At 42.1% G+C, this 72089-nt stretch overlaps 2 protein-coding genes across 3 annotated transcripts; both read right to left on the bottom strand.

The window, feature by feature from the left end:
• Positions 1 to 31351: 31351 nt before the first annotated feature.
• On the bottom strand, positions 31352 to 35547 carry CARTPT (CART prepropeptide). The gene is made up of 3 exons (XM_083404587.1): positions 35010 to 35547; positions 34592 to 34675; positions 31352 to 33126 (listed from the first exon to the last, which is right to left on the bottom strand). The coding sequence occupies exons 1-3, from the start codon at positions 35151 to 35153 to the stop codon at positions 33019 to 33021; spliced, it is 336 nt and encodes a 111-aa protein (XP_083260713.1). The 5' UTR covers positions 35154 to 35547; the 3' UTR covers positions 31352 to 33018.
• Positions 35548 to 42027: 6480 nt separating this feature from the next.
• Positions 42028 to 71694, bottom strand: MCCC2 (methylcrotonyl-CoA carboxylase subunit 2). 2 transcript variants are annotated; one of them, XR_014503064.1, is made up of 17 exons: positions 71384 to 71694; positions 66535 to 66601; positions 65849 to 65933; positions 63543 to 63644; positions 63011 to 63138; positions 61838 to 61950; positions 58342 to 58455; positions 56154 to 56218; positions 55762 to 55861; positions 53795 to 53890; positions 53377 to 53449; positions 52809 to 52885; positions 51347 to 51413; positions 50697 to 50853; positions 50031 to 50145; positions 46922 to 49816; positions 42028 to 46876 (listed from the first exon to the last, which is right to left on the bottom strand). XR_014503064.1 is itself a non-coding variant. In XM_083404057.1 (17 exons), exons 1-17 carry the CDS (start codon positions 71522 to 71524, stop codon positions 42145 to 42147), a joined length of 1704 nt encoding a protein of 567 aa, XP_083260183.1. In that variant the 5' UTR covers positions 71525 to 71694; the 3' UTR covers positions 42028 to 42144. The 2 variants fall into 2 exon arrangements, 1 of the variants encoding a protein (XP_083260183.1); XM_083404057.1 differs by having other exon boundaries at positions 42028 to 42262; positions 49731 to 49816.
• Between the last annotated feature and the right edge of the window lie 395 nt (positions 71695 to 72089).

Below are 72089 nucleotides of genomic sequence, written 5' to 3'. Positions count from 1 at the left end.
GCCAGTGTACACCTGATGCCCCGCCCACTGCCCAGGTGCACTGCAGAATGCTAAACTTGTAAACTTAAGTCACACAAGTTAAACCAGCCTGGTTGAATCCTATGGGATTACTCTGGACAGCAGAAAGCCTACCAGGTTGTTTTTTTTTTAAGTCTTTAGTTCAAGCTATGGTTTTCCCAGTAGTGATGTATGGAAGTGAAAGCTGGACCATAAAGAAGGCTGATCGCCAAAGAATTGATGCTTTTGAATTATGGTGCTGGAGGAGACTCTTGAGAGTCCCATGGACTGCAAGAAGATCAAACGTATCCATTCTTAAGGAAATCAGCCATGAGTGCTCACTGGAAGGACAGATCCTGAAGCTGAGGCTCCAATACTTTGGCCACCTCATGAGAAGAGAAGACTCCCTGGAGAAGACCCTGATGTTAGGAAAGATGGAGGGCACAAGGAGAAGGGGACGACAGAGGACAAGATGGTTGGACAGTGTTCTCGAAGCTACCAGCATGAGTTTGACCAAACTGTGGGAGGCAGTGGAAGACAGGAGTGCCTGGCGTGCTCTGGTCCATGGGGTCATGAAGAGTCGGACACGACTAAACAGCAACAAGTAAATCCCACTGTGTACTGCAGGGCTTAGTCATCCCTTGCCTAAATATATGGAGAGCACCTGGTGGCAAACAGCTGAGGAACTCATTCACAATCCATTAACTCAGCCTTCTATATTTAAATGCTTCCAACCTCCACATTGATTAAAACATACCCAGGGTCCCAATTTAAGCATGCATCCCTTATCTCTGTTGGGGATTTAGGATTAAGAGAGAGCTGCGTGGCCTCTGGGGAGGCACAGAAACTGGAACATTTCATGCTCCTGACTCGGTTGTTTTGTAATAAGTTCTCCTCCTGCCCACTTGTCTTACATGACACCTAGCAATTTGCAGTAACCTCTCATAAGACTTCAATCAATCCCCTCAGTAGGCTGGTAATAAAAAAAATGAATACATAATTATGAAAGTTCAAGGTGGAAAAGGTAATCTCATTTCAGACTCTTTTGGAACTGGCCTGGCGATGGCACAGAAGCTGCCTGAGGTTAATCTTATTCCTAATGAGGGCTTATCACATCTGCAGTAGTTCTGGATTAGCCTCAGAAATTGGGAGGCTCAAACAACCTCTGTTATATTAAAAACTCAAGAAAGCCATTTTCAGGGTTAATTTCTTAATCTGCAGACTAAGAAGGAAATACTAGCTGCTTCAGGAAATATCTGTGGAACCATTATTGTGCATTGCAAACATCGCTGTCCATAGTGCTATTGATTAGAGGGTGAGCACTGCAGCCTTTGTACAACGCTAAACGGCTGCCCAAAACCCACCCAGAAGGCAGCATTGCAATTCTTTGCAGGAATCCTTATGCCAATATCACACTTTACAAGCAAAAGGTGCCATAACTACGGAGATGTCTATATTGTCAGAAAGCCTGGGGTGAAGTCAATCCATGTGTTGCTGTTTTTCACTGAGGATTGGAGTAGCATTCCCCCTAGGTTCTATTGGCATCATTGCATCACGGTGGAAGACCCACATTCTTGGAAGGGGGTCACCAAAAAGACCTATTGGGGGGCCACAGGCTAGCCACTCCTGCCCTAGGATACTACGCCACCAATTTCAATATCAGCTGCTAACCCAGATCTCCTCCTGGTTTAACACACAATGCAGATTTTTCTGAAGCTGTCCTGGTTCCTCTTCCCAAATGCTGTTCTTTGCTAAGCCTTAAAAACGATCTCTTATATGTACTACCCATCCTCCCCACCAGCAGCTTTCATGGCAATACAGTGGTACCTCGGGTTACATACGCTTCTGGTTACAGACTCCACTAACCCAGAAATAGTACCTCGGGTTAATAACTTTGCTTCAGGATGAGAACAGAAACATGCTCCAGCAACGCAGCAGCAGCAGGAGGCCCCATTAGCTAAAATGGTGCTTCAGGTTAAGAACAGTTTCAGGTTAAGAACGGACCTCCGGAACGAATTAAGTACTTAACCCGAGGTACCACTGCATACCATCACTGGCTTAAAAAGCATCCTAAAGGAACGGTTAAATTCACTGGCTGTGTCTTCTTGAATATATTGTTTCTTGAACCCTACTGCATTTGGATGTAACTTTAAAGTATCCTGGCAGTACTTCTATGTGAATGAATAATGTTCCTATTTGAGGGAAGTATAAATATTTGGCTCCATTGCTTGTGTGGCCTAGATCCACAGACACACATCCACAGTCTCAATCAGGCCTCCAGTGCCCAGCAGAATGAGCAGGAAGGTTCTCAAACAATGCAAGGCAGGGCTGACCTCATGCACAGTTTGAAATAAGATTTTATTTTTGATGTGCTGAATCCAAAGCTATGGATTTTGGGGGGCTCCATGAAAACCTAATGTGGAGGAAAGAGCTGTTGCAGTATTAGTGCTGCGTCCCCTTCCTTCCATTCTAAAGGCACCACAGTCCCCACTGACCTTCATTCCAAAGAAACTGAACCCTGGGCAAGTACCGGAATCCCTGGAATCTCTTGCTGCTCAGAGATTGAGCTGCTTGCAACACCACCACTCAGCAATGCCCTCCTCTTGGCAGAAGCAGATTGCCAAGCAGGATGGAACTGCTATGCTAGCTTCCCAGCAGGAAGGAAGGTGGCAAAGAAGTCTGCCCAGTCCAGGTTCACCAACAGGAGAGCACTACCTTACCCCTTCCGCTCTTCCTCCCAGTAAGCAGCAGTGACCCTTCTGCTGGGAAGCTAGCAAAGCTACTCCACCCAGCAAGCCACTTCTGACTCTGGGCTGTAAGCAGCACCACACTTTTCAGGTCAAAAATGTAGCCATGCACTCAAACGCTTGAATAAAGTGGCATCCCTCTTTTTGCTGATGGTGTTTACGTCATTAATATGTTATCTGCTTTTATTTTGCATTAAGTTGCATTGGCATGAATATTGTTCTATTGCATTTTTATGTTGTTTCTTTCTCTGAGATTTTGTGAATGGTTCGGTCCGACTTGTGGAATGCTTTCTTCTGGGAAACATACTTGACACCATTATTATCAGCTTTTAGCTGTCATACTAAGCCGTTCCAGTTTGCTCAGGCTTTTGGCTCTCAGTCTTGAATCCTACCCTGGTATGATGCTGGCCTCCCTTATGCTGACATCATTGCACTGTGGAGTTCCTGGCTCCTGCCACCAGCACCAGTAATGCGACGCACATCACACATTCCGTCAGGCTAAATATGACCCGGAAGAGAGGGAATGAGCTCTGAAGTGGCGGCAGCTGTCTCTCTCTTGTAGCCTGTCATCCTATTCATAGGACCCCATTCAACGGCTTCCGTCAATTGCACCTCAGCTTCAGGGTCACCTTTCCATTCTGCACACTTCCTCCTCCTTTAAGCCCGGCCCTGTCCCCCTCCGTCACAAGCTTTTGCACATAGCAAGGCTTTAACTGAACAGTGTTGCTTTCCTCGTCTGAGACACCCAGACGAGGCGAAGAAGAATCGCAGCCGAGAGAGTCATCAGCTGCTTCTGGAACAAGTGTAAATGTGTCAATGAAATTCAAAGACAACTCAATTAAGGTTAGCCATGCCCAGCTGCTGCTGCTGCTGCCGCCCCATTCTGCTGTGTGGTCGCTGGAGCACTGCAGTAAAATATCTCCACCCAAACAGCAGCTGCTGTTTAAAAAAGAAGCGATTCACTTAGGAAAGAGAGAGAGAGAGAGAGAGAGAGAGAGAGAGAGAGAGAGATCAAACCAAGGCGACTGTGACTCAGCAGTTTGCCAGGACATTGATCCTGGAAACAAATTGTGGAAAACAAAGGCTTTAAAAACCATCGCAATTTAAAAACCACCAACCCTTAAAGTGCTACTGTTATATAAATTGCAGCATCAGCAGTATCACATTGTCCTCCTTTCTCTTTCTCTGCATATAAATGTCAATACATAAATGCCTCACCATCTGCAAGCCAAGATCTTGACCTCCGGTTACTGTTTTGATAGGTAGAGATCTTTTTTTAGCTAGAAGGCTTTACGCCTGATCCAGGCTAAGCTTGCCCCCTTTCTAGCTGCTTCACATCAAAACTGGGATCTGCATATATTAAATTTTTATAGTTAATAGATTTAGCATAGCATAGCAAATGAAGAATTGCTCCTCCTTTTGTAACCAGGGAGAAAGAATGAGGTCATAAGTGAAACATGGGCTGTATAGAGGAAAAGGACACTAATGATGTAGTTTGTAATTCAGCGATAGCTAACCCATGGCATGAGGGCCTTATATGGTCCACTATGATAGTGTTTGTGGCCCATGGATATCCCCCCCCCCAAAAAAAAAATTGTCATTGATAAATTTGGCAGCTGCCCACCCCCAAATTACAACCCCCCGTATTTTTAACTTATGTGGTGTTCACTGAGCTTCCCCAACTCCCATACTGTAATTTTCAGTGTGGAGCCAGTGTGGTGTAGTGGTTAAGAGTGGTAGTCTCGTAATCTGGTGAACCGGGTTTGCGTCTCCGCTCCTCCACATGCAGCTGCTGGGTGACCTTGGGCTAGTCACACTTCTCTGAAGTCTCTCAGCCCCATTCACCTCACATAGTGTTTGTTGTGGGGGAGGAAGGGAAAGGAGAATGTTAGCCGCTTTGAGACTCCTTCGGGTAGTGATAAAGCGGGATATCAAATCCAAACTCTTCTTCTCTTCTTCTTCTTTCAGGTGATTTCAACTTCACTATCCATGGATTTCAGCACCCTCCCCAAGGCTCCTTCAGTGTTCTCTGGGTGTTCCCCACTTGCCCACAAAAATATCTGGTAGTGCTACTCTTTTTAGTGCCACTCAGTCGCTAGTTGTGATGTTTTCAGCGGTCAAAGAGATCCTCTCTAAAAAGCAGCCAGAGGGATCTGTTATCTCCAGTTCCACAGCACTAAGACTGGAGATGCAGAATTTTTTCCCGCCCACCCTAATGCTGGGGTAAGGATGGGATGGGTGGGCAAGCTGCTTTTTCCTCTGCATGTACCCTATTGTGCAGAGAAAAAGGCCGTATTGCACAGGGAAAAATGGTGTGTTTGTTTCATTTACACCCCTCCTAGGAACTCAAGATTCTAATACATGGTTATGATTATCCCCCATTTTGATGGCTCTGCTGGTATATCTTTACCAACAGAATGGTTCCACTGGTGGAGTACAGGCTATATATTACACCGGTGGCATTTTTCCCAAGTTCTGCTGGCATAACAGGGCCTTTCTCAGATTCCAGAGCCCCTCCTGATGAATCTTGAGTGTAAGTTGCACCCTAAAAGCAGTTACAATTACAACTGGACAAAGACAGCTTCTCCTTTTTCTAAACAATGCATGCATGCAATAAACACACTTTGTTTCATGATGTTGTACCTCTCTAGCATAAGATCCACAAACTAAATTCAGCTTCCCTTCCAAAATTCACAGAGATTGCCATGAGCATCTATTTTGCACTGTTCTTTAGTAAGCAGCACAAAGGAGTGACTCAGCCGGAACCACTCCGAATCCCAATGCAGAGCTCAGGATGACTTGACAAAACTGCCTTACCAGACAAGGCCTAATGAGGGGAAAACTGCAGTCTTATTGAACAGAAGTTGTGCTGCTCTTAAAACAAGTCTGTATTAAGCCCACTTGATGCTCGTTTATGGGCTAATACAGCAGAACTGGGAGGTACTAAAACAGAAGTCTGCATTCCAGACTATTGAAACTAGATTCTTCATTGCTTTATCCACTTAACCAAGAGCCTCATTAAACTGTGCATAGGATTGCACTGTTAGTATGTGAAAGTGAACTGACCACACATTCTTTCCTGTTTATCTTCACTTCAGTCTTCCTTCCATTTCTCTGTTATCTCCCCTGTGTCAGATTTTAGAGCAGGGGTAGGCAACCTAATGCCCGGGGGCCAGATGCGGCCCAATCGCCTTCTCAATCCGGCCCGCGGACAGTCCAGGAATCAGCATGTTTTTAGATGAGTAGAATGTGTCCTTTTATTTAAAATGCATCTCTGGGTTATTTGTGGGGCATAGGAATTCATTCATTATTTTTTTCCAAAATATAGCCTGGCCCACCATATGGTTTGAGGGACAGTGGACCGGCCCATGGCTGAAAAAGGTTGCTGACCCCTGTTTTAGGGTATAAACTCCCTAAGGAACGGACGTGTCTCCTTGTTGTTCTCACACTAGGCATATTTATTGTTAAGTTGTGGTCGAACATATCAGACGACACAGCGATTCTTCAAACAGCTCTTGTTTATTCAGAAGCAGAACAGAACTGAACTGAAGAGCTCAGTCAGCCTGCTTATATAGAGCTCCAGAACAACGTAACTGTAGCAACTTTCTAAAACTATCCAATCACTGAACGTCACTTTCGATCCTTCATTTGCATACAAACTATCCAATCACTGAACGTCACTTTCGATCCTTCATTTGCATAACTATCTACAGTATCCCCCTGCTGGCCCAGGGTGAGAACTTCAGTACATAACATTTATAGTGCTAAATATTCTTCCTGCCCCCCCCACATTGTAATGAGGAGATGTACAGAACAAAATGGTTTTGCACTGTGCAGCTTCTTTTGTGTGTGTTTTATAATTCTTACATGTATTAATAATAATAAAAGAATCACACACACAAAATAAGCCACACAGTACAGCGCAATCTTAAAATTATAGCAGTTTTTAAAAAGCAGTCAAAGAAAAGGCAAATTACGGCAACTGGGAAACTAAGAGTGCAATCTCAGCCCGTTTTACCTAGGAGTAAGAATCACTGAATTCAGTTGGACTTACTTTTGAGTAGACATGGTTAGAATTGTGCTGTAGGACCAAATATATAAAAGCATGCCTGTAAATATTAAGCAGACATATTCATTGTATTGTTTTGATGCCTGCTAAGCAAAACTTTTTTGTTTCGGAAAGCCTATCCAGACATGTAGTTTTACTATGTATACTTGTTTTTTAAACTGTTGATTTTATCTATAGTGTGATAATTTAATTAGGTCTACTTGATTTTAAAGTCTGATAATTTTATTGGTATTTTCTTATGAATATTTCATACCATTTGATGTAAACTGCTTAGAGGGGTTTTTTTATTAAGTCATAAATAAATCTTGTCAAAATTGTAATTTGGGGATAATATAGGTAGGAATGATCAAATATAGCCCTCTGTTAGACTCTCATTATGATTTCTGCTCATGGATGAGGTGATTATAGTTTTGTTGCTCATCCTTGTTATGATCAATGATTTTAATTTATTTTTCTTTGCTATACAGTACTGTACAGATATGTTTGTTTTTGTGACAATAATAATGAAAGTGAAAATGCAAATGCAAAATAATAACTTGAAATGATGTCTGGAAGAGAAAGGTTCGAGCAAACCTAAAAAGGAAGGATATGTTTTAATCACTGTGCCATCCCTGGAAAGTCTTTGTGTGGAGCCAGGGGGGTCTCATCTTATATAAAAACAGAACTGAGAGTGGAGCATCTGAGGCTGACCTTAACTGAAGGGGAAAACTCATATCCAAAAAAGCAAACCAGCTCAATCCCTGCCAAAAATTTCTAAAAATGTGTGCTATGTTGTTGGCAAAACAATCTGAAAAATCTGCACTACTTTTGACCACATCTATGGCAAACAGACTGTGAGGGGGGGGGTGGAAGATTCCCGATACAAAAGAATACCCCTCTATAGCATCTCAGAGAACTGAGCGTTTTTCCATTATCCAGAAAGAATTCTTCCTTCTGTTTCTGAGATTTAAACTTCTGGCAATTGAGTGTGTGTATGTCTTTCTGTGTGTACAGGGAGGTGCTTTTGGATGTGTGGATTTTGCTTTCAGCTACATTATTTGAATAACCTCTTCAGGCTATTAGAACATACTTCTGTATTAATCAGGATGAGGGAGCCACATGGCTAACCAATTAATCATTTATATTTGAAGATCCAGAGTCAGATTATAATTAGGTCAGATAGCTTTGGTGGTGTCTCATGCTTATTCAAATCCATAAAACTCCTCTCTCAATCTCTCTCTCTCTCATCACTAACATTGAAGCACATGGTTTCAATTATCACCTCTAATGCCGATGACTCATAATTCACATGGCTATCCTCATCCATTCTTGCTTTGAGACTCAGATCTAGGTATATTTTATCTAATCCATCCAGACTCTATGAGGCTATGAACAGCTATTATTTGCACTTGGTGGTGCTGTGTGGAATTTGATTTCTTGTGCAGTTAGAAGAAACTGATTCTATGATTCTGCAGTGTATCCAACTGAAAACAGATGAAATATGTAGGCAGTCCTGGAAATAAAAGGTGTATCCATACCTGCCCAATGATGTTGTGGATGGGCGTGCACCAATATTGCCACCACCACTTTCTTCTTCATTCACCTGGGACCTGAGCAGAGCAGAAACAGCATGGGCAACCAGACCAAGAGGAGTGTTTTCAAATGGGCATCAAGTAACCACACCTGCCCTTGTGGGCGGTAAGATCTAGAATCAATCTAGATTGAAAGCAGCATGTTGAGGATCAGCATGAGTGATTCTGGATTGAGAAAAACTTTTTGTGCTGCAGCCTAAAAGTAGTTCTAAAGAGAAAAACAACTTATGGAATATGCAGAAATGGCAAAACTTACCGAAGAATAAGAAATCAAGATAACAAGTTTTTTGTAAAAGAATAGAAATGGTTTATTGAATATTTACAGATAAATTGTAAACATATAAAAACACTGGCAGGATTATTGTAATAACCTGAAGCTATATAAGAGTATATACACAAAGAAGATAAATAAATGAGCAAGTTAAGTTAATTTGGATATACAGACGATATTAAAAATAAATTTAAGGAACCACAGAAAGAAGGGGAAGGAAGTTAAGTTTTAAAATGTCAAAATGTATGTAAAATCAGTGAAATGTATATATCTGAAAAGTATAAATAATTATTTATTTAAGAGTAGTTTGAAAATATGGTGTTTGGTTGTTTGTTTGTTTTAAATTCCACATATCCTATGTAATTACCCTACAGCCTTGGCCTTCTCTTTGTGATTTCTCTTACAGAGACAAATATTATTACTAGCCATTTATGTGATTTTCCCACCACCACCACTAGGCTTGTCGTAAATCTTTGTCACAAATCAAAATGAAATTACAGTCCCGTTAGGAATTTAGCAGAAAACAAACCCTCTGCACAGGTTTAGGCCTGTCTCTGGCTCTCCGCCTGCCAGCCCGCCAGCCTGCATTCCACAGCTCTTTTTGTGACTTTGCAAGGATGCTTGGAAACTGCTAATTAGAGTTTGTACGCACACCATCAATTTCTGCCTGCCACGTCAATGAAAGGAGATAAAGGATGAGGAAATGTGGTGCTGGCAACCTTTCTTTTTTACCCACAAAGCTATCAGGTAGTTTATGGGTGACCCAAATTTACTTACAGCTCATTAAAGTTTATGGTAGTGAATGGATACAGAATGTGGTTGCTCTCTGTTAAACCATTACAGTCATGTGTCGGAAAATATATTGTCTCCCTTTCTTGAGCAGCAGGCAGTACCAAGAACTTCTGAACTCATTGGCAAAGAGGGGTTGCCACCACTAGGAAGAGGAGGAGGAAAGAGGCAGAGGGAAGATTAAGCCAATGGGGTACTCACACAGTGTGGTTTGCCCCAGAGCCCCCCACCCATAGGGTGTGTGCACACCATACCTTTAAATAAAATAATAAATTGCTTGGCAGGATCTGAGCAAAAGGTCACCTAGGTCACACATAGGCTCTCATACACTCACAAACTGCGCACAAAGGCAAGCATCATCTCTCATCAAATGCCTCCAGCAGCTGATAATATCAGATCAGTCTTTGATTCTCTCTCTCTGCTTATACCGAGACAGGTTTTGAATGCTGGTACTTTAATAATGGGGACGCGGGTGGTGCTGTGGGTTAAACCACAGAGCCTAGGACTTGCCAATCAGAAGGTTGGCGGTTCGAATCCCCGCGACGGGGTGAGCTTCTGTTGCTCGGTCCCAGCTCCTGCCAACCTAGCAGTTCGAAAGCACGTCAAAGTTCAAGTAGATAAATAGGTACCGCTCTGGCGGGAAGGTAAATGGCGTTTCTGTGCGCTGCTCTGGTTCACCAGAAGCGGCTTAGTCATGCTGGCCACATGACCCGGAAGCTGTACACCAGCTCCCTTGGCCAGCAAAGCGAGATGAGCCCCGCAACCCCAGAGTCGGCCGCGACTGGACCTAATGGTGAGGGTCCTTACTTTAATAACAGAATTTCCAAAGCATGTCCTTATTGTACCAAAAGATAAACAGTTTCTATAAACCTGGACTCTGAGGGTGGGCCTCTTTGTCTGAGGCCAGTGCTGCTTGCCTGAGAGCTCCATTTTCAACAGTGATGTGCATCAATGCATAGGCGAACCCTGCATCACACACATGCCATAAACTTCAGCCTACACTTTACCTCTTATGCGAGTCATGTGGGAGAAAGCATCTGGTAGGCAGGTGTCAGGAAATCAACCACAGAGAAGGCCAGATAGCAGTCGCTACCAGTTGTTTAAGGCACCAGCTACCACTCCTTATACAGCACTTGGGATCATGACTCAGGATTATGACTCGGGGTTATTTCCTGAGCAGTCATCTGTATAGGCACGTCTGAAGGCTGTGTCTTAAATTATACCAAAGTGAAGAGCTGAGGACCTGGTTGTTTTGCTGCAAAGAAGTCCTTTCTGTTCACCAGTTGCATAGCTGTCAACTTACAGATTTGAAAATAAGGAACCAGCAGCCTTGAAAATAAGGGATCAGCAGCCAAAATAAGGGACCTGCAGCCTCACCTGTTCCAAGCACTCCAGTCTTCCTATCCTCCTGCAGTCTGGTCAAACTCATGCTGGTAGCTTCGAGAACACTGTCCAACCAACTTTGTAACCAGAGGTTCAACTGAATAGAATCTGAATCACATGCACCACAAGGCCTATGCAGCCTCAACTTAAGATGGCTACCTGGCCTGGCTTTGCACTGCAAAGTTTGCAGCAGCATGTGCAACAAAATGGCGTCCAGCATTCAAAAAACCCCTCAGCTTGCATTAACTAGCCACACACACACAGCCTTCCCCCCCTTGCCAGGAGATCGCCAGTCACCCACCATTTTAGTCAGCCAGCTCCTTTCTTTCCCCCCATAAGTCAATCGAAGGAGCCTCCAAAACAAATTCAAAAGCCCCCCCCCCCACAAGATCTCCTTTTCTTTTCCCCCACCATGTGCCCCTGCTCCAGACAGACCTTTTCGCCGGCAAGGGTGAGTGGGCCGTCGATGACATATCCATCCGATTCCGATTCGAGCACTCAGCACAGGTATGTTCAACTTCTGTGCCCCTCTGAGCCAAAGGCAAAAAGCCCAGCCAGCAGCCAAATGAAGCCTCAAGGAAAACCACCGTCACCTCTCCGCTGGGAAGCGCTGAGCAAAGGTGAGTCCCCAGGGAACGCAGCCGATTTGATCAGCACAAGGCATGCAAGCTCCACACACCCCCCCAAGTCGTTCTTAGACTTCTTATTGGGTGAGCAACACAGCCAATAAAACACAGTTGGAGCCTCCCTCCTCCCTGGCTGGCAGGGAGGGAGGGAGAGGAGCTGCTTCCTTTGAAATTTAAGGGACATCATTTAAGGGACATTTAAGGGACAACCATCAATAAGGGACAGCAGCAGGACATGGCACTGGAATAAGGGACTGCCCCTTCAAATAAGGGACACTTGACAGCTATGCAGTTGATTTGGTTTCATACTGATAATAATTAGAAACTGCAAGTGGAACATGCAATAAAATGTTTTGCAACATGGAATACTCCTCCTGCTCGGTGTGCCAGCCACATCCTTTTCCAGGATATGCCATTACATTCCCTCTCCCTGGCTTTTTCTCCATTAGGTTTTTCCTAAATATTGCTTGTACTTCTGCAAATCTTTGGGTCCTCTAGCCCTACAGAGACCTCTCCCTCAAGCATAGATAGTTCTGCTTTGATTACGTAAACATCCACACTTGGAGAGTTCGCTATCATGATGTAGGATTAGAGCTGGTGTCGCATCTTGGCTAAGAGATTGGAGTATGGATCAAGAAGCCTTCGTTCTGAATCTCACCTCTGCCCTGACCTCGCTGTTAGCCTTAGGCAACCAATTCCCTCTCAGCCCCTCCGTCTGCAAGACAAGAATTATAATCCCCACTGTGTTATTGTAAAGGTTTAATGAAAAAAGGCATGTGAAGTCCTTGGAACCTTCAAAAGCAGCATATGAATGCTCAGCACAATTAAGTATTCCAAAAATGGGACATGGATAGGATGTGATGCTGGAGCACTGAGAGCAAGAAACACAAAGTAGGTTTCTGTCGTCTTATAACGTTTAAAGCTGAGCTTGTAATGAATGAACCGAAAAATACCAGCAAATGCACCTCCTCATTGTAACGTCCACATATGTTTAAGCTGAGATGCTTAAAAAACATTAAATGCGCAAATAAAAAGGACTATAGAAGGGCTGCTTCTAAAACACCCATCTTTGAGTGCCTCCCATTTCTCATCAATTTAAATTTCCTGTATGGTATACAGATTGTGTTTTTATTGCCAGGCTTAGCATTGATTTTTAAGCGCTGTCTCGTATGGAAACAGAATGCGCGGCATGGGACCCAATTTGCCTAATCATTTGTAGAGCTTGGGGAGGGGAGACGGGTGGAGGCGCAGGTGGCAAAAGTGCTCATAGAAGGAGCACCTATTACTAAGGCAACCGAGAACCGTTAAATGGCTCTAATGGGATCTGCGCTTGCTTAAGCCCTAAATTACAGGCGCGTGGTTTTAAAGAGCACAAGCATTCACACTTTTCCCTCCTGATGATGGTGTTCTTAGTTTGTATGCATGTATATAAGTCTTCTTTGAGGGCTGGGCCTGGTTGTCTCCAAATCCCTGTCCTAATCTTTACCATTGTTCTGGGGGGCAGCAAACCTTTGCCTCCGTGAGCTGAAGGCTGTGTCCTAGTCGTATATAACTTGGCATCTTCCGTTCCTGCTACTGCATGCATTAAGAAATAACACATGTCGCACGGGGAGCTTTCTGGTTCAAGGACGCCCCACTTTGCTCTATCAAAAGGGGATTTGAATGGACTCATTAATGGAATATTTGAATGGAATCATTAATAGCATGGCATTATGGCAAGGACACAGTAAAGACAGAAAGTGTTTGTGTGAGTGTGCATAACACTCTTTTTTTTTTCCAAACTCAGAAGGAAGAAAGCACCTTTCTCCGAGGTTTTTAAGGAAACATATGATGCTGCCTTATACTGAGTCAGAACATTACTCCATCTAACTCAGTATTGTCTGCACTGACTGGCAGCAGCTCTCTGAAGTTTTGGACAGGTAAATTTGCTGTTAGCAGAACACATCACTCAAACATTTGTACACGCTTCATAGTGTAAGATAAAGCCATGCTTTTTAGGTTTGGCTTCTCCTTACTGGGATGTTGGGTGCTGCTTAAGCAAGACTTACCTCATGCTTAACAGTGATGGGGCAGAAATTCAATTCAGTTTGCATTTAAAGGTGAAGCTACAAGATCCAGGTGTGAATTCTGCTTAGCTATGAAGCTCATGAAATGATCTTGGACCACTCAGTCTCTCTCGCTCTCTCTGCTTCATCTCGCTCACATAATTTATGTTAGAATAAAATGGGAATGAGTTGCCATGTGTACCACTCAGAGCTCCTTGGAGAAAGGGCCTGGTGGAAATGTAGCTATTATTTACCGCCCGGTCCAATGGTCCCTCAATGCTGTCACAGAATTCATTCCTCCCTTCATAAGTCATGCCCATTAAAAAAAAGAAAAATCAGCACCACTGTGCAAATTAATGAAAATATTTAATATAGAGTAATACTGTAATATATTTCTGTTTTAAAATATCCTAAGCAGTTACAAGAAAACAAACAATAGATTTTACACAATAGAAATTTTTAAAAATCTACAATGGCAGGAATAGTTAATGGTCGAAAGCTATGGTCCAAAGGTACAGAATGTAATAACTGCTAAATCACAGCAGGTCAAAAGTCTTCAGATGGAAGACCTCTCAATGCTGCCTTGAGTATAAAACAGCAGGGAGGGGAGAGGGATATAAATGAAATTATATTTGGACTTCATGATATATATTTGTATAATTTGGAATATTTAATGTGATTTGATTGGATTGTTAAAAAGGAAAACTTAATAAAAATATTATTAAAAAAATAATGAAATTATTCAATATTATAATGATTAGAATCAAGCAAAAGCAGCATGGATATAAATCACTCCATTAAAAGCCTTCAAGAATAAAACAAAATAAAAAGAGCTCAGCCCGGCCCTTGAAATTACATCATGGTTTGTGCCTCTCGTACTGGACTGGGTAGGCAGGTTGTTCTATAAATGTGGAGTCATGCAAGCACAAAGGGATTTGGAATCAGATCCAAACTCTTTAGAAGTAGCATTGAGATCAGTTCTTTTAAGTGAATAGTACATTTGTTACCTTGAGCGTTGGCTTCAGTCTTTGCCATGTACTTCAGTAAAACTGGTTCTGGATGAATTAGGAACTTCAGCCAGAAGCTTCAGCCTGTTTACTCCATAGATTTTTTGGAACTGATAAGCTCAGCACATTGTGATTTGAACACTGCAACTTTTAAGCTTATCCCTGCAGCAGAACTAGTGGATTTTAAACATTCTAAAGCAAGCAGTAAACTAAAAACTTTAAAAAAAACACAACCACAACTTGCAATAGCCTAAAAAAATGATGGTTTTGTACAATTAAACAATGGATTCTCATCCATTTTTTTAGATTTGTACATGATTATCATGATTATCAATTGATGTATAAGCTACCTTCTAAACCACCATCTCAAGGTGATTTACATAGAAGACAATTTAAAATAGTTATGACCTGCTTGTAGCTTGAAATGCCGGCATTCTGATGGCTTCAGTAGATCACTGCTGCCCTTCAGTGGCAAACACCAGAAAAACACAACATTCATTTGTTAGTGGTGAACTATACACACTGCCCAGGCTTGCATCCCGGGGAGGTCACTTTGGTGCTGCTTACACAGTGGTTTGACTTCACCCCCAGAGACTCACTCCATTGTCTTTCAAGACAGAGGAATGCCAACAATATGAGTTGAAGCCACATAAGGAGAGTCCTGCTGGCTCAGACCAAAGGCCCATCTAGCCTAGTACTCTATCTTACAGTGGCCAGCCAGATGCCCCTGGAAGCTTGCAAGCAGAACAGGGGGGGCTACAAAAGTTCTCTCCCACTGTTGTTTATCAGGGACTGGCATTCAGAGGCATGCTATACTGTACTTTCCAAAAAAAAAAATTGGGTTACCATAAGTTCATCATTCATAAATGTTGGTTACGTGTCCATGAGAAAGCAATGTGGAACTTGGAAGCCCAATGGTTTCCCCAAGACTGTGTACACAGGGCCATTTACTCTAGCTCCAGTGTGCTCCCACCTCTGCTTTCTGAAGCCACAATCCTTCTGTATTATGCTAAACATCACACTTCACACTTTGCCGGTTATGCCTTTCCTTGCAGTATTGGCTGAACTGTTCTGTTGTCAAAATGGGGCTTGCCCTAAGGTTGCCTGACGGTCATCACCTTTGCTGTATGCATGAGTGAAGAAAGAAGAAATCTACCTTCTCACAGAGGTAGATTTAGATGTTTCTGTAGGTCCTTCCATCTTCAAGAAAACTACGAGCTCATGTTGAAAGCTTTTTTAACTCGCCTGATCTATACGAAAGCATATTTTAGTGATGGATCCATCTATATCCTGCAGCTTCTTGAGAAATACTTCTATTTGATGTGATCTCCCTCAAAGCAGCTTCCATCCAATTAGAAAATGGAAGCCATGGTTAACCTGAGGTATGTACACATCAGACGGCTGTTGCACATGGACAGATCGAAGCTTCAGTGAATTGGGATAGAGGCAGTGTTGGGGGGGGCGCCATGCTGCAGGGGGCACCAAAGCAATGCTGTAGAATGGAGCAAGAGAGGCAGGGGGCGCCAATTTTTAGTGTTGCATAGGGCACTGCTGAAATCTGAGAGCCCAAAGTCCACCACTGATTGGGGTTTGGAGTGAGAAAAGAAATCAGGTAAAATGCGTCAGGTGAAGTACAGCAATGAAAGAAAGTGAGCTGAAATGCGGGGGGGGGGGATGAAACCCCTGCATTTTCAAGCTGCTCATGTGCGCACAGCCAAAATGTCCATATCTCTATTTCATTTTGTAACATAAATTCTCTCTCAAAGTAAATTTGAAGAGCACATCATAAAGCATTAATAGGCATTGCATTTTGGCAGTATTGATCAACACAGCTATAAAAAGCAACTGTAAACGTTTTAACATCCCCAAGGCGATCAATAAAATCAGAACTGTTCTTTCATATAGATCGGGCAAGTTAAAAAGCTTTCATCATGGGCTTGCGATTTGCTCAGAGATTGAACCGACTTCCAAAATATCTAAATCTAGACCAGCAAGAAGATTCCTGTCTTCACTCATATATACAGCAAAAATATTGGCTGTCAAAGTTGCCTTAGATTATCCCCAATTAGGCTCGTGGCAGGGAGGAAATGTGATTTTTCAAGCCTTATTGTTAGTGGAGTGGGGGAGTGTGCAGGTGTCATTGCAGCGTGTGAATATGTGCATGGTTGTGGTGTATGCATGGTTGAAGTTTGTGTGTGGTGCCTACCACAGTTTGCAAATGTGCTCATGGGCCTGAAAGGGTTGGCACACTTTGCTGGGAGTAAGTCCCATTGAATTCAGTTGGCTTCACTTCTGAGTACACAAGTATAGGACATAGTAAAGGTAAAGGGACCCCTGACCATTAGGTCTAGTCGTGGCCGACTCTGGGGTTGTGGCGCTCATCTCGCTTTATTGGCCGAGGGAGCCGGTGTACAGCTTCTGGGTCATGTGGCCAGCATGACCAAGCCGCTTCTGGCGAACCAGAGCAGCGCACGGAAATGCTGTTTACCTTCCCGCCAGAGTGGTAACTATTTATCTACTTGCAGTTTGACGTGCTTTCGAACTGCTAGGCTGGCAGGAGCTGGGACCGAGCAACGGGCGCTCACCCTGTTGCGGGGATTCGAACCGCCGACCTGCTGATCGGCAAGTCCTAGGCTCTGTGGTTTAACCCACAGCACCACCTGCATCCCTAGTAGGACATAGCTGTCAACTTTTCCCTTTTCTTGCGAGGAATCCTATTCGGAATAAGGGAATTTCCCTTAAAAAAAGGGAAACGTTGACAGCTATGGTATAGGATTGCGCTGATCATTTCACCACCTTCTTTGTTTATTTCACAGACTCTTGCATCCTTTCTGCCCAGAACAAGCCAACCTCTAGATTATAGTTTGCACATATGTTTGTGTACAATGAGTGTCAGCAGCCTGGAAGAACCATGTAGGCAAGAGTCGTTTTAGCATCTAAAGCTGCCCTAAAGGCAACCAGCTGCTATTCACCCTTCAGATCTCTTGCCTGCATATGCATGTCCATATGTGACTATGTTGCATTGGGGGTTGTCAAAACAGAACCCCCAAAATTAGGGAAACGGAGAAGAATGAGGCTGTTATTCTAAAACAAGACCATTCTAGGTTGCTCCTCTGAAAACGCCAAGTGCCAATGGCTACCTTTCATCCTGAATTCAGTTGCTTCCAAAGACGTAGAAAGGGGATTTCTTTTTTTTTTATAAATTTTTTTATTGCGTTTCTTTCCATAATTTTATAGGTTTATAAACAAATAAAGTAGTTACAAGAAACAAATTTTCTCTTTTTTAACAACAAAAACAAAATAAAACTTGGACTTCCCCACCCCTTCCGATTCTGCGTTCTTTGCATTAACAATGTCAGCATTTTGTTACCTTATTTCATACCTTGTTGTAACTTTCGAATGTTATGTATCCAAATACAATATATTATATCTCAATTTCAATACCTTTAAAATAAACATAACATATTCAATTTAAATTGTCTCCTTTTCTCTTTTGTCACTAATTTTACCATTTACTTAATCATATTCGCAGAAGCTTAACGTTTCCTAATCATGCACTTTCTTAGGATTCATACAGCTTATAATATTTTTTCAGATAATCTTTAAATTTTCCCCAGTCCTCCTCAATTGTTTCTTTATCCAAATCTCGGATTCTGCCGGTCAGTTCAGCTATCTCCATGTAGTCCATCAACTGCGTCTGCCAGTCCTCCAGCGTGGGCAAATCTTGTGTCTTCCAACTCTTTGCAATGAGTATTCTTGCTGCTGTGCTAGCGTACATAAACAAAGTTCTATCTTTCTTTGACATTTTCTGGTCCACCATGCCCAACAGGAAGGCCTCTGGTTTCTTAGGAAAGGTATACCTAAATACCTTTTTCAATTCATTATAAATCATTTCCCAGAAGGCCTTCACTTTTGGGCAGGTCCACCAGAGATGGAAGAAAGTCCCCTCTGCTTCCTTACACTTCCAACATTTGTTGTCAGACAGGTGATGCATCTTGGCTAGCCTGACTGGGGTCATGTACCACCGGTATATCATTTTCATAATGTTTTCCTTCAAGGCACTAGATGCCGTGAATTTCATTCCGGTGTTCCATAACCTTTCCCAGTCTTCAAACATAATATTATGTCCAACATCCTGTGCCCATTTTATCATAGCAGATTTAACTGTCTCATCCTGTGTGTTCCACATAAGCAGCAAGTTATACATTCTAGATAAAATCTTGGTCTTTGGTTCTAACAATTCTGTCTCTAGTTTCGATTTCCCCTCCTGGAAACCAACCTTTTTATCCATTTTAAAAACCTCTTGAATTTGAGCATAATGTAACCAATCTCGCACCTTGTTTTTTAATTTGTCCTGGCTCTGCAACTTCCAACCGTCTCCAATTTTTTCAATTAATTCCCAATATTTCGGCCAATAGGCCTCCATATTGGGTCTTTTTCGAGCTTTGGCCTCCACCGGTGATAGCCACCTCGGTGTTTTACTCTCTAATAAGTCTTTATATTTCATCCAGACTGCAAAAATCGCTTTTCTGACAATATGGCTTTTAAACAATTTGTGAACTTTAACCTTGTCATACCATAGATATGCATGCCAACCAAATGCATTATCAAAACCTTCCAGATCTAGGACGTCGGTGTTTTCTAGCAAAAACCAATCTTTCAGCCAGCAGAAGGCTGCAGCTTCATAGTACAACCTCAAATCCGGCAGGGCAAACCCCCCTCTTTCTTTTGAATCAGTTAATATTTTATACTTTATTCGGGGCTTTTTGCCCTGCCAGACAAACTTAGATATATCCTTCTGCCATTTTCCAAAACATTCCTCTCTGTCCACGATCTGTAGGGTTTGAAACAAGAATAACATTTTCGGCAATACATTCATTTTAATTGCTGCAATCCTTCCCAACAAGGAAAGTTTCAATCTTGACCAAATTTCTAAATCCTTCTTTACTTCCAACCAGCATTTTTCATAATTGTCCTTAAATAAATTCAAATTTTTGGAAGACAAATAGATTCCTAGGTATTTCACTTTCTTTACCACATTTAATTCTGTTTCTCTCTGAAACCCCTCTGTTTCTGTAAGTGTCAAATTCTTGGTCAAAACCTTGGTTTTTTGTTTGTTCAACTTAAACCCCGCCACCTGACCAAACTCAGATATAAGTTCAAGAACTCTTTTTGTACTGGATTCTGGCTCCTGCAATGTCAAAACTAGGTCATCTGCAAAAGCTTTAAGTTTATATTGTTTCACTCCGACCTCTATCCCTTGTACCAGCCGGTCCTCCCTTATCATGTTCAATAGCACCTCCAGGACTGAAATGAATAAAAGAGGGGATAGAGGGCACCCTTGTCGTGTCCCTTTTTCAATTTTGAACTCCTCCGTCACCACATTGTTCACTATTAATTTGGCCTTTTGCTCTGAATAAATTGCTCGTAACCCATTTTCAAACCCCCGCCCCACTCCCATCCCTTCCAAGTTTTTCTTCATGAACATCCAAGATATATTGTCAAATGCTTTCTCCGCATCAACAAAAATTAACACCGCCCTTGTGTTCCTGTTAGTTTGTAAAAGTTCCAAAATATCGATGATGTTTCTGGTATTCTCATATAAATGTCTACCAGGGAGAAAGCCTGCTTGGTCTTTGTGAATTACTTCAATTAAAACTTTTTTAAGTCTACTTGCCAAAATGTCTGCAAATATTTTGTAATCCACATTCAGGAGTGAGATGGGGCGGTAGTTCTTGAGTTGAGTCTTTTCAGATTCTATCTTAGGTATCAATGTGATGAACGCTTCTTTCCACGTTTCTGGTGCCCTCTTCCCATCCATGATCTGGTTGCATACCTCCAACAAGGGTTGTGTTAAATAGTCTTTCAAAGTCTTGTAGTATTTGGAGGTAAGCCCATCCGGGCCTGGAGATTTGCCTAGTTGCATGTTCTGAATGGCACTTTCAATTTCCTGGGTGGTTATTGTAGAGTTCAAGATTGATCTTTTATCTTGAGTTATTTTTGATAGTCCATTTGTCTTTAAAAAATGATCTATCTCTGATTCTTTCTGAGGCCCCTGTACATAAAGTTCTTTAAAATATCTGTGGAAGCACTTCCTAATTTCCTCTGGTTTCTGCACCGTTCTTCCTTCAATCTCTAGATTTGTAACTGTATTCAACTTTTGTCTTTTTTTCAGCTGCCAAGCTAGCAGCTTTCCACATTTATTTGCTGATTCAAAGGATCTTTGCTTCATCTGTTTTATTTTCCATTCAATCTCCTGATTAATCAATTTTGAATATTCTGCTTGATGGAATTTAATTTCTCTCAACAGATCCTTTGACTTTGGTTTAGTTCTCAATTTTTTCTCTCCTTGATGTATTTTCTCCAGTATTTTATCTTTCTTTCCATTCCAGAGCTTCTTCTTAATTGTATTCTGTTGTATCAGAAACCCCCTCATGACAGCTTTGCTTGCGTCCCAGATCGTTCTTTTTTCTACTGTAGTATTCAAATTTATCTCAAAATAGTCCTTTAATGTTTTTTGGGCCTTTTTCACAATCTCTTGATCTCTTAAAAGAGTGTCATTCATTCTCCATCTGAAGGAACCGGTTTGAGTAAGTCTGAGATCTAATTTCAGAGCGTTGTGGTCGGAGCATGTTTTTGGGCAGATTTCCACCTTTTTAGTCTTGGGTGCCAGCCCCCTGGAGGTCCAGATTTGGTCGATCCTTGACCAGGACAGGTGGGCCTCAGAGAAGAAAGTTCCTTCTTTACCTAGGGGGTTCTTTGTCCTCCATATATCAATCAAATCCAGATTGTCAGTCATTTCAAAAAAAGTTTTAGGCAGTCTGCCGTCTGATGTTAGATTTTGGTTATAAGACTTATCCATATGTTAGAAAGGGGATTTCTGATGTGAAGCTGCATGAATCAAGACCCAGGGGTTTGCCAAGGAAACTGACTACACTAAATCGGTTTCCATGAAACCTGCCGAGAGCACTTGGGAGCAGCAAAGCATATGCGGCATGAGAGGATTGCCACCAGGCAGACTCAGCCTGAATAACAGCCAAAGGCAGTCACTTGCTAGCGTATGCTAACTGCTTACTAAAAGCAGTAAATCGGTCCACTCAAGAAAACTGCAGGTTCCTTGCTGATGGCAGTATCAGTAAACAAAGTGTTGATTGGCAGTTAATAAAATTATATAAATGATGCTCGCCAGAAAAGTTATTCCATGGCTAAGAACTGAAATGGGTCATTAGTCTGGACAACCATCAGAATGATTGGGCATCTCTATTTCTTGATCCCTTAACAACAGATTGGCTTGTGTAAATATCCCTGTTCAGGTACAATGACTGAAATGAATGCCCCTGCCCTAGCCATCGCCTCATTTACTGGGGTCTCACCAGTTCTCACCAGAAGCCGCTGACTCTACACAACCCTGGTGGTCAGGTGGGACACCTGCATGGGGTTTCACTGCCTGAGGCACCTGCTTCAGCCTGCCTCATGGGAGGGCTGGCCCTGCCTAAGGAAGCTACTGTTACCATCGTTTATTTCCAGCTCACATCATCTATTGCTGGTTAAAAGGAAAACAGCTACATGTCCCAGCATGCCTTTGGAAAGTTTTTGTTCTCTCCCCCCCCCCCCCCCCGCTTCAGAAAAATAATCAAACTGTGATTAATAAATAATTAAACTCTGTTTAAAAGCATATTGTATAATGTATTTTGCTATTTGTGTTGTAATGTGCACTGCAATGTGTTTGATAGAGTGGTCTTCTTTCTGGTCAGGTGAAAGTTAGTTTAACTATCCCTAGGGGGACCTTAACTGACAACTGAGGAGAGTGTGGAGACAGGACTCCATAGGCAAAAGGAGAATAGAAGATATGCATACCTTGGGCGCCATCTCTGTAAGGATAAGCATAAGGATAAGCACTGGATCAGGCCAATGACCCATCTAGTCCAGCATCCTGTTCTCACAATGGCCAACAAGATGCCTGTGGGAAACCAGCAAGCAGGATTCGAGCACAAGAGCACTCTGCCCTTCTGTGCTTTCCAGCAACTGGTATTCAGAAGCATTTGTGGCTCCAACTGTGGAAGAAGAGAATAGCCATCATGGGTAGTAGCATTCAATAACCGTCTTCTCCCTGAATTTGTCTAATCCTCTTTTAAAGCCATCCAAGCTGGTGGCCATCACTGCTTCCAGTGGCAGTGAGTTCCATAGTTTAACTGTGCACTATGTGAAGAGGTACTTTCTTTTTTCTGTCCTGAGTCTTCCAACATTCACCTTCAGTGGGTGTCCAGGTGTTCTAGAGTTATGAGAGAGGAATAATTCCCCCCCCCCAAGTCTCTATCCACTTTCTCCATTCCATGCATATTTTTCTAACCTTCTGACATGTTACCTCTTATTTGCCTTTCCTCTAAACTGACTGGGAGGTCAGAGGGAGAAGATTGGGAGCAGGTGTCAGAGGCTGAAGGGGCAACAGGGTTTAGTGAGCAGCAAGAGCTTGTGGCAGGGAGCAGTTCAGACTCCAAGGCTGGAGCAGAGGAGGGGGTTGGTCAAATGACTGCTGAAGAATCCAAGGAATCTTCCTCTCTTACTGCGACAAGCTCTCCTCCCTACTGGTCTCCAATAAACTGACAGAGAAATGAGAAGAACAGAACAGAGGTCAGAGGTGTGCAGATGCAGTTTGAGACTGTGAAACACCCAGGAGAGAAGGAGCCTTAGAGAGGGTGGAAGGCAGGGACCTTCAGTTCTGGCAACTGCTCCATAGGGGCAAGACCTTTGGGGGAGTGTTGCTGAGACCACAAGGGCAAGTTGTATGTTCATTTCCTTGAATAATTTCCTTGAATAAAGAGTCAGTGGACAACGGAGATCTGCTTCTTTTATTACTGACCTGCCTCTGACTCCAGCCCTGACAGTATGAATCTGGAAAGTTTGCTTTTAAATGCAAACATAATTGGATTTCTCTTCCATCCCTACCCCCAACACACAGTGGGGGTTTTGCCCTACAGAATTCCAGTCCAAAGTGAGCTGCTCCCAGGCTGGCCCAATGCAGAGTAGTGAAAGTGGCGCAGCTGCAGGTCCCGCTCAGTGGTCACAGCTAGCCAACATTGTCTGAGTAGGTGCTCATCTTTCCCAAAGTCAGCAAAGAGCCATCGGGGTGACCCCAGGGAAGGGGGAAACAGGGTGGGTGCCCCTGGCAGGAACAGGACACATCCCAGAGGAGTGGCGAGGAGGGAACAGCCCTCAAGGGGGCAAAATTTAAAGGGCACCTTTTGAATTTTACTGTCCCTATAATTTGGCTGCCCTGGAAAGTTGGAGTGTCGCACTGGTGGTAGCAACTCAAACCGGACCTCACCACAAATCTCTTCCCCAGCCTCATCGAGATAAACAGCAGTACGACCAGCACTGAAAGGGTCGCTCCACTCCACTATGCATGCTGATATTGAAATGCTTGTGTACAGTAAAAAACACTTAACATTTTTTTAAGGTATATTGTTCACCCTGAGAAATCAAAATCAACATTGCCACCTGCTGTTTCTGAGTTTCATGGCATTCTCACAGAGGTGAAAAGTCTCATCTGATGTTGCTGCCTCCTCTGGTGCAAAGACAGATGCACTTAAGGGAAACAAACTCTGCAAAACAGAACGATGTGCCAAGAAAGCCTTAGGCACAATGACTGCACTAAAATAAAACCTTGCTTGGCAACAACTGCTGCAATGTGACTGATGCCGGCAATAGATGGGGGTAGAAGAGGACTCCTGCAGCAGCTTCCCAGAAACCTTGTGGCAATACTGAGGAAAAAACCCCAGAAAGCTGGCATTCATACGCTGGCAGGAAAGAACCATTTGTTAATGCCAGCAGCTGCCTTAGAAACTGCTTGCTTGAGGGATTAGAGCACCATGTCTTCAGTTTTGCAGTGGGTTTTGGATATAAAGCAGTTCTGACCGCAAGGGCATGTCTTATGGTTATAGGGGGAAGAACAAGCATATTTTATTTCTATACACTGGATTTAAATGGCTTTAAAAGCAAATCCTTCTCCCCAGAGGAATCCTGGGAAGTGTAGTTCGGCACGTTGATTCCTAGGATCATGACATGACAGCACAAGTGGCGACCTGCAACAAAATGCTGCAGCATATCTGCCGCTAACCAGGGCCATTAGGCAAGGTGGTGGCTGATTTTCAGTGGCATGAAAGGACAGCAAAGTTAGAATTTAAACCAGTTCTGCAGGATTGAAGTCATTCCCACCAGTAACATTCATAATCACACTTAGAAACCAGCAGTGGAAGGGCAATGAAATAAATGTGGTGGTGGTGGGGTGTCATAAAATGAGTCTGAAAAATCCCAGAATAAAGGGTTAGCAGAATAACTGCAGGTTGGTGAATGTGTCATATGTAAAGACAAAGGTAAGGGAGATCCTGGTGGTTAAGCCCAGCCAAATTCGGCTACGGGGTGCGGTGCTCATCTCCACTTTCAGGCTGAGGGAGTTGCATTTGTCTGTAGACAGTTTTCTGGGTCATGTGGCCAGCATGACTAAACCACATCTGGTGCATCAAGACACCGAGACGGAAACCAGAGCACACAGAACACTGTTTACCTTCCCGCCACAGTGGTACCTATTTATCTACTCACACTGGTATGTTTTTGAACTGCTACATTGGCAGGAGCTGGGACAGAGCAATGAGAGCTCACCCCGTCACATGGATTCGGACTGCCAGTCTTACAGTTGGCAAATCCAAGAGGCTCAGTGGTTTACCACAGTGCCACCTGCATCCCTGAGTGTCATATTACTGTTTCACAAGAAGCATTGGGACCAGGAGAGTGAAGCATAATGTAAGATGGACTGAAATGTAAATTCAAAGTTTAAATATAGCTGAAAGCTGTAATTCTACATTCCCCAAGAAAGCAACTCAGGGGCCATGGGATGCAGCAGATCTACCCCTCCTGTGTCAGAGCCTTTCTCTACAGGGAGTACCATTTCCTAAAAGTATTGTATGGAGTTGTCCACCGGAAAACCCAAACCTTGAGCAGTTTATGGCCTCTTGTTCCTCTGTATCTGCCTTCCATTACCTCTCTCGCTCTCAAGCCTTACTTAATTTGAATTAACAAGCATCCAGTGCTGAGTGATGCAAAGGATTGTGTCCTTAATCAATACAGGCAATTATAAATGGTGGTTGGCTGTCCTGAGGATTGATTGCAGCTTGTCTGAGGTCAATAAAAACATATCTCGAAAGCTCAAATAGTCACATCAGTCCCTCCCTATTTTGCATTATTGCTATTTGTACCTGAAGAGAAGGGCACAGTTCATTACAAAGAGAATTTCCTCCCTCAGTAAATTGTGAATATCATCCTTCGCAACTGAAATATCTTATTTTGAAAGCATTAGATATGGAAGAACTATTTTTGCAATATGAAAATTAAAAAGTGTGCCTCCAGCAGAGCATCATCCACTGGGCATAGCCGCTGCAGGACTCCACACATTCCAGCTGGCCTTTGCATGAGAAAATGCTGCACATGCCCCATTAAGGTGAATGCTAATCTCTCTTATTACCAGGAGAGGGAGTCAGACTCACACTTTTGGGTAGCAGCAGAGAGACAAAACTCTTCCGTGGTATCAGAGTCAAAGAGGCAGGGTGTCTAAGCCTCAGCAAAATGCAGGACTAACAGTATGGAATCAAATACCATAGCAATCCAAAGAGGCACAAAACACGGATGCCCACTGTCTCCCTTCCTCTTCATCCTGGCTCTGGAACCCCTAGCAATCCGAATCTGAGCAGCCACACAGACATCAAGCAAATAGAAATAAAAGGCACAGCCTATAAATTAGGGCTCTTTGCAGACCACCTGATGGTCACAACACCAGACCCCAGACTGCTGAGAAGGAAACCACTGGCAACCAGGTGAGAGCAGAGACAGAATGGAGAACCTCCTGCTAAATTGTACTTCAGCAGTTTCAGATGCAAGTCTCCCTTTCAAGTGGAGGGTGGCCACATTAAAGTCCATTATGAAATGCACTAGGAAGTCAAAATGTTTCTTCACTGGAGTTTGGATATTGCCATTTCTACTCTCAGATTCGTGCCCATTTATTTTTGTGTGTTGAGACTGGCCTGGGTGTCCTACACAAAATACAGAAGAGCATTGCTGGCAAAGAGTGGCATACATATCACATTGGAAGGTGAGCAGGTGAGTGCACACTTGTGTGTTAAATTGATCTGCTTACTACTACTCTAATAAACATTCGCCTTTCTTCAGATATCCTATTCAGTTATCCAAAGCAACGAACACACATGGTGCTAGTGCATATCAAATAAGACAAGTCTCCAAGTCATAGAGATAGGTGATATGCAGTTGTGATGCAGCAGTGCGTACATTTCCCACAGGCAACTGGCTGACCACTATGAGAACAGGATGCTGGTCTAGAAAAGCCATTGGCATGAACCAGTAGACTCTTCTTACAATTGTGAAGTCTGGGCAGTTCTCAGGATTACATTACAAAAAGATTATTCAGTGTGGATGTTTTCCTTTTTATATACAGTGGTACCTCTGGTTACCACTCCCAGTAGTGATGTATGGAAGTGAGAACTGGACCATAAAGAAGGCTGAGCACCGAAGAATTGATGCTTTTGAATTATGGTGCTGGAGGAGACTCTTGAGAGTCCCATGGACTGCAAGAAGATCAAACCTATCCATTCTTAAGGAAATAAACCCTGAGTGCTCACTGGAAGGACAGATCCTGAAGCTGAGGCTCCAATACTTTGGCCACCTCATGAGAAGAGAAAACTCCCTGGAAAAGACCCTGATGTTGGGAAAGATGGAGGGTACAAGGAGAAGGGGACAACAGAGGATGAGATGGTTGGGCAGTGTTCTCGAAGCTACCAGCATGAGTCTGACCAAACTGCGGGAGGCAGTGGAAGACAGGAGTGCCTGGCGTGCTCTGGTCCATGGGGTCACGAAGAGTTGGACACGACTAAACAACAGCAACAACCTTGGGTTAAGAACATAATTCGTCCTGGAGGTTCATTCTTAACCTGAAACTGTTCTTAACCTGAAGCACCAATTTAGCTAATGGGGCCTCCCGCTGCCGCCGTGCCACTGCTGCACGATTTCTGTTCCCATCCTGAAGCAAAGTTCTTAACCCAAGGTACTATTTCTGGGTTAGTGGAGTCTGTAACCTGAAGCGTCTGTAACCTGAAGCGTCTGTAACCTGAAGTGTCTGTAACCCAAGGTACCACTGTACTGCAGCACTGGTCTTAAACTGCCACCACTACACCCCTTCTTTTTAAAAGCAAACTGACTTATACTCAGGGGAACCGTTTATCACAGCCCCTCAGTGAGTAAGGTGAAGGTACCCCTGCCCGTACGGGCCAGTCGTGACCGACTCTGGGGTTGCACGCCCATCTCGCTTAAGAGGCCGGGGGCCAGCGCTGTCCGGAGACACTTCCGGGTCACGTGGCCAGCGTGACAAGGCTGCTCCGGCGAGCCAGCACCAGCACAGCACACGGAAATGCCGTTACCTTCCCGCTATAAAGTAGTCCCTATTTATCTACTTGCACCCGGAGGTGCTTTCGAACTCCTAGGTGGGCAGGAACTGGGACCGAACGACGGGAGCTCACCCCGCCGTGGGGATTCGAACCGCCGACCATACGATCGGCAAGTCCTAGGCGCTGAGGTTTTACCCACAGCGCCACCTGCGTCCCTCCCTCCCTCCCTCAGTGAGTAGAAGTGATCAAAGGTGTAGGTGCTTCTATCTGAGACATAAATGCTGAGCAGTGGTGCTTCTCCCCTGTCCTCTCTAGGCCTTTTTGAACATCTCAACAACAACTGTTGTCAACTACCATTTGTCAAATGCGCTGAAGAGAAAAGTATCAACTATTTTTAATCTCACCGGCGGAGGAGTGAATACTGTCCTGAAATAGAAAGAAGTGTGTCTATCTGGCAAAAAGTGACAGTCTAATGCTGTCAAGTGTGGAACTGAGAACACAATAAAAACAACATGTGGTATTTTTACATTCCACTTCCTCTGGGGTTAGAATCCTATTTAATAAGAGAAAATCAAATTCTTATTTCTCCCACCACCACCCCCGAAGTCAGCTGGTTTAGTATGCAATCCTGTACACAATATGGAAATAAACCCCATTGTACTCAATAGGATTCACTTCTGACTAAATAGGCACACCCCCCAAGTGGCTAGAACCCTGATAAGTGTGGAAGTGTCTGAGGTCCAGGATCTGTGCAGAAGTGACTATCTGGTGGTACCATGTACATCTTTTTGAACTTCCCATAGGTTAAGTCATAGAGTAAATCAATAGTTGACCTGAGTTAGAAAACAGGAAGCCAAAACTATGAATAGTTAGACAGTTTTGTCAGTGAACAGATGTGAGAAAAGGGGATCCTCAATAATCTATTGAGACCAGTGCTTGAGTTAGGGGTTAGCAGTGAGCAGTGAGGTGGCTCAGTTTGCTGAAGATACCAAATTATTTGGGAGGTAAAAATGAAAAATCATTTTATTGCAATTGTCTTGTGAAATACTTGTTAATAAATTGCATACTTCATAGTATAGCACAGATCAAATTTTATTTTATTTATCAAATTGCTTGCAAGGATTAATACGGTGCAAGTGCATAGCTGCTTCTTCTTCTTCTTCTTCTTCTTCTTCTTCTTCTTCTTCTTCTTCTTCTTCTTCTTCTTCTTCTGTGCCGAAACATAGCTTCTATTTATATGCATGGTGTGTGTGGAATCACATAGGCAAAGTACAGTTGACTTTGATTTGGTACATGCACGTCTAAATCTGCACTGAGAGTTGAGCACTCACAGATATACTTGACAATGATAGCCAAACCTACACAAATCACAGTGTCTTCATGGAATTGTTATCCCAATGAATGTTAACCATTTTAAACTACATACGCACACACCCCAAGACCCTATTGTCACACTTGCTGATTATTCTGGGGAATGTTGTTACCCGTTAGATTACTGACGCAAGGCACCTGCAAACGCTAGATTGAATTAACTATTAAAGGCTTAAATCATCCAATGGTGCTCAAATCACCACGGTCTGTGTCATTGTGCTGGGTGACAGCACAGCCTTATTACTGGAAAAGATACCCAGAAACTGCAGAGGAGGGAGCAAAATATGCACACTGTCACTGCCAAGGAAGTAATGAAGGTTGAGAAGGCTCACATCCAGACACCCTTTATATAGGGCACATAGCATCCCTATTTTCCAAACTGGTTTTATTTTTAACTCTGTTTCTTTAGTTCAATAAAATAGCGGCTTTATTATTTTCAGCTCCTCCATTTCCACAGCCCGCCCCTTGCGCTATCATTTATTCTAAATGTGTACCCACACAGTAGAGTTTATTAGGTTGGATCTAAACTGTCAGCGCACTCCTAACCATGTCTACTCAGATGCATTCCTATTGAATTCAATAGGAATTATTTCCAGGTGTGGGGAGAGGGGTTCAGGAGATGCTTCCTCTCTCATAATATTAGACCTTGCGTCAAAGAGTGAGCTGGCAGTTGGAGTTAACTCTGTATTAGCAAAAACACGATCTTCATAGACTTGGCTGAGTGTCAGGCCTAATAAGCACAGCAGCTGATCCCCAGCAGGTCTTACCCCACTGCCGAGACTGAAAGTCCCCACCTTCCCACTGCCATCTAAGTCCTATCCTCTCCAGAGCTTTTTCCAAGCAATCAGAGACTGCACCTGTGTGAAGCTTGTTGCTGGTCCAATTTCAGCCCTCTTCTGGTTCTTGGAGATAGAGGGGAAGGGAAGGGAACTTGTTGCAACAGGAAGGAGGCACCTGTGACTATTCACCAGCCTGACTCATCACTGCCTCTTCACCTCCCTCCTCCGACTCGCCTGCTTCAGTTTCTTCCTCTGATACTGGACTCTCTGCCCAGACCCTCCCAGCTCACTAAGCCCAGTTTCCTCTTCAGCTTCTGACACGTCCTTTCCCCAGTCTTCTCCCCCGCCCCTCAACTGCTCATCATTGTCCCACCACCACTCTCTGGGCTCTGAGTCTTATTCCTTTGGTGGTTCCCCAGCTCGTTCCTCTCCCCGTTCCTTTGCTTCCAACCTTGGGGCCATTCAATAAAGCTCAATGTTGAAAGATTAAGGATGGACAAAAGAAATAATATACGTAAACTATGTAATTTGCTTCCACAAAAGTCATGATTAGGATTGCACTGCATGTCATTCTTGCCGCTGAGGTCAGTGCAAACTGTGACTAACATAGTCTGAATCCAACGCATGGTACTTTTTAATTTGTTGTTTATTGAGCACACGTTAACACTGAAATACCCTGGGCATTATGATAAAGCCATTATTGTTCCACCATTTTCCCAGAGGCAGTCCAAGACATTTGAGAGGTGGCCATCCTTGAATCCTTGCAATGTTTCACAGGAAGCAAGAGAGCATGGAAGTGTTTATGAGACTTGTACCACAATATCACCAGTGACTTTGGGCGAAACCCCTGGGTCCCACATTGCTCCGTTGGTGCTCCTGATAATATGGCCATGCACCCCAAGACACCTCTTAGATACCAGTGCATTTGGGCCAGCCCCTGTTTTCCAAAATATTAACCATTTAACAACTGTAGCTGGTGGTAGGAGCATCCCGGTAGAGCATCAGGTTAATCTTGCTGACAATGTCCATCCAAACAATGGCAGCAGTCCTTCAAATTTCCCATTTACCTTACCAAATTCTGATGACTTTATTACCAAGGCTTCAGCTTTGCTATTCACACGGTCATGTATGCATACGTTTGTGCGGGTGAAAAAGGACTTGCAACCACCTAGCCCAAAATGCCCGAGTATAAAAAAAAATCCCCAAATGTCTGAAGATACTAAAAGAAGAAGGACTACACTGAAGAAGGACTTTGTAACAATGATTTTTATTAACAATCAAATAAAGGATTTGAACACAATGGGACATTACTGGAAAACATCTAAATATGTGAGCTGTGCATTGTTACAGAAGTACAGAAGTATTCTGTTTTGTGTGCTTCTAAACATTAGAACTCTTCCACTGAACACTCAGTCTCACAGTTCTGGACCCTGATCTGTTCTGCAGCAGCTACTATCCATTCCACACAACATAAGATATGTGAGAAATGGTGCCTAGAAATGGAAGGTTTTCCATATTTAATAGAAATTTGTACAGTACCCACCTTGATTCAGTAACTCCTACATCTTTACTGTGAGCTGCTTGGAGTTTATGATGCCTTGACCTATTCTTTTTCAATCTCTTGCCAAGACTTGGTCAGCACAATGGTCAGAGATGTGCACAATGGTCATGCTGTTTGTAACTGCACCAAATTCATGCGCTGGGTCTCCAAAACAATCCCAAGTGGATACATCCATTAACAATGCTTTCTTACAAGTAAAACTGTTGGTAAAAGCCTAGACATTTTGGTCAATTTGAAGAAGACCCTTGTTCTCCTTGAACCTGTATGCTTTTTCACTGTTGAGAAAGGAAGACCCAACAACTGAAGTTTATACAGAGGAAGATTTGAGCAATATTCATTTCTTTTGCCTTGTGGCTCCTTCAAAACCTAATTTGGCTACATATTAAGCATTTCTTCCAATTATTTCAGATTTTGAAGCCTGCTGCAGATCAACCGTACATGGTTTTCAATGTAGGACTGTTTTCATACCACGTGAATTTAGTAACCAAGAAGCAAACATGAAATAACATGGGTGGCTGATCAGTACAGATTCACTCGCTGAAGCTGTTTAACATGAAGTCAACATAGTGACATGTTTGCAATGCAGTTACTATTACATACACTTGCCCTTTAAAATGGCAACACCACAGGCTGATCCATTGCACACTTGGTCAAGAAAAACCATCCCTAGTTTCTAATTGCACCTAGAATCCTAGCATGCAGTATACAATTAGCTTCCATTGCTTTTTATTTTATTTTATTCAAGAATTTGGCTGCCCACCAAAAAAGGTGCAGGCACAGGGTGAAGGCATTACCAAACAGAGACAAAAGGACTGGCCCACAGGGTGCTTTGGAATGATGCCTTTGTTTACTTACTGTTCATTTACACATTTTCCTTGGTGTGCTTTAATGAAAAAGGTATTAACAGACACTGTCCTATTTATTGTTTATGTGTTGCAACCTCCCACATGTCCTGTCTCTCGGGCCATTGGCTGCAAAGAAGGTAGACAGGTTAACGGATGCTCCCTAGATCTAGTTGTCATGAGGACATTCCACATACAAAAATACTAATTTCAAAATATCATTTGAGCTTCTTTGCACAGAGATACAGATGCATGGAAAGAATGAAGATGGACACAGGGAAGAAAATCAAGATGGAGAAGAAATGGCGGCACAGAAAAATGTCAGACATCCTAAAAGGTAATGCACTGGCAACAGTTAAATATAACTGTCTCCTTTTTTCCCATGTGTGTGTGTGTGATGGATACTATTCTCCACCCCACCCCACCCGCCTCGGCGTCACAGGTATGATCCTTCAGGCAAGGCAAAACTGGATCTTTCTCTGTTCTTCAATGGTCGAGGGAGGGGCATTTCTTTACAAGCACTTCAAGAGAAAAGTGTTACAAGATGTTCCTCTGGGGCAGTCACAGAGCTTTCCAATCCTGGATCCTTTCCGCACGGCACACTGCTCTCCAGCATCACACTGTTGTTGAGAGTAACGAACAGTTAGACAAAGGAAGTCACCATGCAGAAGAACATAAATGGCCACAGTGCCATTTCTACTAATTTTTCAATACCCGAGCTTTACTTTTTAAGGATTTAAATATTCTGCTATCCCAATATCCTAATGGGAGAACGAATGAGTGGGAGAATTGGTTTGCTCGGCTTCAGGTTGGGGGGCTTCCAGAATGGGGCTTAATTTGCAAATGGGTCACTGACATCCTGCAGATAGGTCATTGCCAACAGGTCTTTTGTTTTTTACTCATACAGATAAGTTCAGATTAAATGGAGGTGAAGCCAGGCTTGCACTTTGAGGCCAATGATGATGTGTAGGTGCTGCAAAAATAACAAAACAACAACAAAACCAACACCTGCTTGCATGAGGAGCAGTGATCCCACAGTAAGCACCCATCTGGAAATACGAATACCAATATTGGAGCATCTAGAAAACCACATTAAAATCTCATCAAAAAATTCACAAGCACACTTCCCCTAGGGAATTTGTTGTTTAATAATGGAAGCATGCAATATTTGAATTAGCAATCCTATACGTTTCAACTCATAAGTAAGTCCCATTGTTTTCAGTGGTGCTTCCTTCCTGGTAAGTAATAAAAGATCACAAGCAAATAACTGTTTTGACCAAAGCACACATACTGCTGCCAAACATTTCAAGTACAGATCGAAAACTGAAACCCTACTTTTATGAGAATCCACTTAAAACTCAAACTGGAAATTTAAATATTGATAACATTAAGGAATTTTGTCTCCCAGTGCAATACAAAGTAATCTTCTAATACCTTAATATAGCAAGGGGGAAGTGAAATCTAGTCCTCAGCTGAAATCAATGACCAGTTTCTTATCGGCTATTCAGAAGGATTTTTTTTTTAATGTGCTCCAAGTTCCACATCAATTTTAGATGATAGGATATAACAAAATATGTGAAGAAACTAAGACTGCAACCTTCCACTTAAACTTCATTTTGAAAAGAGGAAGCCTCTTGGATCTTCACCAGGATTTACTTCCAAAACTTGCTTCAAGTTCAATCATGTCTACTCAGAAGTAAATTTAATGGGATTTACTCCCAGGTCTGTGTAATCGGGGGACTGCAGCCTTGTAATACCTAATGGATTAATACGGCAGGGAGAGTTCAGAACTCTTGGAATCACAGCAATTGCGTGAAAGAGCAACAACCTGCAAAAGTTCTGAGAGGTGTGGACTCCCAAGTCCCGATTTCAAATTACCTAAGTGGGGGACGCCAGGATGAGAACCAGTCAACCAGGCTGAAGTCCGGAGGAACTGCTCAGTTTCCAGAATCCAGATTGACAGTCCCAGCCCTGTCTTGACCACGCACCCACCCCGCCACTCCCTCTAGTCCCTCTCCGGACAACTTTCTCCTTCGAAAGCTGCCCTTTCCCTTCTCAGCGCGATGGGATCGGAAGCCAACTCACCATGGGGACTTGGCCATACTTCTTCTCGTAATGCGGGAGCCGCTTGCTTTTCAGCTTCTCCAGAACTTCCTGCAGCGCTTCGATCTGCGGACACACAAAGCGACCCGTCAGTGGATCGCGCAAGCAAACCTCGCAGGGCGGTGGGACCCCTGCCTCTAGCGGACACGCGCTGCGCTGCCCGGGAGCACCACGAGATGGGACACCCTCCTTGAGAGCCTTCCTCCTCGAGCTTCAGCTCCACCTCAGTCCCTAGATCACCTGCCCGCTCTTAACTGTGGCGAAGTTTCCCCGAGACTTCTACCTCTGCCGAGCAAAGGGAGAGATCCAGCTAAGCGAGAGATTTTACGCGCGATCCGAGCACGCTTTCTGGGTGGCCCCCGCCCTGCCCATGAACACCCTTCCCTGTTGTAGGACCTACCAGCTCCTTCTCGTGAGACGTGTCCTCCATCGTGGAGTAGATGTCCAAGCCTCGCGGCTGGAGCTCCGTCTCCTCCTGCCCTTTGACGCCCACCAGCAGCAGCACCGCGGCTCCCAGCAAAGCCAGCAGCCGGTAGCTCTCCATGGTGCTGAAATGAAAACGCTGCTCCTCGCGGATCCCTCTTTATACATCTGGCTGGGGGCACCTGTTGACAGAACTGCTTGCTCTGCGATACGTCAGTCCTGGCGCGGGTGCTGATGTGTGCATGCATGGGGTGGGGGGAGGCGGGGACTGCAAAGTGGATGACGGATGAGTTGGGCGATTAGCTCAATTTCCTCCAGGGTGGACGGGAGCAAGAAGAAGACGCAAGACAAAAAGAAAGGGGGGGGGAAGGGTGCACTTAGGGTAAAGCGCAGTGACGGGCCTCCTTCCGGAGACAGAAACAATTCTTATTTCTAATGCAACGTGTTCCTCATGGACATGAGTATGATCCAACTTAATATCACTGTGCATGGTCAGAATGTACCTGGGAGCGTCTAAAATGTTGGCATATAATATCTGTATTTTTTATTATGTTGTCATTACACAAAAGAAGTCTCCAAGCAACTTGCAACAACATAAAACGCAAAACTAATTAAACCAGTTAGGAACCAGATAACAAGAAGGAAACAAAACACAGTGAACAAAATTTCTCGTCCAGGAGTCCTATGAAAAGGATAGCCCCAGACCAAAAGTTGAGCACCACAAAAGAGGTTTGATTATACTGAAGTATATGGGCAAAAGAAATGCCTTAGCCTGGCATCAAAAAGCTGATAATGAGGGCACCAGACATGTTGCCCCAGAGAAAACATATAAGAAAGCAGTTGACTGAACATAGGAAGCAGTTCCTCTTCATTTTATGTAGTTATTCAGGAATCTGGGAAAGCTGGTTAATGTTGGGTGTAATCTGAATGTTATCTTTGTAGATTGTCACTCTCATGGATGGCTCCCATGTTATGGCACTAAGGCTCAAAGTTCCACATCATGTTGTTCATGGTTCTGCTCCTGCCTCCTTTCCTAGTGTCAGGTCTGCTGACACCAGCAGGCGAAATATCCATATGATTCCAATAATGAATGTGGTGCAGAACTCAAAATGATGCCAGTAGAGCACAGGAGCTAACTAGAAGAGGCAGCAACCACAGCACAAAGACCACATTTCAACCAGTCCTGAATTTACACAACAGGATGGAGGGAGGATGAATAACTTTGCAGTCTACATTATGCAGCTGTCATTATGCCAAGGAAAATGGTCATGGTGCCTATAGGCTTTCAGTCTAACATTTCTCTTGTTACAAATGAAAACTGTAAGTGCTACTGAGCAGTCTGCATCCTGCATGTTTATAATATGTCGTTTAAAATGGATTTTGGTGTGGGTCAGTGATAGGGAGGCTGTGGTCAGATATTTTTGGACTGCAGCTCTCACCAACCCCAACCTACATAGTCCATGGTCAAAAAATTTATTATTATTATTATTAAACAAATTTATAAACAGCTTTATGGCATAAAGCCATCAAAGTCATGCCCATGGTAAAAACAAAGTAAAACACAGAAGCACAATCTCCAAGAACAAGAAAATCAGTCCAACAAATTCTGTAACAATAGAACTATCCATACAAAACTCAAAAAAAAAATTAAAAAAAATTCATGAAATGTAAAATTGATTTTTCTATAAATGACTGAGTTACACTTCAGGGAAAGTTTTTGAAAACAAAGCTGTCTTTTGTAAGCCCCTAAATAGAAGAGAGAGGGATGCGGGTGGCGCTGTGGGTTAAACCACAGAGCCTAGGACTTGCCAATGAGAAGGTCGGCGGTTCGAATCCCCGCGACGGGGTGAGCTCCCGTTGCTCGGTCCCAGCTCCTGCCAACCTAGCAGTTCGAAAGCACGTCCAAGTGCAAGTAGATAAATAGGTACCGCTCCGGCGGGAAGGTAAATGGCGTTTCCGTGCGCTGCTCTGGTTCGTCAGATGCGGCTTAGTCATGTTGCCCACATGACCTGGAAGCTGTACGCCTGCTCCCTCGGCCAGTAAAGCGAGATGAGCGCCGCAACCCCAGAGTCAGTCACGACTGGACCTAATGGTCAGGGGTCCCTTTACCTTTACTAAATAGAAGAGAAGAGTTTGGACTTGATATCCCGCCTTTCACTCCCCTTAAGGGTTCTCAAAACAGCTAACAATCTCCTTTCCCTTCCTCTCCCACAACAAACACTCTGTGAAGTGAGTGAGGCTGAGAGACTTCAGAGAAGTGTGACTAGCCCAAGGTTACCCAGCAGCTGCATGTGGAGGAGCAGGGAAGCGAACCCAGTTCACCAGGTTACGAGACTACCACTCTTAACCACTATCACCAAGCTAGGCCCATGACTTCTGCTGAGAGTTGTACTCCACTTTTGGAAGGACACACAATTGTTTTGGATTGTTGGTTATACAATTTATAAAACAGGGTAGAGTTGAGGTGGTATAGGCAAGCTACTTTAAGGCTTGGTTGTGAATGTAACATTTAGAAACTGCAATGACTGCTCAACTATGGACTTCAAAATAAATTGCTATTATAGATTAGGTCTCACTTATCTCATTAACCGTGTAATGCTAAGTAATTTTAAAACAAGCACTTAAATCACATCTCACTTACATGACTCACACAAAATAACCAGTTCTATCAAGAACTGCCCATGTTCTTAGGCAGTGCTATTTTTCTAGAAAAAGAGGTGCCAGAACTCAGCCTGAATGCCTCCCTTGTTCTCTAATAATGGCAATGGCTCCCACCTAAGGTGCCGAAACTGAGTTCCAGTGAGTTCCAGCTGAAAAAAAGCCCTGAGTTTTAGATTCTCATCTGCGGATGCAACTTGGAATGTATTCAGGTAAGTCCTACTTGAGTAGGGCATTGAAATAAATTATTTAAGTTAGCCACAACTAAGAAGACTATTAATTTTAATGAGTCTACTCTGTGACCCTATGATACTATCCCTTGTACTCCCCCAAAGAGGAATTGCTTCTGTTCCTCAACCATAACAGGCCTAGCTCCTTAATATTTTAATGCACTCTCAATGAATAAAACCAAATGTTACGTAATATACATAATTTTATTTGTATGCCACCTTTCCATAGCTAAACTCATGCTCAAGGCAACTTGCAACAGGAAAATAATTACATAACTAACAAAAGTAGTCATAAACAATTAAAATATCAAAAAGTACACAACCAAATTAAACAATTTCCACATAAACCATAGTATAAAATAAAGATATAAAAAATACTATCAATAACAACCCCCTCCTCCCCGCAAAAAAAACCCTAAACAAAAGCCCAGCCTGAGAGTCAAGACTACATATGTTTATGACAACACTGAAAATTAATAATTTCCTACATCTTATAATAAGCAACCAGGAGGTAACATTTGCAAGGTATGAAGTCTGTAGAAATGCATCCTTTTTCATTATCTACATCTCAAGATTATTGATGAATTATTCCCAGCTCAAGAAGGGATTTAATTACCACTCTCTGTGGGAACCTTGGCAAGCTAAGGATGTAATTCTGCAGCAAAGGCCTGGGGTCAGAAAGCAGTCTTCCCCCTCCCTGCAACTAAAGGACAAGTAATCTGGCAAATAGTTCTATGAGGCATTGTCTGCAGCCCAGAAGAATGTGCTTACAATAGGAAAGATGACCCAATTCTATGTGCTGGTTTTGACCTATGAAGTCTTACGTGGTTCAGGACCCCAATAGAAATATTCCAATATTCTGTTGGAAAGGTGAGATATAAATATTCTAAATAAAATAAAATAAAATAAATCAGCATATAGCTGATACTCCCGCCAAATTTCCTGATGAGAGCAGCCGGTGGCTTCAGAAAGATATCAAATAGCATGGGAGACAAGAGGGAACCCTGTTCAACACTACAGGACAGCTCCCATGGCACTCAGAGTTGCCTTTCTATAACGACTTCCATACTGGGAAGTAGGATCAGAACCACTGAAGTGTTGTGCCCCCAGGTCCCACCTTGCTAAGCCTTTCCAGAAGCTACTAAGGTCAATTGTACTGAAAGTTGCCAAGAAGTCAAAAACAAGCAGGGCCACACTCCCACATCTTTCTCGTAACAAATGTCATCAACCAAGGGTAACCAAGGCTGTTTCAGTGCCATGACCATCCATTCCTGAAGCCAGAATGAAATGGATCCAGATAATAGGTCTCCTCCAACCATACCAGAAGCTACACCGCCAGCACCCTCTCAAACACCTTGCCTCTAAAAAGGATATTCACCACTAAGAAATAGCTGTAGTAAATAGTTGTAGTAAATAGAAGTTACACTTCTTGGTCAAAGCAAGGAGAGTAGGCATCACTGCCTCCTTCAAGGCAGTTGGTACCTCCCTGTCCTCCTATTTGTTGCCATCCATCTGTCTCAGGAGACAATGGAAGACTGCACCATTTGGGGTGAAGTCAAATGGTTGGAGAGGTACAGCACCTGCTGTGGCTCTAGAGACCAAGATGCAACTGGGACAGATCAAGGCACCTGGTTATGCTGCAGCAGATTCTCCATAGCATTTCTTTTCTTGGCTCTCCTCCCCGTAGTCATACCTCCTCTTGTCACTGCTGTAGATACAGAACCTGACAGTAATCTGTTGAGAACTACACTTGCCCCACAGTACACAGCAGGGAGATTTCATTGCAACTGTTAGTGGTGGTGGTCACCTTTGTTCATGTATGGAGGGTCACAATGCCTTGTTCTGAACACCGCAAGAGGAGGCTGTAGAGGTGTATCATGAGGGAGGAATTGAGTTTTCAGCACTTCTGTTGGAATTCCATCCTGTCCTGGGGTTTCACAACATGCCTGCTGAGGTCCAGCGCCAAGGGCCTTCTGGTGGTTCCCTCGCTGCGAGAAGTGAGGTTACAGGGAACCAGGCAGAGCGCCTTCTCGGTAGTGGCCCCTGCCCTGTGGAAAACCCTCCCAGCAGATGTCAAGACAATAAACAACTATTTTACTTTTAAAAGACAACTGAAGACAGCCCTGTTTAGGGGAGTTTTTAATGTCTGACACTGTATTGTTTTTCAGTTGGAAGCCACCCAGAGTGGCTGCGGAAACCTAGCCAGATGGACGGGGTATAAATATATTGTTGTTGTTACATCTGAAAGTTGATGGTGTTCTTCAGCTTGTCAAGGGAAGGACATCTAGCTCTTCCAAGACAGGCAGAGTCTGGCTGCTGTTGATTGCTGTGTCAGAGACCATGTTTCCCCAGGAGTACAGTTCTTGATAGGGACGCGGGTGGCGCTGTGGGTTAAAGCCTCAGCACCTAGGGCTTGCTGATCGAAAGGTCGGCGGTTCGAATCCCCGCGGCGGGGTGCGCTCCCGTTGTTTCGGTCCCAGCGCCTGCCAACCTAGCAGTTCGAAAGCACTTCCGGGTGCAAGTAGATAAATAGGGACCGCTTACTAGCGGGAAGGTAAACAGCGTTTCCGTGTGCTGCGCTGGCTCGCCAGAGCAGCAATGTCACGCTGGCCACGTGACCCGGAAGTGTCTCCGGACAGCGCTGGCCCCCGGCCTCTTGAGTGAGATGGGCGCACAACCCTAGAGTCTGTCAAGACTGGCCCGTACGGGCAGGGGTACCTTTACCTTTACCTTACAGTTCTTGATAGTGCTCTGCCCATCACTTCATCTGCTTGCTGTGGTCTGTGATGCTCTCTCCCAACAAGGTTTACAGCAGTGCAGCTTTCCTGATTGTTGGCTCAAAGGCTTTCTTCATGCCTTCACATATTTTGCGAGTGTTGCCAATGTCAGCAGGAGTTGAATGCTCTGACCCAGCTTTAGCCAGAAGTCATTGGCATATCATCCGGCAATCCACTGGGCATCACTCCTTGCCTTTCTCAGTGCAGCAAGCATATTTCCACAGGGCACACTTTTGCCTTCCAAAGAAACATTAATTATTTGAGTATGTAACTTGGGGAGAATTACAATTAGATAACAATGTAGTAAATCTAGTTTCATTTAAATTATGCCTGAACACATTTGGACTAACAGCTGCGTCTTGGAACAGATTGCCTTGCTATGGACTGTGCTATGGAGTAAGATACAAGGTTAAAAAATGCCAAGAATCAAGCAGCTCCCATTGGTTTTAGTGTATTATCTCAAATTCCTCCCGTAAAGGCAATTAATCTTTGTTGGAGTCAAGTCTTTTCTGCTATTAAATGCTGTGGGTGAGACCCAACATAGTGGAAGCAGGTGTTCATTTATACAGGGTGGGGCTTCTTCTTTCTCTCCTCCCACCAGAATAATTTGGGAGGGGCACATGGGGGCTGGCAGAGGGGGGAGAAACTGCAATTCCCATTGTGGAAGCATATTTCCATTGGGCAAGTGGCAAGACGTCACTGAATGTCACCCTGTACGTTACAGGTGGGGCACCAAAGGAGGAGAGTAACATTGGGGACAAAATAACATTTGCGAGAGAAATATGACTGTACAGCAAAATAAGATATATGGCTTTGTTCTTTCTTACCTACTCATTGTTACTCACTGTTAATTATAGCTCATTTTAGTTAACTGAAATATATAAAGGTGTGTGTGATGCCTGGCTATTTAAATTAAATTAATGAACATGTATGAGCTGTCTGGCTTCTGAATCACTTATAAGCCTTAGATTCAAATTTGAATGTTATGGGCAAGATACTTGTGAATCCAATTTCAATTATTTAATAAACTGTTCCCCCTTTTTTTTTTACAAAAATGCCACAATTACCTGTCTAATTACTAGAGCAATATCATATGAAGCCTGATTTCAATATGCATAATAATAAAACCCAACTACCAATAAAAACCCAATAAAACCCAACTAGGGGACGACAGAGGACGCGATGGTTAGACAGTGTTCTCAAAGCTACAAACATGAATCTGACCAAACTGCGGGAGGCAGTGGAAGACAGGAGTGCCTGGCGTGCTCTGGTCCATGGGGTCACGAAGAGTCGGACACGACTGAACGACTAAACAACAACAAAACCCAACTACAGTATTGAACAAAATTTTATTTGATATACTGATTCTTTTAGTCCATTTTATTTTTCGATTTGTTAATTAAAATCATATTAATAATCCAGAGGTGCCACTGCCAGACCATCCAAATCACATTCGGAAAACTCCAAACTCTGTCTTCTGGGTGGGCGCATTGAGTGCAGCACTCAGGCTGAGACCCAAAACCAGTCTTGTATCAGCCGGGTCAATAATTCCATCATCCCACAGACTGAGAAATAAAAAGCAAAAATAAACAGTTACATTTTTAATGCAAGTGACAAAGAAAGATATTTCAGTTTAATAAGCAATAAATGGAACCTTTAGCATAGTACCCAACTACATTTTGCTAGTAGTAGCATTTAAGTGACACTACTATATGGGCAGTAGACTATAGCAGAATCTGCACTGTGCCATGTGGCTCCCACATACGTAGCTTTGCTACATTTAAAGGCCACAGCATCCTAATGGATTCTATTCAGTTATGATTCCATCCTGAGGCTGCTATAGATCCTGTTAGTCATTCAATAGTCAACCAATATTTCCATTAGAAAAACAAAAAAACCAAAAGTTACAACTATGTAACAGAGGAGAATGCAACTTTTCAATATTCAAACTACAATGGAATAACAACAACAACAACCCTATCAACATAAACGCTAAAGGTGTGCAGTGACCACAACATTCACCTGTATCTGCAGAATGTGGAAATAGCACATTTCAGATCTGTTTTGATTTGTTATTCAGGCCAAAATCTGAACTTTTAAATCTGAAGCTGTTTCACCACCACTGACTGTAAGAGGAAAATCCAAAATGGGGTACAATTTTTATCTTCCACATGTGGATGACATCTGCATGCAAATAAGCCCCTCTTTTAAGAGGATAAAGCCTTCTGAATTTCCGGCAAACCTATCCAGGAGCTTCCATACAGGGAACCTTTTAAAGGAAAAGTCTCTACATTTTTAATTGCTTGCAAGAATTGGATGCGAATCACAGGCATGGTCACCCCTTCTGACAACTATACTCTAAACACACACACACACACGTTACAAGAATCTCAAAGCGGTTAACACAAAACAATAGGGCGGTATATAAATTCAATAATAATAATAAATAATAATTCAACAGAATTTAAACAAAACTATTTAGTTTTGTATTAAGCTATCCCACACATATAGAGCACAATCCAAAGAAACACTTTCAAGTCTCCTCCAGCATGTACACATGTACACACACACACACTTTTACAATATCTGTTCTCTAAAGAGGAAATGTAAATTATGGCTAATTACTGGGCTTAAATGTCAACCAAATATGGTTTTCGTATTCAACTCAAAGATAGAGAAAGTGGTGAGACATTTCTTTGTAATGCTCTGCCAACAATCATTTCATTAATCTTCTTTGTTGAAGAATGGAAACTAATGGAAAGTAATCCAAGTCATAACAAATTGCCTTAAAGCAATGGATTCAAAACTAAAAAAAGGTAACAAAAGCACTCTATCTCAATGCTGAGTACATCCATTCATTTAAATTTTAGATTTATGTCAAGTGTGTGGAAGCCAGTAGGTATTAGCCAGTTGCAAAGTCAATAAACAAATTGATCATACAGATCGCTTAAGTAATTTTATTTGATTATTATTTTAGAGGGCAGGAAATAAGAGAGAGCAGGCCATCTGGAAAACAAGTGCTTTAGAACATTCGTCTGCGAATAAGCAGTCGGAACTGAATGGTTAGAATAGGGTATTTTCCTCTGGCTAAAGAATCAAGCCTTCAACTGTTTATTGTCTGAAGATTATATTTTTAAATCTAATTATGCAGAAAACGTGCAGCCCGCTTCCGGAGTGTTAATATTCCTAAAGAACAGGACAAACCAAACTTCATTTGTACATGAAAACATACTTATGGCAGCCTAACCCCATCAGGTCTTGGAGATGGTCTTGGTTTGCTTTCACCGGTTACACTTACAATCATAAGAGCTGTTCTTTGACCTTTTTCAAGCCCCTTAAAAGATCATTGAAACTTAGCATTACTAGATGTGCGTTTTCCAAGCAGCATGCTCTCTCTGTTGTAATGTGCTACTGCATCTTAGCTCCTTTTCATTTATCTTTTAGCTTCTGGCTTTAAAAAAAAAAAAAAATACAAATGTCCTTTATCCACATCTTTCTCTAAATAACTTATGGTAGAAACACAAGGAGAAGATAGTACTTTTCTTTAATATGTGAGTGGCCTGTATTTTTAAAATATGAAGTTTGTTTGGAGTGTTGATATCAGAGAAGGATTGGGGAGCAGAAGTCCAGGGCAGAATGAGGGGAGCCCCCAAATGCAGTAGGACTGGCTTGCGACACTTTGAAGTAGGTAAAGGAACAACACACTAGCATTTAAAGTGAGGGCTCTTAAGACTAGCAAAACAGAGTCTAAAAATTACTTAGCGGCACTACTGTATGGTTGGGAATAATTGATACCCACTTTGGATGGGGTTGAACAATACTCTAAGAACTAGGGAGTGTGAATGGATCCAGCTTTCCTTTGCTCTAAATGTCTAAGGTGTGTCTAGGACCAGGATTGCTTTTGCAGAGCTGGTTGCTCTTACACATTGATTGGTAACATGTCTTGGTGAATTATGTACCATCTAAATTGGTCCCTGGTCCATCTCCAAGCCCAATTCAGAATGTTGGCTATGACCTTCAAAGCCTTCAATTGTTTGGCATCAGGATACTTAAAATGCAATCCTCCCACGATCCTATCCTTCTGCTCAGGTTTTCAATAGAGGATCTGCTCCAAAGTTCATCACCACCTGAACAGTTGGTGGGTATGACGCACATCTCATTCATGATTCCAAGACTGTGAATTGCCCTGGGAAGTTTGGCTGGCTCTTTCTTCATGATGGTTCTAGACTCCTTATAAAAACCATATTGTTCAAGGATGCTTTTGGCATAATCACTTCTGCCTGGTAGTTTTAAGGGCTTTAAAAAACCTGCTTTGCCCTCTACTTTTCATTGGAATTTTCAATTACACTTAATCCTTCTGGCTTTAACCTCACTATAGCCTCTTGGGGGTCCTGTTAGAAGCCAAATATGAATTCCTATCTCAGAATTAAAAAAAACACACATTTTCATATTCTAGACAAGATATCAAAATAAAATAAAAACACTGACCAGGACTGTATTCTAAGAAAATCTTAGTTACAGGTAGGTAACCGTGTTGGTCTGGCATAGTCAAAACAAAATGAAAACATTCCTTCCAGTAGCACCTTAGAGACCAACTAAGTTTGTTATTGGTATGAGCTTTCGTGTGCATGCACACTTCTTCAGAAAACCTTATTGGCCCAAGTCTGGCCTTTTAAAAAAAGCACTATAACAAGAAAAATATCTATCCCTTAAATCTGTAGAACACAATTTTGATATGGCAAATAGAATTTTTATTGGCAACTTGAAAGATTTTTCACCGTAAGATAAAAGATTACTTTCTCCAAATCACTGTGGCTTCCTATCTTTGTTTAGTGAAAACTGCCTTCTGTAACAGGACAAAGCATTAATTATTGAGCACCCATCAAACCCCATGGCGAGACCATGAATCATATCTCTGCTTGTAAAAAATTCATAACAGGGCCTCTGCAAGAAGAGGCGGCTTGGGAAGAAAGCTGCTCGTGTCATTTGTTACAAGGTAAACTGATTAAACTCCTTTTAGAGACCTGAAAGCAGATTAATCTAGCTCATTAAAAAGATGTCTGGCTAATGACTCTTGGTAATTAAGACCTCTGCATGTGAAAGGTTCTAGTCAGGCACGTTTGATGAGGAAATACAACTATGGAGCAGACTACTGACATCCTGTACACAGAATGAGATAAAATTTATATGCAGAGCTAATAAAGAAATGTGCCTCCATTTTTAAAAAATGCACTGTTCTGCCTCCTTAGTCCCAGTTTTATAGTACAAAGATCACAGTGCCAATATAAACATCACAGTGTGCATACAGAGTGATTTGCAAAATAATATATACACACAGGCATGCAGCACACTGTCACTGTTAATACAGCCGATCACCAGCTGAAGAAGTGATGGGGAGACTGGAATCTGCCTCCCCCAAATCCCCAACAAATAAGCAGAAATGTCATTTGTTGGGTGCTACGCACAGAATTCAAATCCACTGACTGGGATCTATGAAAGCAGCTGCAGGGAACTAGATCCAGAGACTCAGGCATAGGAATCACGAATAAAGTTTCCTTAAGCATGCACTGTTCCTAACCCAGAAGAGGGTCAACAAAAACCAAATTGGCCTTGCTCTCTGAGGGTCTCGATCCAAAAATGTCACTGGATCCACTACTGCAGATTCACACAGATCCTGGCAATCTGTCCAAGATTCAGATACTTGGCCTTATACTAATGTCAATAAAAATTCCTTTTATTTGACTTTGTAATCTAGCATTCTCTTAATATCTTTTAAAGAAATCATTCTGATTTGTGTCACAAAAACAATGAGAAAACTTTTTGTTGATGTCAAAAAGAACTGGATTTGTATATTGATATTGCAGCTCTGAGGGAAATAATGTTATTCTTATGAAACAAACAGTACTTTCTAAGCATATAGCAAGCCAGAGCAGCAGCAAAATGCCACACAGGCGCTAATAGTAGCCAGAGTGGATCAAAGGAGTCAGCGGTGGATCGGAAAATAAAAAAAGAGTTTAAAGGAGGAGCTTCCCCTTTTTTGCCTCATTGTAGTTCTGACATCTGTGTAGCACAGACTAGCGTCTTTCGGGACAATGATGGCTTTTCCTCTTGAACTTAAGCATACAGACTTTTACCCACTAGAAACACCAGGATTAACACCAGAAATATTTCCACTTCCACTTGGTGGATGTATATTTCAATGCTTAGGGTATGAAGTACTGTACATATAATTTGTGTGCACAAAACAAGCTTTTGGAGCTCTTGCTACCAATTATTGCATGCGGGTGGTGCTGCGGTCTAAGCCACCAAGCCTCTTGAGCTTGCTGGTCAGAAGGTGAGCAGTTAGAATCCATGCGATGGGCGAGTTCTCGTTGCTCTGTCCCAGCTTCTGCCAACTTAGCAATTTGAAAGCATACCAGTGCAAGTAGATAAATAGGTACCGCTGCGGCGGGAAGGTAAACAGCGTTTCCGTGCGCTATGGTTTCCGTCACGGTGTTCCGTTGCGCCAATAGCGGTTTAGTCATGCTGGCCACATGACCCGGAAAGCTGTCTGTGGACAAACACTGGCTCCCTCGGCCTGAAAAGTGAGATGAGCGCCGCACCCCATAGTCGCCTTTGACTGGACTTAACCGTCCAGGGGTCCTTTACTTTTTACCACCTACAACACTGCTTATGACAAGCAGGGGATCATTAGAGGTACCTTCAACAAAGTTCAAGAAGCTGAATTGGAAAAGGGAATCTAGAATGCCCAATTATATCAGTGGATACAAACTATCAGGAAATTCTATGCAATCACAGTTGTGCCCTTGTGTAAGTCCTATTCCTTTCAATGAGGTTGCTTATGAAATGTTCTTAGTAGATCCTATTTTTCCAAGCACTTTAGCAATGCAGCAATTTAATGACGGATCTGAAGAACATCAGAGATACTTTATTACTGAAAAGGTCAAGCACCACATAGGTAGAGGCAGACCAAACATGTCTGAAATGTTCTCTCATGAAGATCTCAAATTTAGAAGCAAAGAATGATGGAATGCCTCTAATTTTTTAGCCTTTTCATCACAATTACTGAACATTCCTTATTAGTGACAAGTTTAAAAGCCTAAAGTTAAAATAACCTTTGTACAACCAATAACTAATTGACTGCTTACAAGATCATCCGCTGAAAGGCAGATGTTTCTTGTATCACAACTAGGCACATACTGCATGCTTAAAAATCCAATTATTTTTCAGGCCTTTAACACATATAAAAATTATAAAGGGCCTCCAGCAATTATATCCAAGAAGAGAACACAGAGAGGGGGAAAATACCTCCAAATTAAGGATTTGGTTTAAGCACATACAGTCTGATGATAATTTGTTTAATGTTAATTAGTTCAATGAGAAGTTTTCTTGACTGCAGTATAATCCAATAATAAAAGATGAAAATACATGTATTTATTTGTCCCTTCTGGCCTGGGGAGACATATGAAATTTTGTGACAGCTAGACAAAGCCAGGTCCTCAAGCGGTTTAACCACACGTATTTTTGCAACTGAGATGAATCACCCAGATTCGTATTTATTGCTAAGGCCAATCTATATCAAAGACCATGAATTTCCAGTTGACAGCAAGGAGTACAAGATAGGCTACTACTATATAGATAAGTCTGTGAGAACTGAGTAATTCACAAACGCTGGATGCATTTGGATGTTAATGCTAAAACCATGGTTTAGCATTCTGAGAACAAATTGTATTGAACCTCAGGGTTGCAAGCTCTTTTCTTCCTCTGGAATGGCCAATAGATAGGAAATTACTGCTTTAGTGTAACTGTGCTTTAGCCTGCAAAACTACAGTCAATGTTGACTGTGGTTTGAATAAGCTGGTTTATGGCAACCAGGTATATTTAACACTAGTCACAGTTTGTCTGGGTTCAGACAACATGGCAAGCTGTGAGCTTAACCTCTTTGCAGTTCTTTGGGATCAGGAGAGGGGAAGATGGGAGCAAGCAAGCCCTGCAAGGCTCATTGCAGTTTGTTCTCATAATGCTAAACAATGGCTTAGCGACAACATGCAACACAGCCTGCTATGTCAACTCTCAAGAAAAAAGATTGCCCCAGGTTGTTGCAATTGTTTGGTGTTGGCAGTAGGACAATGAATAATAGACAGTGAAGTTTTTTGTTTAAACTCACACTTATTAACACCTTTTAATAAATCTGACTGATCAGATTTACAAGGTGGTAATTCAAATGCAAGTAAAATATATCCTCTGTGGTAAACAGTTTCATTTGCTTTTTGGAAGATAAAAGCTCTAGCATTCTTCAAATGCGTTTCTTGAATTATCACAAGAAAGATGTGGCTTGCTACTATTACTAAATAAAAACTTTTAAATAACATAATAAACATACACTCTGCTTTAGTAATTTTAAGAGAGTTGCTGGCTGCCCTCATGCCTAGTAAAAAACAAAATGATCCATGTAAATTTATCTCTAGCAGATCATGAAAAGCCACTTTCGGCTAGTAAATAAGAGTACTGAGCTTGATCCTTGGTTATCAGACTTCACATCCCCCTCAGGCAGTGGAGGAGCAGGCAGGGGCTGGGTGGGGCTGGCGCACATCCTGGAGGCGTGGCGCCCAGCGCGGGCAGTGGGGTCAGCCACAATGGCACCCCACCAGGACATGCTGCTGGGGGCGCTGCGATCCCCCTGCACTCTTCCTCCGCCAGTGCCCTCAGGTACGTGGAATACCCTTAACTAGAGTTATTATATTTGAACCTCAGTATTTCATCTGTTAATTCGGAGTGTTGATTATTTACCGATTTTGTGGGTGCACAGGACTGAACACTTTGCACAATGTTTAATAAATAGTTTGTAATAAAGGGCCTGATCCAATCAAGTCTCTGTTCTGCTAATGGAAGAGTAATGCATTACCAATCTGACCCTTGTGACAATCCAACATCTTTGCAGCGTAAGCTTTATCTTAACCACCACCATGGGTTGTGGTGGCCGGGGCGGGAAGCAAAACACCGTAGCATGTTAAACTATAATCTATATGTTACCGTGCACTAGAGTAGTAAGGACTGCCTTCCTCTTCAAACCTCCGGATGATTGGCTCTTTGAGAGTTTTTTCCTCCTCTTCAGTTAGCTAGTGGATTGATATGGAAAGAAAGTGGGATTTTAGTCTGCAAGAGCTACACTTTTATGTATTAAGAAGTGACATTGCACACTGGTTGCATAAGACCATAGGTTAGGATGACAAGAACCAGAACCAGAAAGCTTCACTCTCACATCTCTTTCCCTGCCCCATTCCCAGATTTATGCCTGTATTCTTACCCAAATCAATAACAGAAAACACTTACCTGCTTCCCTTCCCTTGCTTTTCGGTCCTTGGCTATTGTAGCCAAAACCATTGCAGCTTGCTCTCCTCCCATAACTGAGATCCGAGCATTTGGCCACATAAAAAGGAATCTGGGACTGAAAAGATATAACAAACTAACACAGGGCACAAATCTCCTGCTTTTTTCCCAAATTCCCTACTCCAGAATTATTCTAATTTTATGTTTGAGGGGCATAGGGAGAGAAAGAGTTTCAAAGACCTGCTCCATCATGTGCCGAAACTTCCTTACTGTCACTGTGATTTGCATAATATGAAAGCTGCAAAGATCCACAATTTTCCTTAACCGTGCCATTTATTTAATTCATTTAGCAGAGTTGTTATACCTCTTAATTATCCATAAACTCTAAGCTATTGATACCTGCGGTGAGCATCAAAATTTTCATCAAGTTTTTCTAGCTATAAAGAAGGGGTATTTTAGTTTCTGTGCCAGGATACTGCAACATTACACATACAAAGTGACATGAGCACCGTGTAACTGGAACAACCAAGGGATCTAATACAATGAGTAGGAGATACAAATGTATACATTCACTAATTCACCTGTGTAAGGTGAAGAAACACAGGTAGCATAGTCTGCCTGAGCCACAAACTGCATTTAACAGTTAACTAATTCTAGGCACATACTTACCTATATGCTCTTCCACACATCCCATAATTTCCAGCACCATAGGAACCTCCAATTAGTACTGTTATTTTAGGCACATTGGCACATGCTACAGCAGTTACCATCTTGGCTCCATCTTTTGCTATTCCACCAGCTTCATAATCCTTACCAACCATGAAACCTAGTGAATTATAAAAGCAGCAAGATCAACGTCAACCAATTTTGCAAAGTAATCTTACTGGTCCATTACAGAGAGGGTGGGGACAGAATCAAAAAGCAACAGTAAGGTGACACCTTTACTGGGCCCACCCCAACTAAAACACAACATAAATAGCTTCCTGGCTGCTTTACGAAGTTGGTTTTCATAAAGCTATTAATCTATTCTTACTTTAAGATAACAGTCATTGCTGATTGTACACCTTCAGGACAGGGTTTCTTGTTCTTAATTTCAGTCATTATATACTGCTTAGATTTTAAGACACTTTAATAATACTTTACTTAATGTCAGCTCTATAGCCCTCCTCAAAAAACAAATAAAGGTTATAAATAATGGATAGGAATATATTTATTACTACTACGTATTTAGTTGCCTGAGGGCTATGCAATGAATCTGCAGCTCCAAATAATTTATTTCCCCTGAAATTCAGCTACATAAATCATAATGAGTCACAGACCTGTGATGTTTTGCAGAAATACAATGGGAATATTTCTCTGACAACAAAGCTGAATAAAATGGGTGCCCTGTAAAGACAGTAAAAAGATAGTTTATCTAAAAGGTAAAGGGACCTACTGGCAATTAATTGTTGAAGAGCTTATCTTCACTCCCATCTATTGTTAAAACCAATAGGTGCTTCTATGACAATGTTTTATCAAGTTGCTATAAATATATATGTGTATGTATGTATATAACAAAATCACAATCTTTTACATGAAATATAGTGCTTATCTAATTAAAAAAACAAACATTCAAACACATAATTGCACTTTCCCAATTCCCTCCGTTGGAAATGACCCTATACCTGAGCATCAGCTTGTCTGTTATTTTTTCTAACTGTAGTAATACTCTCAAATTGCTTCAGAATCAAACAACTTTTCCCAATTAGTGTTACTTATCTTCGTAAACAGCTGATTCATGAAGAAGTTACTCATTCCCCAATAACTGCTAAAATAGATTTGAAGCAAGTTTCAACACATAAGGATGTGATAAATGGTAGGTGGTAATAACCGAGGAAACAAGTTTGCTATGGTACTGAATGCTAGAAATAGTACGTTAGATCACTGCCATTAAGAGTGACAAAATAGCAGGTTAGACTAAAAAAATATTGCAGCGTGGCAGGTCTTGAGAAAAAGCTTTCGTAACTTTGTTAATAATAATACTTAGCATCTGTACAAATGTTCGAAGTGTTTCACGTGCACTACCTAGTTGTAACCCTTACAACAACACTGAAATGTAAGTCAGTATTATTACATACACACACTATTAGATAATAAAACTATGACAGAATGTCTTGTAAGTGTTTCTTCCTGTTGGGCATACAGTGGTACCTTGGGTTACATACGCTTCAGGTTACATATGCTTCAGGTTACACACTCTGCTAACCCAGAATTAGTGCTTTAGGTTAAGAACTTTGCTTCAGGATGAGAACAAAAATCGTGCTCCGGCGGCGCGGTAGGAGCAGGAGGCCCCATTAGCTAAAGTGGTGCTTCAAGTTAAGAACAGTTTCAGGTTAAGTACAGACCTCCGGAATGAATTAAGTACTTAACCTGAGGTACCACTGTATTTACAACTAAAATCAGCAAGAGTAATTATACTCCCTTAAAACAGGGATGGGGAGTCTGTGGCCATGAAGATGTCCCGGACTACAATTCCCCAGCCAACATAAAACAGGATAATTGGAGTTCCGGTCCAGCAACATCTGGACGGCTACAGATTCCCCATCCCTGCCAGAAAATGTAAGAAAATGTAAACATGAAATTATTTTATTTTTTAGACTTGGTTATGCTTCTTATAGTCATAAGCAACCACCAAAAAGGTAATTAATTACCAGCTATGAATGTAGTCTATGGTGTTTGCTTTGTTCTCAGCAATAATGAAAATCTGGAAGGCAGAGCTTCAATAACGTAGGTTATACTTGCCTTCTTTGCAGATTCTGAAAAAAGGACACCATTGTTTCCAATTATTCCTACCGGATAACCAAATATCCGAGCAAATCCTAGAGGGGGAAATGAGAATAAGAGAAAATTGCACGTGTCTCACAATGAAAGCATAAAACATTTCAACACCTTTTGAATGAAATCAGTATTCTAAGAATAAGAGTTTTAGGCCTGCAGCCACAATTCTTCCATATAAATTATATTAACTGTTAATTTTCCGCAAGCTCTTACGAAGTATTTTTAAAATGCAAACATACCCACATTCCAACATATTAAATAGTAGCAGCTTCATACCTGGCGTTCCTCAGGAATTGTAAATAAAAAACAAAAAATCAGTTCAGTTTTGAAGTAAGTGGGGAAAAGAGGTGCAGTTTTGAAAGGTTCACTTCACCATCTTGATTCAAAATGGCACCTGCCCACTGATCTCATGAACCATTATGCAAATTTGGTTCTGATATCATAAGAAGCGTCCAAGTCCATAGCAAACAAATAAACTACTTTCTGAAGTGTGTAGCAGGAAATTTGATTTCTAATCACTTAAAAATAATACCTGTGATTAAGGTATCCCCGTATAAGGCTTTAAATTCATCGAATTTACTTCCATCCACAAGTCTAGCAATGACCTTAAGTAGAAAAACAAACAAGACACACATTATTAGTTCATTCTTCGTTACAACAGATAATATTTTTAAGATCACATTCTCTTTTCTATTAGATTGATATTAAATTCCAAGTAACTGGGCTTCATTACCACCAGCTGAAGGAACACACTAGGCTGAACGTGTTTGAAATTGAAAGCCCGATTATTATAGAAAGTAGTTGTTATCATCACTGTCATCAGTCACCTTCTTCACAATTGTCTCAAGGTGATGTACAATAAAAATAGTAAACAAAAAACAATTAAGCAGCAGATACATTTAAAACAATACAAAATAGACAATCATGGCAGCAATATTTTGTATTTATACCTCTCTAACATCAAAATTTCTTTTAAGCTGCTCTCCAACTATCCCATAAAGTTCATCAGCAGGAAACAAAGGTTCTTCCGATGGTTCTATTGTCACCTGCAATAATTTAAAGTACAAAACACACACACAAATTAATCAAAACATTCATCAATATTTTCCCACAGGCTTCCAGAGTCTCTCTCTCTATAACCAACTCAGGCTCAAGTGTTTGCATCTGAGTAACAATTCATTCAGCATGACAGTTAAACTTATTCTGGATTCTTAGAACTTTTCTCTCTTCCTCGCAGTTCTTCCTAAAGTCCAGCAGTAATTTACACATTTCCAAAACAGCTTCACGGCTCACGTCTGACCTAAAATTTGTTTATTTGTTTTGTAATTATATATTTTATCATTGTAACTCACCTTGGGACCCTATTATTTATTAAATTAGTATACCACCCTACACCCGGAGGTCTAAGGGTGGTTACAACATAAAATCACAATATAAAAACATTAAATACATAATAAAAATGAAAACAAAAAAACCCCAATAATCCCCCTTCCCCAATACATTTTAAAAGGGCATTGGATATAGGAAAAGGTGGGTAAGAAATCAAATTAAATAAAAGATAGAAAGAAAATTGAACCCTGGTTAAGGGACTGGGAATGGGGTATCATATATAGTACCTGGCACCCTATTTTTGCACAAGTCTTGCTGTGAAGAAGAAGAAGAGGAGGAGGAGGAGGAGGAGGAGGAGGAGTTTGGATTTGATATCCCGCTTTATCACTACCCCAAGGAGTCTCAAAGCCGCTAACATTCTCCTTTCCCTTCTTTCCCCACAACAAACTGTGAGGTGAGTGGGGCTGAGAGACTTCAGAGAAGTGTGACTAGCCCAAGGTCACCCAGCAGCTGCATGTGGAGGAGTGGAGACGCAAACCCAGTTCACCAGATTACAAGTCAACCGCTCTTAACCAGTACACCACACTGGCTCTCCTCAGTCTGAGCCGCTAGGGGGCAAAAGAGGCACACTGGACTGTGCTGAGACCTAGCAGCTGGCCTTTGCAGAAATTAGCCTTAAAGCCCAATGGGTCACCCCTGGAGGAGGGGGAGGACAGACAGGGGAGGGCACAGCAGGGCTCTCCTCCCAACTCTCTCTCCCTGAGACCAAAGAAGGCTTTTTCTTGCAGGTGTTTTCAGCTTCAACCCTGCTCAAGTAGGTGATACTACCATGCTCCTAAACTCACACTGAGCACCACAATCTGAGTTCAGGAACACCTGTGGTTTCATGACAATCACACATAACCCTGGAATAGGAAGGTTAGATGAATTTGTGTGCGACAGGAGGATAGGATGGATGGTGTATGCTATCCTAAGTCCCACTACAAGTTAAATTGTAGGTCTGAAAAGGTAATAGTCTAATATCTAGTCAGGGCCAGCGCAGGCATAACTCTTCACTTTCTGAACTAAGTTTAATACATCATCAGACAAGGACAGACCTGCTTACTTCATCCCTCACCCGCTCCCCCCATATGAACTCCCCATTAACTTTGGTGCATTGAATGATATATCTGTACCTACATAAAAGCCATGGTTGAAGTTCACTCGGAGTAGACCTATTAAAATTAATGGACTTCACTTTTTCATGTGCATTAATTTCAATAGCTCTACTAAGTATCACTTCATTGAATACCACCCCTTATGTCAAAATCTGGCCTAGCGTAAACCTGGCTAGTGACCGTACTGATAACACACTGCTCCAGGGATAGTGTTAATAAGGGAGGATGGGTAGAATCCAATTGGGAGAAGGGAGGGAACACATGAGCTTGCACTCTCAATCTAACCATGATTAAGAAACCAGCTGTCTTATGTTTGCAACAGGCCACAGTGCAAATAGAAACTTTAAATGCACAGCACTGCTACCGAAGCCACATTCTAGGTATTCTATTTCATACATCGCTTCCAAGGAAACTGAACAAAACATACTCACATCTACTTTCTTCTGGTAATTCAAACTTCTCACCACTTTCCTTGCTAAATGGAGTGCATGGTTATCATCCAAAGCATAGTGATCAGTTACACCAGATTTTCTGCACAGATTTAAAATACAAGACCATGGCATGTTATTAAGCAATATATTTTTATTTACTATTCAATGGTGAAATATTTTTGGGAGCGGGGCAGGGAATGACATGCGATAGAACCCAAACACAAAGGGAACTTGAGAAATAAAGGGCAAGCATTTAGCGGTAATATCCATTGATAGCAGAAGAGCCCATCATTATTTAAAGCAAGGTGAATGCAACAACAGTTCAAAGCAACATAATTTATGGCACGTTCCATTAAAATGTACTGAAGGTGGAGGAGAGTGTTTTGTTTTACCGGCAGTGAAGATCAGCACCACCAAGATCCTCTGCTGATACCTCCTCCCCTGTTGCTGCTTTAACCTAAAATACAAAAACGAAGTCTCAGCACAGAAATTCATAGAATTATTTATATATTTAAAGCAATTTTAGCCCATAGCTGAAAAGGCTTCCAAAATAGCTTCCAAAGATAAGCAGCAATGCAATTATGTGTTTTTTTAAAAGTTAACTACAATAATCTTTCAAATTTTCAGGCTTTGGACCCTGCCTGTTACTTCCCCCAACTCTCATCCAAGAATCTCTTAAGTTCACTACTTTGGCCCATATAAACCAAGGTTTGAACCTAGTAATAAACACTGGTCTACACAGTTGGTTTGTGTTAACCTTGGTTCAGACATACTGCTACATAATGCTAATGCTGGAAAGAAAAGAGAGGGAACTCAAGCTGGAAAGGGAAGACGGGATGGAGCACTTTGGACTATGCCCAGTGGACATAGCTGATTGAGTAGAGTATTAAATGCCATAAAAATATAACCAAGTAACATAAAATCATTGTTATGATTATTTAAGAAGCACTATTAATATGTATGTCACTTTATAAAGACTTCCAGGATCTTATCCAAAGTTAAACAGTAAAATTGGAAGAACATGTGTTCAGTTCCGGAACAGATTTAAGGGTGATCCTATCAGGAGACAAAGGTCGGTATAGTTAAAGCTATGGTTTTCCCAGTAGTGATGTATGGAAGTGAGAGCTGGACAATAAAGAATGCTGATCAAACCTATCCATTCTTAAGGAAATCAGCCCTGAGTGCTCACTGGAAAGACAGATCCTGAAGCTGAGGCTCCAATACTTTGGCCACCTCATGAGAAGAGAAGACTCCCTGGAAAAGACCCTGATGTTGGGAAAGATGGAGGGCACAAGGAGAAAGGGACGACAGAGGACGAGATGGTTGGACAGTGTTCTCCAAGCTACCAGCATGAGTTTGACCAAACTGCGGGAGGCAGTGGAAGACAGGAGTGCGTGGCGTGCTCTGGTCCATGGGGTCACGAAGAGTCGGACACGACTAAACAACTAAACAACAAGAACATCAGGAGAGAAGACTGAGTGTGCCAAAGAAGACACAGAAAATGGGGGAGAGGCAGTGTTGCATGGGAGAGAGCTCCAGGCATAAGGGGAAGCAAGGAGAAACAGCAGAGTTGTTTAAGGGAGCTGGAGACTTTTTTAATGACTGTGGGAGGTGTAGCTGAAGGAGTGGGTCATGGGGCATGAAAAAAATAAAATGTAAAAGTGAGGGATTTTGTGCTGGATCCAGCACAAGAGTGAGGATTGTGTGCTGCAGCTAGGAGTGGCCAACCCTTGAAGAAAAATATAGAATCATTTCCCCAAAACCTAATTTTAATATTATCTGATGCTAAGCAGAGCCTGCCTGCCTCAAATCTCCATTTCCATTCAACCTCAAAGCTACCTTTAAAAACAACAACATTTGTTTAAAAAAAAAGATTTTACACTTAAAACTAATCAATAAGCTCTGAGTCTGTTCCATTTTTCTAAAGTGATATAATTAGTGCCGAAAATTCAAGCAGGAAATTAAGTAACAAATTAATTAGGGCTAAATGGCAGAGTTTCGTCATCCAAAGGTACCTATTGATTTTCTGTGTCTGCTTCTGCTGATTACTTTTGTACCAGAACACTATTCCTGACCCAGGAAAACACTTCCCACGCTGAAGCCATTATCCCTGCAAGCTAAGCAATGAAATGTGCATGTTTCAGCTTTGACACCGCATCATCTTGGTATGTAAAAGAAATCTAGGCAGTGGCTACCACTTTTTATTGAAATATATTTCAACAGCTACAAATTTCCAAACTTCTAAAAGTTCCGTATCACGTTTCCCCTTTAATGTGTTAGCTATGTTTTTAATTAAGGACTGACGAAATATTGGAAAATGGATGTTTAGAATTAAAAAGCAGAATTGGATATAGTTAAGGAAATAATAGTTTACATCACATTGAAGAGGATACAGGAAGGAAAGTAGCTGGATGATAGAACACATATTATCTCAGACATTTTCCTCAACTATCTGGGATACAGCTAGGGCAGATACTGGTTTTGGTGTGACCCCATTTCTTCATAGAAGCCTGTGACACAGTTATATGTTATAACAAAAGCATAAAATCCTACAAAATCCATTCAGAACCATGCACTCACCAATGGAGGACCTCCCAAAAAAATAGTCCCTTGCTTGCCAACTATTATACTTTCATCAGCCATTGCAGGGACATAGGCTCCTCCTGCTGTACATGAACCCATAACCACGGCTATCTGAGAAAACAAACAGAAACACAGCATTCAACAGAAAAAAAATATGCTCACCTACGGGCAACTTCATTTCCTTGTAGTCTTGCAACCTAACGTGCGGCAACTGGCTCATATTTGTTTACATCTAGCCTAAGTTTGTAAGCTGATCAGAAGAGGAATCATTCTTTTAGTTCTGTCAATTGGATCTATAAATTATGCAAGCTGCTGTGTAAGGTTACCAGGTGCAAAGGAGGAGCATGTCACTTTAAAGTCTGGAATGCATCAACAGCGTGCACCAATGAGCCTTTCTTGGCTGCTACAGCTCCCCATAGTTCTTTGGACTGAAAGGGACCACTGCAGCATGAGCGTGGCAGGGACCACTGCTGCACTCTGAATGCTGTCTTGCTGCCTCTGAACATTTAAAAGTGATCAGCACAATCTCCTGTATTGCAGAAAAAAATATTATTCATCTGTTTCTTTCCAAACCAGACTGGAAAACCTTTTTTATATGGAAGGTCATATAAAACCCATTTGGGGGCCACAGTAGATAATGGGTGGAGCCAGATCTCTCTCTTTTACTCTACACCTGTTGGACAGATGGAGCTTCAAGTGCTTGTAGGCACAAAGACCAGCCTCTGCCCTCCAGCTCCAACTGCCCAGCATGCAGAGAAAGCAACTTTGGCAAGTGGTGTCCAACACTCCCCTCCAAGGGGTCTTTCCAGGCAGCGTTTTATAGAACAGTAATATTAACCCTTCCCAGAGTCACTCTTTCTTTAAAGATTCATTCCTGCAATGTAAGAGAGGAATATTGTCCCAACTGGTACACTCAGATAGGAAGCGCAAAGCATGACATTTCCACCAAATTAGTATTACCATAAAAGCATAGAAAGAGCTTGAGAAAGCAAGCAAGAGAAATGAAAGGATATAACCTTCTGCCCTTGCTGTCTCAGTGGGCATTTATTGAAAGGAAATGCACTATGCAAAATCGAGGGTAAATTAGGCATCATCATTGACTGAAAAGGCCCCCTTTATGTCCATTATGAACACTGAAGGCACAGGAGAAAGTGTTACAGGCAACTATTCAAATCATTAAGACGTTTATGAGGGATTTTTTTTTTCTTAGTTTGAGAAAAAGGCAGGATTATATTTCTTTCAAACCTGAAATCTAATTCCACAAGAACAACTTAGGTTAGATATAGGTAACAGAGCTGGAGGGTGGGGGCTGCAATTACATCGATTTTGTGATATTATCTGAAACCCAATCATTAAACTACATGCCTCTAGGACTATGACATGGTTTGATGAAATTATTTTCTTGTGGCTGTCAAGGCCTCATTTCTTATATATAACATGATAATCAACAACCAAATGAGGGCCTAGATTGGTTTGAAAAATGGTTTGGGAAACAGATGTGATGGGCCTTGGTCTCAGCAAAATCTGCTTCTGCACATATTATAAAATACTTTAAAAGTGATATGCAGGTGGTAGTGGATACCCATATATCACCTACAGTCCGACCATGATGCTGGTGGTGATGTGATAGTAAGGAGACTTATTATCACAGCAGGGTTGCCTGGTAATACAGGTATTTGGGGGACTCAGAAGTATCCAACGTAATTCAGGCAGCCATGGACTTTACGCCCCAATTGTGTTTACTATCCCTCTTTTGAGGCCTTGAATGTTGCTACAAAGACTAAAGATTTACTAACTATTCTTTTAGTGGCCACTTGGTTATCTATAGGTCAAACCTGGAAGGCCTTACAGGGACTATCCTGGACTTAAGGTATAAACATGTATGGTGACTGGCTATCACTGAGAAAATAACTCATAACCTAGTGATAAAAGGAACAGAAAAACTGGACAAATGTTGTGCAATATGGTGCTCATTTATTCAATATACAAATTAAACTGGTCTTCAAATACAAACTCTCCCAAGCATCTTTGTAGATATGATATGCTGAACAGTACGGTTGAACTGTATTCTTTCCTGGGAATGACCGTCTGTGATGGATAAAATAACTTTTGTGCTGTCTCCAGGATATTCTATGCTAGACATGTAAGTAATTTGTATGAATTAATAAAAATCATTTATTTTAATGTATAACCTGATAGCTGTTATCCTGGTGGGTAGGGTTGTCATATTTAAAAAAGAGAGAATCCAATTTATCTATCTATCTATCTATCTGTCTGTCTGTCTGTCTATCTATCTATCTATCTATCTATCTATCTATTTATAAAGGTTTGCCTGTTATCCCAGTGGGTCAGACAAATCTTTTTATCAATTGTCCAAGAAAAACACAAAGCCCCTAAATGTGTAAGGGGCATCTATTTACTCACGGATTTACATAATATTAAATTTACACTGGGGAAAACATCCTCTAGTTTATTAGATTCCCACTTTGAAAGAATTAAGACAGACAGCCACTTGGCAGTGGGAGAGCAGTGAAAGAGGGAATCCAAAACACACAGAGCTATTCGGGGGGTCACTGCACTCTTAAGAAGGCTTGTCATCTTGCGGTCAGACAAACCTTTCTCTTTCCAGGCTCAAATACAAGGAAAACCCAATTGACCAGCTTGCAGAAACATAGTAATAGTAATAACTGGCTGGGACCTGTGGTATCATGAATCCATCATCACCCTTCTTCCCAGCAAACTTTTGCAGCTTTAAAAAGAAAAAAATGATTTCTCTCTCTCTAAAAAAGTTCCAAATGAAGTCTTTTGAACTTTTTTTAAAAAAGGAGACAGTCTTCCTAAAGATATGGAAGGAAGGACAAAGTGAACAACTACTGTAAATCAGTGTTCAAAGAGGCAAGTACGTATTTTGATTGCAGTGCAAAAGGTAAAAGAATGATGTACAGAAGTGGGGAGGAGAATGCCACTGATGTTTTGACGTACATCGGTACACACTCAAAGCTTTTCCAGTTAAATGGTGATGGAGTGGGGTAAAGCCATATAGGTCAAGTGCTAGCAAATTGCTTCCTGCTGTTGTGCCTCTGCTTCCAAGCATAAGATCAGATATGGTCAGAATAGTTTCTTTTAACAAGTTGTATAAAATAATTCTACCCACTGCTATGTGTTTTCAACAGCACATGAATAAAAGAAGAAGAAAAAAATGTACCTTTGAAATACAACAAAGAAAAAGCAAAGAGGTCTGGGTTCAACAAAACAAACCTGAGACAGTTTTCTTGTCAACTCCAAATACACACAAGAGACAAACACTAATGTGATAAACAGAGAAAAGAAATTCATGAGTGTCCTAAATAGCAAGGATGAATTTTAATCGACATTTTCCATTGTAACTGAAAATTATTTAGTTCTCAATTCCATATGATGCATGTCACTGTCTATATAGTTCCCTTTACAATCCAGCTTAATTATATTCCTGCTTTTATTCTCAAATAGTTACCTGTGGAATTCTTTGTGAAGACATGCGTGCTTGGTTATAGAAAATTCTACCAAAATGATCACGATCGGGAAACACTTCTGCCTGGCGTGGTAAGTTTGCACCTCCAGAGTCAACTAAGTTAAAATAAAGATTGAACATTGATAAACAACGTATTTATCTAAACATCACTAGAAACCATTATTCCCTGTGAGGAGGACACTGACAAATTATAGATGTTTGAGGCAAGAAAAGGCATTTGCTTTCTTCCCCTGTTCAAAGTCCTTAATCAGCCACTGTCACTGCAAGCCAGAACCCTTATATGACAATTGCTTGGATGAAGGGTTGTGCTTGCCTCCAGTCTACAGCCCTTTATCCAAGCAAGTGCCACCGAAGGGAAGAACAGGGTGGGCTCCAGCACCTGAAAACGGAAAAACAGGCAGCTTTACTCTGGGCAACAGTTGCTTAAAGCCTGGCCTTTTTGGATGCTTAGATGAAGCATTAGAGACGTACAGCCTGATTTGCAATTTGATATTTGTGCTCGATACTTTGCTCCACTGTACTGCTCTGAATTGTTTAAACAGTATGTAATGTGTACAAAAAGTTTACCGTTTCCAAGAAGGACGCACACACAGAGGCTTAATTTAAGCACCAAGTCTAAGCTTAGTTTGCACCCATTATAGATTAGGGTATAAAAAACTGTGAGTGGTGTTCATGAAAGTTGTTAACTGCATCAGGCTCTCTTGTGAGAAAAGGTGGGATAAAAGAAAAATAAACAGACATACAACAGACAAATTACAGTTTAAAGCTACTAGTGTGCATTTGTTTTCTGTCTTCAGCATGCAGCTTAAGAAATTCATTCCCATCATCCATGGTGTTTGATGAACATAACTATGGTTGCCAAATCAGACATAATGCCAAACATTTGTTAGAGCAAACCTTGATTTCCAAATCCACTTCAAACAAGAGTTTCCTATTCAGAATTGCCAGCTGATGTTTTGTCAATTCTTACACCAAGCCAAACCATAACTGAGCTTCCTTAACCACATTTTGGTGAGTAAAAGCACTATGGCTCCACAGCCCAACCACTAGAAGGGTAAAAAAAAAAAAATTGTCATTGACAGCCTACTCTTAAAAATATAGCCTGCCTCCAACCTTAACATATCAGTTAATAATAGTGTTTGCAAGAGAACTTACCTAAATATAGACAAGGGAGATGATTCTGCATTGCGATTTCTTGAGCACGCAGGTGCTTCTTTACAGTGATTGGATAGTATGTTCCACCTTTGACAGTTGCATCATTTGCAATAATCAAACATTCCACTCTGAAACACAAATGATTTTCAGCGACTAAATCTTTCCCAGTTGAGCAAGAGAATTGTTAGCATTAATCCTAACAAGACTGAAATCCACCAAACTTTCATCCAAATAAACACACTTAGGTATCCAATGCCAATCATATCTGATAAAAGGTTTCCATTAGTCCTGTATCATGACAGAGAGTGTTACACAAACATCTATTACACTTAAACTGAAGGTGACATTGCTGCATCTAATATGCTGCTAATGAATCTTCAGAAACAGCTCTTATTACACAGTAACACAGTAATTCTGGAAAATAAAAAGACCTATGAATTGTGATCTCTTGAGATTGCTTTCTGACATTTTGCAAACTGTCAGAAAGCCAGAGTTGCAACCCACAAAAAGCACAGATAGTAACAGTTCTCACCCTGACACCCGTCCAATGCCTGTAATGATGCCACCTGCTGGTACCTCTTCATCGCCATACAACTGGTAACCTGCAAACTGGGAGAACTCCAGGAACGGAGACCTGGGAAAAGATTTTTTAGAAATCTCAGGCACATAAGTCACATGAAGCATTTTAGGTAGGTAACTTTTCAAGCTCATAGATTAGCTCCAAAAACATATTTTAATTACACGTATTACTTATTTGGAATTTTTATTCCACCTTTCCATTCACACACAACATATAAAGTAAGTTTTATAACTTGCCAAATTTTGAGTTATCTCACAGAAAAGTGGTATCTGCTTATGATACCATGAATTGGGTCAGATAATTTTCATGGAAGCTGTTAGAGGAGCAAATAATTTGCCAGGTTAGGAAAAAAAACTGAAGCTGAGACATAAATTCTATAGCAATGGTAGGCAATGTGGTACCATGCAGATTTTACTGGACTACATATCCCATCAGCCCAAACCAACATAACCAATGGTCAAGGATGATGGGAGTTGTAGTCCAACAGTATCTGGAGGCACCAAACTGCCTACCCCTGCATATAAAAACTCATGAAAGAAATAAGTTCATTCTTTAAATTTTCACAGGGCTCCCTGAAAAACTGGCCATATTCTGTCATTATATTTTTTAGAAAATTAAAATAAGCATATTGTTAACAGGCCTGGTGTTAATAGGTAGGGAGTTCCAAAGTTTGGGTGCTGCCACACTAAGATAAATTTCTTACAACAGTAGAATGAGTATTATGTAGCACCTGTAACAGTGCCAGTTCTGCAGACTGAAGCTGTCAAGTGGGTATATATGGGGCAAGGCCACAAGTAAAGCTCCATCCTGGACCCAGGTGGCTATGGGCCATGTAAATTAATATAAGAACTCTGAACTGAGTCCAGTATGAATGGATGAAAAGGCAGCACAAGGTTTTTGAGCACTGGAGTCATATCCTGGCAATTGACTGCCAGCATCAACATTCTAAGCTGCAGCATTTTGCACTAGCTGGAACAGGCATAGGCAAACTCCGGCCCTCCAGATGTTTGGGACTACAATTCCCATCATCCCTAGCTAACAGGACCAGTGGTCAGGGATGATGGGAATTGTAGTCCCAAACATCTGGAGGGCCGGAGTTTGCCTATGCCTGAGCTGGATCCTCCAGACTGGGCTGAAGGGTAACTCCCTATAGAGTAGATTGCAGTAACTGAGTCTTGCAGTTACCAATGCGTGAATCACTGTGGCTAGATTATCCCTGCTCAAGCCTATATAAAGATCTCAGGGACGAGACCATTATGCCGCTCCTATCTGCCATCCCGGGCCACTCTTGTGAAGCCAAATTGTTCTCACTCCTAGCCGACCAGAACAGCTCGACAACAGAGAAGGTTGCCAAATTTATCGAGAGAGCAATGAGACTGAGAGCTGTTATCTGAATGACACCAGTGTCGTCACCCGGATTCCTCACCTAGGATCTTATGATTATTATCATTATGTTTTATTATTATTATTTTATTACTTCTGTCAAGTTTTAAGTACTGAGATTATTAATTTACCTAGGGTTTTAATAGGTAACAAGATTTTATGGTAACTATATTTGTAATGTATTTTTGTTGGTGTTTGTCCTTTGATGCTATGGCCTGTCGGCTACGCAAAAAAATCTATTCATTCATTCATTCATTCCCTGCTCAAGGACAGACGTAGTGAACATACCAACAATAGCTGGTAAAAGGCACTCCTAGCCACTGAGGCTACTTGAGCCGCCAGAGACAAAGATGAGTCCAGGAGCAACCCTGAACTCCAAGTACTTTTCTTTAGAGGAAGTGCAACCCCATCCAGAACAAACAAACAGCTATTCTCCCAGACACAGGAGCCACCAATGCACAGTGCCTCCATTTCCCCAGAGCTCAGGCTCAGTTTACTTGCTTTTAAATGTTGTTAAATTCATATAATATTATTGTGCTATCTGCAGCAGGCACTGTAACCCTCCAACGGTGTGACTTTACCCCCGAAGGCACACTCTTCCATTGTCTCCCAAGACCGACAGATGCTAACAAGAACAACAATCATGATAGTACTGACTTCACAGCTGGTTACCAAGCACAGACATAATTTATAGACCCTGCTTAATGATGGCTACCAAAACAACATAAGTACACAATATTTGTCTTTCCAAATGACTAAATTCTAATATAATCTGAAATGGTTTACCATGACGTTAAAATCTTGGAAACAAAGCAATTTGCTAACTTAAATATCCTGTACATTAAAATATTAATAATGAAGAAGGAAGTACCCACCCAGGATCTATGAGTCTGTCAATTCTTTCTCTAGGTAACAATTTTCCTCTTGATGTGTGAAGCTTCCGTGCCTTCTCTCCACCACCTGTCATGCAAGATCTTTTATTATTCCTTGTGCATGGAGCTGAACAAATAGCTCACTCCCTTTAGCAATAATCAATATTATTTTATAATCAAAGACATTAATAAAAGATGCATTAGTTTCATAAACTTCTGTCACTTGTATTTGTAATATATTACACCGATGCTAAACAACTGTTAACTGATACTATTTCTGTCTTTTTCTATTAAGTCCTAAAGCAATGACATTTTATCATGGTAAAGGTAAAGGGACCCCTGACCATTAGGTCCAGTCGTGGCCGACTCTGGGGTTGTGGCGCTCATCTCGCTTTATTGGCCGAGGGAGCCGGTGTACAGCTTCCGGGTAATGGCCAGCATGACTAAGCTGCTTCTGGCAAACCAGAGCAGTGCACAGAAACGCTGTTTACCTTCACGCTGGAGCAGTACCTATTTATCTACTTGCACTTTGACGTGCTTTCAAACTCCTAGATTGGCAGGAGCAGGGACAGAGCAACGGGAGCTCACCCCGTCATGGGGATTTGAACCGCCGACCTTCTGATATTGAACGCCAAATACAACCAGTTTCCAATTATACGATGCTCTAATAGGAGAAAAACAGGACATACCAAACCTGATTTTTTCAGATTGCTGTTGGAGTTCTGTTACTAATGCCTTCATCCGTTCATAGTTTTCCTGGTGGAGAATGTTTCAATAGGTTAACTTATGAAAATGTTTAACCAGAGACAATAAATCCCACCCCCTTTTCTTCACTATTGAACAATTATGTTTATAAACCACTTTTCTAAAACATGTTGTTAAAGCTAGTTAAAGGCTTAGTAAATACATTTCAATTGATCCATTGTTTTAACCGCATTTTCTTTATACTTGTTTCTCTTTTGTGTATTTATCCCAGAATTTCAGAAGTTCACACACACCAAATACCACTGTCAATTACTGTGCATTAAAGCCATCTTCAAAGGCTCTCCTCTGAGTAGCAACCAAAAAGAAAGTCTTCTCAGAGGGGGATTCACCTGGTGCCAAACCATTTTTTCAGTTGTCAGAAAACTACATTTTTATTCTCCCAGGCTTTCTAATTTATTTTTTAAGGAACATATGCTGTTATTTGTTTTATTTTATCCATAAATATTATCTACTTATTCTTTAACTGCCCTGACAGCTTTGCTGGAAGAGCTGCATGGTGGGGAGACCAAAATCAAGAGTCAGAGCATTTCCACCTGCTTTTTTCCACCACGACGACCATGGTGCCTTAAAAAGCTCGCCTGGAAGAGTCGCTAGCTGGAGAAGATTGAATAAAATATACATGGGGCTTGAAGGAGGAAAAATAATCTTTACTTCCCCATATCAGAGCTGGGGAAGTGAGAGAACATGCCAAATGAGCGCTAGGAGAAAGACTGTCTCAAGTGAGAGGTGAAGCTACCAACAAAGGTGTGCAGGTTAAATATGGAGAAGATCCTGTTACCTTGTGGAACTGAGATCTAGTATATACTGTTATATGCTGTTATTATTCCCATGTTAGGCTTTATTCTCGCTCCCAACTAGGTTTACGCTCTTGAGTTAGGCAATTTTATTTGTAGAGTTGCATTGATTTTTATTATGTACTTGCTTATTGACACTAGGGTTTTTTTGTAATGTTCATATTATGTTTCATTTTATTTAGTTTTCACTATTCTGCATTTTCCATGCAGCCAATTCAAGTTAACATGCCCTTTTGTAGTAATAATAATGGCATTTCGTGGGCTACAAACAAAAGCTTGTAATGCCAGTTTAGTCACAAGAAGAGCAGTGGAGGGAGGAGTGTTCAAGTGTATAAAATAAACCCTACATCCTGAACAATGACCATGGGCTAGTCTCTGCCTCAGTTATTCATACCTGCCAAGCCTTAAAAAGGAACTACTTATGCTTAAATTATATTTTACATTCCATCACTCTATTGATGTTAGAATATTCTTACAGAATGATAAATAAAAATGGGATGAATAAGAAACTTTTTATACTATTTATTTCCTCTGAAGCTACATAGCAGCACCTGTCTCCTTTTTCATAAGTTACTTCCAGTTTTATCCACTATACAGTGGTACCTCGGGTTAAGTACTTAATTCGTTCCGGAGGTCCGTTCTTAACCTGAAACTGTTCTTAACCTGAAGCACAACTTTAGCTAATGGGGCCTCCTGCTGCCTCTGCGCCGCCAGAGCACGATTTCTGTTCTCATCCTGAAGCAAAGTTCAGGTACTATTTCTGGGTTTGCAGAGTCTGTAACCTGAAGCGTATGTAACCCGAGGTACCACTGTAGTTTGGATTCAAAGATCTACTTTGGCCACAGTCAAGGACTTGTACACGCCCAGAGGGATTTCTGGTTCTTTCTCCCATTTGTAAAACAAAATGTCAGTTTTCTGCTCAGTTTTTTGAAATCTCCCAAGTCAAATATGGCTTGCTATAGGGAATCAAAGGTTGCCGTTTGAGAATTGCAAATCCAAAGCTCCCTTAAGGAAGCCTCAGTCTCGCAGATCCCTTCCTCTCCTTGCATGTGCCAATTCCCTACTGTTATATCTGAATTGGCAAGCCATGGTATACTGTTATAACCAAAGCAGGAAACAATATACATGCTTGTTCTCCAAATGAGAACTGGAAGCCATGATCTGAAGGGCAAATGCAAACCAGTTTGTTGATGTGTAACAGAAAACTATGATGTGCCCAACACCAAAAGTCAGCAAAGGAGTCAGGGTGCCTAAGCCCAAGCTTGATTCATGCAAGGGATAAGCCATGGTTTGGCATTATATACAAACTGGATCTTTGTATTTAATGAATCATGTACAATGGGATCTGAAAAGAACTATGAACTTCATGTAGCCACAGCAAAATGTAATTGAATCCATTATTAGTTTCTCTTTAGTTTGACAATGAAAACTAAAGAAGCAGAATACTAAATGTATAATTATTAACACACAGGAAAAACAAATGGTGCATTACAGGAATCTGCTGCCAGTTCTGTCCCTGTGACCTCATCAATGAATTTAGATTCCTGAACTAACACATACGCTTTCTGTCTTACCAAACTACTTTTCCATCTATCCTGCCTTGAAAACTATCTTCCACCCTGCCTTGTTAAATCTTCAGAAATGAACAAACAATAAAGATCAAGAAGGGCAACTCATGATTGCCGCTGCACCGTTTCTGAGTTTGCACAGTATCTTGCCATATTACATTTGCTCAGAGTATGAGCACCTCATGGAAGGAACCTCACATGCTGGTGAAACAAAGTGTACATATTATGACCTTCATAAATAATAGCTACACCTGTTCAACAGCTAACAACATGGGCCATCTTGCTCCTTGAATGTTATACGAGATATACGCGTGAATAGTTGTTTATTAAGCATAACTGGATAAATGTGGCTTGCCTTGGCCATTCACTTGAAACTTCCTTTTAAATAATTTTAAAAGAAAATCCAAAACTAATCAAGCATCGCAATGAGATCCTGCAGAGCACTAACAAGCAACTAATTACAAAGGAGCGAATGGAAGTCCCAAATGGACTTCAGCAAGCCACACTGCCACAGCCACAAAACCTTCCATGCTCCTCTCTTCCGTCAACTAGGTGCCAGATCCACTAGCTGCTAAACCCTACTATGTTGGACTACAGTTATTATTATTTATTTCATTTATGAATTACTTCACATGTGGCATCCTAAGCGATTTACAATACAATAGAAATATAGAGAGAGCAACAGCGTATACAAAAACAGCTGAAACATTTGCATTTATAAAAGCAATTGGGGGGGGGGGAATGTACAGCAATTTAAAACAACAATGCCACATATATAAAGTCCACTCAAATCCAACACAGATACCAGCTGGGATAAAAACCTGGCCTACCGAAGGAAAAATGTCTTCAACATGCTCCAAAAGGCCAATAATTACCCTTGAAGGCAGTCCAGAAGCTGCGGTCAGTGCAAAATGTAGCCACAAGACTCTTACTTGGTTCAACACATCGAAGCCATATAATACCAATTTGGAAGAATTTTCATTGGCTGCCTATGGTGCTTGTTGGCATCCATCTGTCTTGAGAGACAATGGAGTGTGCCTTCGGGGGTGAAGTCAAACTGCTGCATTAGCAGCACCTAAGTGACATCCCTGGGGCACAAGTCTGGGCAGTGCGTATGGAAGCCCTGGGCTGCCCAGATGACAAGACTGCTCTCTTGGCCTCACTGATGTGGTCCAAAGGAAAGTAGAGCAATATATTGGGCACCAGTTTGGCTGTAGGAGTTGCCAGAAGGAAGCGTTCAAGGCACCATCCAACTGTCACAGGGACTGTACTCCAGATTTGTGCAGGGCTTTAGCCTTTTCTTCTCCCAAACATATCCCACAAGTCAACAGAGGTTTAGAATCAGAGTTTTCCTTCTCTCGCATTGACAAGACTCATCTGTCCCTTACTTCCCTCTACAGCACATGCAAATCTGGCTTCTTAACCCTTGGAACCACTATTGGTCTTGTCCGCTCAATCCACCAGAGCCCATTTTTGCATGCAGGTGAAACCCTAACTCGCGTAAGGTTTGAGACCCAACAGCTACCTCCACCTGGTTTAGCCGGTCAGCCAAAGCTGTGAGTGTATGGGGTGTTAGATGAGAGGTAGTACCTCTGGAGTAGGGTGTCCACCTTTGGTCGCCACCCTGCACTCAGCTCTCACCTGTGACTCCTAGAAGCTGTCAGCATGGAAGGTGCTTATGTTAGTGTAAAAAGTGGTAACAAATTGGGACCCAAGTTCCTGAAGGGAGTGCTTCTCCCTTACATCAAGGGATTTGATTGCTGGTGGGGTCAAGGAGATCAGAGCATGTGACACCCATTTTGAAATTCTAGTTTCTCTGAAGCATCCTCTCGGGTTCCCAACGTGACTGCTCTAGAACATATTGCCTTCTAAAAATGGGGGTGGGGGAGAGAGATTATGCTGCTTAGTGCTGCTCTTTGGAGCCACCTTATTGATAGCTCGCAGTTGTAAGGATGAGCTTCTGCTCCACTACACCGCTGCCTATCTCCCTGCCAAACTAGGCTAATGTGGCAAGAAGGCGTGGCAGCTGTTGCGCTGCCAAGTGAGAGAAAATGCCAAGTGTGAAGCTATGGGACAAGGCTTCCACGCTGATGCGGACTACCTTTAGGACCTACAGACACACACACCCTCCGAATTGCTAGATATGGTTCTCCATATTGAGAAGAAGGCTTCTAGCCGCCAAAAAGGCGCACAAGCCCCGTCTTTCCCTGCGTGGAAAAAGGCAAGCTTTTTAAAGTAGGACCGCGTCAGGTACGAGCAAGCGAAGGTGCGCAGCTAGGAACCCCGCGCGAGCTCACCTGAGAGCCCTTCCGCGCGGGGGCGCGCGTGTGTGGACTACCTCAACCTCCTTTAAAATAAAAGGAAAAAACCAAAAGGAAGCGGGTCTCCTCCCCTGCTCCTCCTCGGCCTACCTGATAAACCGGGGAGGCGACGTCGGGCTGAGAGCCCACCGTGGCCACCTTGTCCCCATGGTAAGCGCGGCGGAGGGCAGCCGCGGCCGCGCGCGGGCAGCGAAAGAGCGTGCAGACGCGGCATTTCAGGCCCGGTAACATCGCGGCGGCCGGGGGAGGAAGGGCGGGCGGCGGAGGAACAACTTCCCGGGCCTGGGACCAACCTCACGGCCACTCCCCCCGCGTCGCCCAATAGAGAGACGGAGCGAGGCCTAGACGGCACGAGGCCTTCCCCTCGCCAGGCGCCGCCTGCTTCTTCCTGGTACCTCAGACCAATGGAAGAGGCAGGCGAAGGGAACAGGAGGGGATTGTGGAAACCGACAAGCCGGCCCTCTCTCGTCCTCTGTTCCAAATCCCTTCCCGTCTTCCTGAGGAGTGTCTTTTTTCCCGTCCCTTTAAAAGAAGGCTGCCTTCTTTTGGGGGCAACGTTCTTCCGACTTTTTAGCAGGCGTGCGAGTGGCAGAAGTTCACACCAGCTTTGTGGTCCTGCGTAGAGAAGTTTGGCCCCTTCAGTGTTTCCCAAACTTGGGTCTCCAGCTGTTTGTGGACTACAATTGCTATCATCCCTGACCACTGCTAGCTAGGGATGGTGGGAGTTGTAGCCCCAAAACAGCTGGAGACCCAAGTTTGGGAAACCCTGGTCTAGATGATAGCAACCCCCAGCCAG

This window comes from Podarcis tiliguerta (assembly GCF_965153285.1).
Source record: "Podarcis tiliguerta genome assembly, chromosome: 11".
NCBI classification, from domain to species: Eukaryota; Metazoa; Chordata; class Lepidosauria; order Squamata; family Lacertidae; genus Podarcis; species Podarcis tiliguerta.
The sequence above is the reverse complement of the archived record's forward strand: the minus strand, read 5'-3'. Positions and strand labels throughout refer to the sequence as shown.

Coding starts and splice junctions, on each gene's coding strand:
- CARTPT (XM_083404587.1), bottom strand. CDS start 35,153: ATGGAGAGCTACCGGCTGCTGGCTTTGCTGGGAGCCGCGGTGCTGCTG. Junction 34,676..35,009: donor CGTCTCACGAGAAGGAGCTG/GTAGGTCCTACA, acceptor GTGTGTCCGCAG/ATCGAAGCGCTGCAGGAAGT. Junction 33,127..34,591: donor AGTATGGCCAAGTCCCCATG/GTGAGTTGGCTT, acceptor TCTCAACAACAG/TGTGATGCTGGAGAGCAGTG.
- MCCC2 (XM_083404057.1), bottom strand. CDS start 71,524: ATGTTACCGGGCCTGAAATGCCGCGTCTGCACGCTCTTTCGCTGCCCG. Junction 58,456..61,837: donor CTTCACAAAGAATTCCACAG/GTAACTATTTGA, acceptor TTGTTTTCTCAG/ATAGCCGTGGTTATGGGTTC. Junction 56,219..58,341: donor TTTTGGGAGGTCCTCCATTG/GTGAGTGCATGG, acceptor TTTGTATTTTAG/GTTAAAGCAGCAACAGGGGA.